The sequence below is a fragment of the Apium graveolens genome, chromosome 4 (assembly GCF_009905375.1).
Source record: "Apium graveolens cultivar Ventura chromosome 4, ASM990537v1, whole genome shotgun sequence".
Classification (NCBI taxonomy): Eukaryota; Viridiplantae; Streptophyta; class Magnoliopsida; order Apiales; family Apiaceae; genus Apium; species Apium graveolens.
In genome coordinates, this window is record NC_133650.1 from 235,301,020 (window position 1) to 235,373,108 (window position 72,089).

Consider the following 72,089-nt stretch of genomic DNA (forward strand, 5'->3'; position numbering starts at 1 on the left):
CCAGACAGTCTGTCTTGGAAGATTTGATCTTGATGATTCGCCTTGAAATTCATTGTGATGTTGTGTCCTACTAGATGATCCTTCAGCATCTCCCCCTGAGTTGTTGCCATGTTGACTTGAAGATTCTCCGTCAGTAGCAGTGGTATCTCCATTGTTTCCAGAGTTTCCATCACTATTACCTTGAGTATTATCAGGATTAACAGGTTCTTCAACAGCAACAACCTCAGGTTCTTGACCATGTTCTGACTCTGAATCTGACGTATCATCAAACTTCAGTTTCTCAGAAGGATCTTCAGTTTGGATACTAGGGAGTTTAGTGTCATCAAATGTAACATTGACACTTTCAGTTACTTTGTGTTGATCAATGATATACACTCTATATGATCTTCTTCCATATCCAACAAAAATACCCTCATATGCCTTTGCCTCGAACTTACCACGACGATCATCTCCATCCTTGAGCACGAAGCATCTGGCACCAAATACATGAAAGTATTTGATAGAAGGTTTCTGTTCATTCAAAATCTCATAAGGAGTTTTCATGAAGTCTTTGTTGATTAGAGTTCGATTCTGAGTATAACATACAGTATTGACAGCTTCAGCCCAAAAGTACATTGGAAGACCTGATTCATTTAACATCGTTCTTGCAGCTTCAATCAATGTACGATCTTCCTTTCTACCACTCCATTTTGCTGAGGGGTTCTAGGAGCTGAAAATTGTCTGGTAATCCCTTTGTCTGTACAGAATCCATTTAGAAGTGCATTCTTGAATTCTGTTCCATTATCTGACCTTATTGCTCTAACAGGGATGTTATAATCTAACTCAATCATCTTGATATGATCAATCACAACTTGTGGTGTTTCATCCTTAGAGTGAAGAAATAAAACCCACGTATACTTGGAATAGTCATCAACTATCACAAGACAGTAACACTTCTTTGACATAGAAAGGATATTAACTGGACCAAATAAATCCATGTGCAATAATTGCAGAACACCAGTTATGGAAGATGTGTCAGTGCCTTTGTGACTTGCTTTCTTTGACTTTCCTTTCTGGCAAGCCTCACATAGTCCTTCTGGAGAGAATTCCAGCTGAGGCAGACCTCTTACCAATTCTCTTTTGACAAGAGAATTCATTGTCTTGAAATTGAGATGGGAAAGTCTCTTGTGCCATAGCCAACTCTCATTTGACGATGCTTTTGCATAGAAACAATTGACTTCAAGATTGCTTCCAGAGTTCATGTCAGCTACGAACAGATTTCCTTTCCGTATTCCCATTAAGGAGGGTTTTTCACTTTTCTTGTGCAGAATCTGACACTTCAGCTTGTCGAATAAAACATTGTAGCCGTTGTCACAGAACTGACTAATGCTAAGCAGATTGTGTTCAAGTCCTTGCACAAGATATACATTTTCAATGATAATATTTCCAGCTTGCAAACAGCCATATCCCTCCGTTAAACCTTTGCTGTTATCTCCAAAGGTAACCACTGGGCCAGCTTTCTCAACCACATTTGATAGCAGGGCTCTATCTCCGGTCATATGTCTTGACGATCCACTGTCAAGAATCCACACTACCGGTTGTACCTGTTTAATGCCCTGCAATACAAATGGATTAGAACTTCTTCGGAACCCAAGCTTGGCTGGGTCCGGCATACTTGTAAAATTGGCCTTTATCAGGCAAAACAACATTCTTAATTTCACTATTCTCAACATTCTCAATGACTGAACATTTGACCTTTAAAACAGCCTTATCAGATTTATATTTAGGCTTAGGCACAAATGTCTCCTTTCTAGCTTTAGGAGGACTAGCAGTCTTAGACCTATCATGCTTTCTATTATTCACATGCTGACGAGGAGTAGTCTTATCATTAGAAGCATGCTTACCATTAAAATAAGCAAACAACAGATTAAAAGCACAAGACATACAATCAGGAACACCACATGCTTTATGAGAAGGATTAACAATAGGCAACTTATGCATGGTAGACATGGCATTTGTGCTATCCAACTCATGCGTGTCTGAGTTAGTCTCAGTTGCTTTCACAACCTTGACTGGAACTTTTGACACACTTGACTTGGAGACAGCTTTCCCATTAGCATTATCTTCAGCACGGATTTCTTCTTGAATAATAAAAGAGGTCTCATCAAATGGTTCAGCAATTGATTCCTTATAGAGGGGTTCATCAACACCCTTAAGCACATGTGGTACTTCCCTGCCTTTAGCACATACATGAGGAGGGGAGTTTATGCCTAATTTTCCAATAGCAGCATTGTAATCATAACCTATTCCATGTGTTTGATTAACAGCTTGCTTATTGTAAAACTCTTTGGACTTCGAACAAGAATTAAAGTAAGCTTTAACCTTAGCCTCAAGACCGGTGATCTTGTCTTTGAGAATAGTTTCGAGTTGTCTATAACAGTCAACTCTATTCTCTAGAAAAGATACTTGGTCTTTAAGTTTATCTTGATTAATGTGCACAAGTCTTAATTCATTGACCTCTTTCTCAAGGTCTTTGATTTGTTGATTTAACAATTCATTATCACGACGAGCACAATCTAAGTTACCTCTTAGATGATAAACCATTTCAGCATCAGAAAGTTTTACCTCTTTTCTTGACGATGAGGTGCTTGCATCACTAGCCATGAGAGCAAGATTCCCAACTTCTTCATCTTCACTGTCAGTATCATCCCAGCTTCTTCCCTTTGCCAGGTACGCCCTTTCAGATTTACTCTTCTGATTAGAATCGTAAGAGTTCTTCCTTGCTTGTTTTGGCTTCCTGCATTCTGTGGCAAAGTGTCCCAACTCATTACAGTTGAAGCATCGAATGGTGCTTCGATCAACCATCCCTGTTTTATACCCACCACTGCTGGTGTTAGAGGATGAAGATCCACCTTTCTGGAATCTGTTGTAGTTGGACTTGTACTTGAACTTGGGATTCCTTTTGAATCTGACATTTGAGAATCTCTTGACAATCAGGGCCATTGACTCATCCTCCAATTGCTCCAGTTCTTCCAAGGAATAATAATCATCTCCTGATTGATTTGTAGTAGGTGAATCAAATTCTGCTACTATCACATTATCTTCAACCTTGGAAGACTGTACCATTCTATCTGACTGTTGAGATTGTTGTTGATATAGTGGTTGTTGTTGTTGTTGTTCATCAGCTACCAGAGCAGTAGTCGTGCTGACCACTCTTCCTTTCCCGTAAACTTCCTTCTGCTGAATCTGCTCCAACTCATAAGTCTTTAACACACCATATAGCCTTTCCAAAGAAATCTCACTCAGATCTCTTGCTTCTCTTATGGCAGTGATTCTATGTTCGAGATGAGTTGGCAGTGTTAAAAGGAACTTTTTATTGACCTCCCTGATGGAATAGTATTTACCATTAATGTTCAGGTTGTTGATCAATGCATTGTACCTCTCAAACACTTCAGTGATTCCTTCTCCTGGATTAGATTTAAAGTATTCATACTCAGAGGTTAGGATTTCTAGTTTGTTCTCCCTAACTTCCTCTGTGCCTTCATTAATAATCTCAATAGTTTCCCAGATATGTTTAGAATCTTTACAATTCATCACATGTCTGTTCATTAGGGGATTAAGGGAATCTACTAAGATTAATTGAAGGCTAGCATCCAGGGAAGCTTCTTCTATTTCAGCAGGAGAGAAGTCCTCAGGATCCTTCACATAAGTTCTCGCTTTGGTGATCACCACATCATTCTCTATTACCTCTGGTTCAATAACCATAGGAATTTTTGGACCCTTCTTCAACACTTGCAAATATTTGGGATTAGCAACTTGTAAAAACAGTAGCATCTTCTTCTTCCACATCACATAATTTTCTTTATCGAAAAGTGGAATTTTAACGGTTCCAACTTTTTGTGTAGTCATTATGAATTTTTGAGTGAATAAAAATTCAAGAAGTGAAAGAAACACAAAAGTCTAGGATCTTGATTTGTACGTTAATCAGAAGGCTCTGATACCAATTGTTAGGTCCCAATTTGTTTGTAGAAGGGGGGGTTGAATGCAAACAATACCGTTTCGTCGAATAAAATGCGGAATAAAATTGTGAAACAAAATTCAAGTTAAATAAAACTTTTATTAAACTTGAAAGGTGTTACAACTACGGTATCGATTACAAGGGATTAATCTCAAATCAATTATTACAAATTTAGAATAAATTCGACATGAACTTTTTCTATTTTTGTAATTAAAAGATCAAATGCTAAAAGCGATTTGAGATTAAGTTCTAGGGATTTTAATCCGCTAGATTGATATACAAGAACAAGATAAGTAATTCTAGTGGTTTGGATTTAACATTAACAAACTAGAATATTTGATCTTGAATAAGCAGATGAATGATGAAATATTTTCTTTTGTTTTCTGCTGTGTTTTCTTGTTCTGTATGTGCTGCTCTGTTTTTGCTGAGTAGTGAGTTGATATTGTCTTCTGCTTTCTTTTAATCAATCACAGCCGAAGTTGTTGAACTGGTGTGACAATCTATTTGAGCTTGAAAGACTTTCGGTGAGACAATCTATTAGAGCTAGGAAGACAATTAAAATGAACTAGCAAGACTTTCGGTATGACTATTGATTGTCATACCGATTGTCATAGTAGTACAATTGAAATTGTTTTTCTGAATACATAATTGATTTTAATCTAATTGAAAATTCTATCAATACAATCAACTGAATTAGCAAGACATTCGGTATGACTATCAATTGTCATACCGATTGTCATACTAGTACAATCAGTTGTCTTTTTAGAATTATCACAGATTTTAATCAATTAACATTCTGAAAATCCTCATTATTAATTCTAAATTAATTAATCAATTTAATTCAATTAATCAATAAATTAATCCTTACAGATTTAATTTATTCTCTTAATTAAATTATATGACTTAATTAATTAATAGTGAATTAATACTATCCCTGAGCAGCATCCATTCTTCTGACAATCTTCTGAAAGTCTCTGAGACTTATGAATCAATTCCGTCACTTCAATGTTGACACTCGATGTACTGTCTGGTTCATGAGTGACTAACTTTCGTGACGTTTCTTCATGTCTTGACTTTGTTGTTCTGATTGAATCCTTGTAATAAATGATACCTTGACGAGATCTCTGTCACTTGATTAAATCCACGATCTTGATTTATATCACTGAGGCATGATCAAATTCTTGAACTTCTTCCAGTGAATCTTCAAGTCTGCAGATGAACAATGTTTCTTTATTCTTTGACAGATGTTACTTTGTGAGATCTCTCTGATGCTTGATCCACTATTTACTTATTACATTCTTATTTGAGTTGAGTTAAATACTCGAATAAACGAGTAGGCTATGACATATGCCTTTCAGGGAATACTACGTGAAATAAATAATATATCAAGGTGTTTCTATGATCAAGAGAAGGAATAGAATTGGTTATAGGATTATAAGCGATAAAAGAAATCGCTACGAAACAAGTCTTTATACGTGGAAACTATCGGAATGGAACGACGATTGTGTTTGCGATAAATAAACGAATGAGAAATTAAATCCCATGCAAGTTGGCCATGCATAACCAAGTCCTAACTAGTAGTTAGGAGTGTAACTAGATGATTAGAAGTTAACTAGAATAGTTAGTGGAATAGTGTTGAATAGTGATGGGAGACAAACAAGTACACAAGACATAATTCTCCCTTTTCTCACTTCTCCACACAATCAAACCAACCCATACATTTGCCAAATTATTGTCAAATCTGCTGCATACATCCCATATATTCATTATACACTCCCACACTTTAGCCACAAAAGAAAACAACCCCTTTTCCCTCACTTAAAGCTCTCCCATTTTTCATTCCAGCAGTTCGGGTTTTCGGAGCAAGGGAGAAAGAAAAATTCATAACTCAAAATATACTCGTTCAAATATCATGAAATTTTTACCATAGCTTCTCTATATCATGGGTAAGTTTCGTACCAAATTGCAGCCTCAAATTATTTTCTTTCAATTTTATAAAAATGTTTGAATGAGGTACTGAAAGGTAACTCCGAAATTCTAACTTGTTTCTTGGTTTTGTTTCTTAAGGATCTAGCCCTTCTAAGTGTTTTCTAAGCAAACCAAGCCTCAAGCATCCTAGAACTAACCTTCCTAGTGTCCAATAAGATATAAATTTCAACCCTTTAAGGTTTTATGGTTGGATTTAAGAGTTATGTTTGTTGTAGTGTTAAGATCCAAAGGATTGTGTTTGTTTGAGTTTGTATTGATTATGTTCTTGCTAAAGGCTTGAGATGTTGAGTTGTAATCCATGTATGTGGTACTAGATAGAGCATATAAGGTGTATGTGGGTGGATCTTGAGAATTACTTGTGTTTATGATGGTTATAGGTAGTGATTGTGTTAAGATCAAGTAGTAGAAATTGAGTTTGGGCATTCTTGCACTTGATCTATTTTCTGCAGGACATTAGGCCATGAAAATGGTTAAAATTTGAAAACCACTGGCCATGACTAGATATATCTTGTTTTTTCTAGTTTCTATACATGTGTAGATCATCATGAGGAGATTTACGGTTTAGGATTTATGGTCGTTTTAGTGTAAAACATTTCTGCGATTAGCCAACTGCACTTAAGACCACTTTAATGGTGAGTTTAAAGGACTTAAAATAATTTCGGGATTATGGAAAAATTATGAAAAATGGATATGACAGTAGAGAAGACTGTCCAAAAAGAATTTTGAGAAAATATTAATTTTTCGATTTTATAAAAATGTTTTGGTAAAGCGAGCGCAAGCGAGAAACGCATAAAAACCTAATTTTGACGCGCGTTTTCTCACGTTCGAGCTTAAAACTCGAAATGGACTTTCTAAAGAGAACGATCGATTTCAAAACTCGACCATGTTATAAAGTGAGAATATAAGTGTTGAGAATGTGATGATCGGAGATTCGTTATACTTGAGTAGTTGCGAAAGTTGCTTAATAAAAGCGAGACGTTAATCGCATACTAACTTAGACCGTTGGTTCTTGTTTATAGATCGCCAACCAAACACCAGAGACCATACCACTTCGATTACTCGAGGCAAGTTTTTGAAACCCTATCTTATACTATCCATGCTATATATATACTGTTGTGATATTGATGCCATGATTTACAGTTCAAATATATATGCTTGTCTATGATATCAATGCATACGAATTATGCGATTGTTTACGAAAATAAATTTCGTTTTACACGAGTATGAGAAATCGAAACGTATTTCAAATATAATATATGATAATGGGAGTCAGAGATATTTTAATAACGATTTAATTCCGGAGAGAGCCGGACGCGAAAGATTTCTATTTCGATAAACAAAGTACGTTCGCGTAATATATATATCAAGCGAACGATTGAGATTTTGACTTAAACTTCGAGAAATATTGGTTTATTCATTTAAGGGATACCCTTACTTGATTGATTATTTTATAAAGCGATACTTAAGGGATTATTAAATATCCAGAAAGTATTTAAAAATATACTGAATAGTTTATAAATCATTTCACATTATTTAATAAAAATTTAATTATTCAAAGAGCAATTATAGGATACCAAATCATGTTTTGATTATTTGATTAAGGTGTCTCCATTCGTTGAACCATATTCAGAGATATTATATATATAAGGTTTTTATCAATTCATCGAACCTTATACAGAGATGTTTTATTTATAAGATTTTATCAATTCATTGAATCCCTCTTAAATTATTATGAGACCTTAGATATTTAATATCTTCGGACTTCTAAAAACTTATTTAAAAATAGACATAGTTCCCAAAGGTACTTTCTAAATTATTCGAAACTCTTGAAAGAGATTAATCATTTGAAACGTATCAAAACCTTAGGGAACTTAGTCTAGAAGCATAAGAGTTTTGCTTCCTCGTTCAATAAAGAACAAGTGAGTAATATATGTGTCACCCTACTATAGATAGGGATTTGAAAATGATTTTAAATTCAAAACTCCGACAACTCCCAAAGATCAACTGAGTTAAAAGTGATGAATAAATCATCTTATTTAAAGGTCAACTTTTAACGACCTATTCCTTCGAAAAAGGATTTTGAGCAAAAGATATAATTGTCTTGGGACTGGAATATGGCCTGCCCGGCACGGAGTGGTATCGGGCCGTGACCAGGCGCGGAGTGGCGCATTATGCAAGCACGGAGTGGCGCATTGTACGATTATATGGTGTATGTGACCATTGACTTTCGGACTTGCACGACAATGGGAAACCACCGTGTAGTGTCTTGATGAGCCCAAAGGCGACTAGGTTTGTATTCCTTCTACTAGTAGAGAAAATTTCGTATTCGGCTGATCACCGATACGTGGTTTATTCCAGTATAGTCCCTTTCTTCCATTTTGGAAAAACTGTTGTGAAATATACAACAGAGAGCCGATAAGGCTGAGTTTTAAACAAGAATATTGATGAATATATATCAAATCCATTTGAGAAATCTACCGATAAGGCTGAGTTTAAATAAGGATGTTGATGATTATATATCAAATCCATTTGATAAATCTGCCAATAAGGCTGAGTTTTAAATTGGGATGTTGATGAATATATATCACACCCATTTGAGAATCTTGGTTCGAGTAACATCTTGAGATTTTGAAATAAAATGAGTATGAGTATAAAATGATTTTGAGAAAGAGATGAATACAAGTATCCAGCGGATATACTATTGTAGTTGATTTTGAGAATATTATAAATTTGACAAGCATATAAACTTTCAGAACGCTTTGGAGATACAAAGTATAATTATTGGTTTTATTTATCCTTACATACATAATTATGGGGATATATACCTTGCTGAGCTATAATGTTCACCCTTGCTTTTATATATCATATCACAACAGACTACCAGCATGGATCAGACCAGGACTGCTGTCCGTAGGCGGGTAAGGAACGCTCGTGAGTTCTGTAGGCTTTTTGTGCGCCAGCCCCGTCAGGTAGATAAGTGGAGATGATTTATTTGATACTGTTTCCAAGCATATAACCTGTGTGTGTGTGTGTGTGAGTTTGAATAAAAGGTCGAGTAACATTGTGAAAAGAGAATTATTTAATTAATAAGTGATCGTAATGACCCGAATTCATGACCTTGGATTTGGGGGTGTTACAGATCCGCTCTAACTTTTAAAAATCATTTTGAAGACTCGAAAACATTTTAAAGAATATTTAGAGTAACGCTGATTTAGTAAAATAAATCAGTCCCGATATGTTGGAGAAAATATCTGAATATTATTACTTAAACAATATTCCCATAAAGGATAATCTTTATAAAAATAATTGAAGTAGAAGTTTTAAAACTCATACTTGAAATGAATAATAAATAACCAAATATATACTTATACGAAAGTACGATCTTTATTTGAATAATCGAAAATAAGTTTGATTATCGAAACATTATTCTTTAATAAAAAAAATATTATTTAATAAAATAAGCGGAGTCATAAGTCCTCGAATGAATATTCAAAATAATATTCATTAAATAAAATAAGCGGAGTCATAAGTCCTCGAATGAATATTCAAAATAATATTCATTAAATAAAATAAAGTTATCGAATAAACCTTATTCGATTAATAGTTTTGAAAACTATATTTGTATATATATATATAAATAAATATATATATATATATATATTATACTCGGGAACATCGACTCCCAGTTTAGAAAATGTTCACCTTTGGGTCCCCTATACTAAGGGTATACGCAAATACTGCTTATCTCTAGCATAGGTATTATGCAACTTATAAGCATTTGAATCAACAATTAGATATCAAGATTACAAAACAGGAATGCATATATACCATGTCATCATGCTTCAATATATCACAAAATTTGCTAATAACAATCATGCACTTATCACAAGATAATGCATATACATATATTTACATCACAACAACAGTATAACGGGTAAAAAACTTGCCTGAGTGTTCCCGGATAGACTTAAGCTTAGAGTGGGTCCGATAACCTATAAACAACAACATAAGTCGGAATTAAACCACGGTCACTTAAGAAACTAGACTTTAACCAATTGAATCCTAACGTTCGATTATGGTCACTTCTACGCTTAACAAATCAGATAAGTCGTTCGACTACCCTTGACTCCACCATTTTTAATAAATTAACCATTAAGAATTTTAAGGTGATTCTTTCGCGAGTACTCTATCAACTGCTTAATCCACTTTACATAAATGTTTCATACTCCAATTAGTCATTTAAGGGCCTTAACCAAGGTTCCAAAGTAAGGCGAGGGGTAATGGTTCGTTCGCGAAATGCCATTACTTAAAACGGTCGTTTCTCCTAAACCGTATATCGGATTCAAGCGAACCACATATCAAAACGAAGCTCGTAACATGAAATATCTAAACATGGCAATGGTCAGAATCTTACTATGATTTCACAGGTCCTGAAGTTAAGAACAAAAACTGTCTAAGGTAAATAGGGCATTACGACGGATATGTTTACGCGATTACCAAAGTTTAAACTACTCCAATCAACCACCAACCAACTCATAACCATCAATACAACAAAACTTCACCTAAACCATACCACATCAGTCCATAACCTCCAAGTTTTTCAACTCAAGAAACCACAATCAAGACCTATGAACTATAATCAAGCTTCAATTACCAAAACTCTTCCAAATCAAACCAAACTACTAATAATCACAATCTATGCTTCTCATTTCACAAAACCAACCATTAAACTTACTAAAAAATAAAGTAAAGGCTAGGGTTTGAAGTTTATACCTTCCTTGGGAGGTGTTAAGTTGCTAGGAAGCCTTAGGGAGCCTCCTACAAGCTTGATCTTTCCAAAGAAATCAAGAACACAAAGTTAGGCTTTGAAGTTTCTAAAAGTCCGATTAAAAGAACTGTAAAAATGAGGGTCTTACCATGCTTATTTGGACGAGACTTGTGAACATGAGTTGTAGGCCATCTCAATACCTTTTCAATGAGCTATAGAACATAACTTTTGAGTGAGAAATGAAGGAGATACAGCAGTTTTAATGTGCTGGTTCTGTTTTGGCCGAGAGCAATGAAAATGGGGGAGGAAATGCTTTTGCTTTCTTGTGTTGGTGGAATAATGTGGTGGATAATGATGGGTCGCTTGATATTTTTCTAGGTTAATAATAAACAAAGGAGTTAGTGGAAGATGATCTCACCATTTGCCATGTGTTGGTGATTTGTGGTGAGATGAGATCATCCCTAGTTAACTAGCTAATTAACTAGCCATTCCTTCCTAACTATCACTTGGTTTCTTGTTTGATCAACCATCCACTTGCCTTGCCACTTGCAAAGCTATTTACAAGAGTCGTTATTCATTTCTTTGTCCGGTTATCACTCAATCTCGTTGATCGTTTGGTTAAATACCTTAATGGTTTTATTGATAAAATCTTCTTGGTATTTTTAATACCTAAATTAATTCTCCTTTATAATCCTTGAATTTAAAATCCTTCATCTTAATATTAATTCCTTAAATCCCTTAATGTCCGGTGGAAATCTCGGGGAAAAATAAAAGTGCTCGTTTTCGAAATCCGACGGTTTTTACATACACTTATTTTCTTTATGGAATACTAATACGATCTTAGAATTTCCATAACAGTACTCCTATATATCGTGGTCTGATAATTTTTCTTAATCAGCATTGTCAGCAAAAGTTACTATTCATCCGGGTTTCAATAATTTTCAAAAATTGGGGTTATTACAAAGAAGGTACATTGAGTGAACCCACAACTCTGCCTCCTCAGACGAAAAGTAGTATCCATACTAAGGCTACTGTAATCCCCCTTATACTTTCTCAAAAGGATACAATGGCTGAAAAGGGAATTAAACATTCATAGGTTCATCTTCTCAACAAGATGAATATATTGAAATTCGCCCGTTGGCTAGGGGATCATGTAATGAGTCACACATTCTTTCACCGCTTCAAGAGCTTCAAGCTTTAAATGCGTCTATTAGAAGAGAGGTTTTCGGTGAGGAAGAATTGACGGTAGCAAAAGGTTCAACCATTTTATGGTTATAATTTTTTGATTAGATCCTTTAGGAGAAAGTGTTGTAGTCGCTGCCATACATAGCATAACACTTACCTTCCCAGGACTAATAAACCTGGATACACCTACAGATAAGGGATCCGACATAAGTGCGGATCGGTAACCCATTGACAGTGAACTAGGTTCAACTGGTGAGCATAAGGGGAAAGTTTCATCACAAACACTTGAGAACACTGAAGAACATACACCAAACATGACGACTTCAGTGATTCTTCTAGAGATTCCAACTTTGGCCAAGTCATCTTTGATTGATATGCAACTTGTCGTGTACAAGTATTGAGAATTTCGAACTCCCATTACACCATTGTTGACCTTCTTAAGGACGGCTACAGTGATTTCTGCAGGTACATCTGGCTCTCAAAGCTCTGAGAGGAGTGAATCTGTCAGGTTGAGTAAAACACTAACCCCTGAACTGAGTGACAGAATGCTGAGAGAAACACCGCGAGAGCCTTTTAAGATACCTACCACCGAAATACACGCATAGACATGTCTATGTATGTAACTAAAGAATATATGGAAGAACTGTGACAAACTCGGGTCAAATCCAGAGCTATGTGACAACCTGGGTCAAACCAAAGCCTTTTTTAAAAACGGGGTCAAGTCTCGATTCCGAGTTCGAAATAAGTCGAAGCCTACTGGCCCAAATATAGCCAACTTGGGTTAACAACAAGCCCATCACAGGCCCTCAAAAGATCATGATTTATTGGTGCACATCATAGTAGTACTTTATCTTATAAACTAAATAGAAATCCCATATCTCCTCCATGTGGGACTGAGGTGTTACAAGAATAATTGGCATTTAAAAATGTATATCTCAAGGAACAACTGGAACTCAAAGATCAGTACTTCAAATCTGAGCTGACAGACAGGGATCTAAAGATAGCACGTCTTTTCAAACAACTTGAAGTTCAACAAGCATCCTATGCTAGTTTACGGGAATTCATGAAGCAAACATTCTCTCACTCAGGAATGGGAAAGACAATTGTCAATACTGGGCCAAAGATCTCAGTTAGCAAGCGAGCGCCAATTTCTACTTCCTCTAGAAAGGTCATTGACAGTACTAAGAAAAAGTGCCCAGTCAGCAAACAAATACCAATTCTGGCAACTTCTAACATGGAAACTCAATTAACCTTAGCTCTTAAGTATAACACAACTGAGGGGGTGAAAAGAGAAGAGTAAGAAAAAGTAGTTGTTGTTGTTGACTTAATGCAAGATATATTTTAAGCAGTAGAAGTAAAACTGAGTTTGATGTTGAAGAGGAAGATGAGAAAGAAAAATGGGTGGATAAGGATGTGTTTTTTAAATCTAAATTAGCTGAAAAGGATACCACTTCACAGGGGGAGAAACAAATTTCCAAGAAAGATCTTATTAGTCATGTGTTGGAAACCCAAAGGAATTTTCTATCAGATATATACAATCCAGCAACTATATTTGATAATGTAGAGGAGGAATAACCGGAAGAAGGTGGATTAGATGAAAAAATAGTTCTTGCTGGCTATGAACCTGTGTTTGAGTCAAGAGCTGAAGAAGAAAATATGAGGATTATTGAAGAAGATGAGTTCGAAGATGAAGATGCCTTTTCGAATGATTGTCTGTTCTTCGGAGTAACAGAAATCATTAATTCCTCATATAAAGAAATTCAAGATAAAATAGCCAGGGCGAAAGCAAGAAGTCAACGAGCTATTAAGAGAAAAAAAAAGCGAGGAGGACAACAGAGTTAACATTTGACATTAACAGAAGAGGATGTCATTGGAAAGATATTAAAAGAGTCATGGACAAGCCAGAAACCTATCTAAAATATGACACAGGCAACATACAACTTCTGAACATAGTAGAAGAATTCACAAAACATCACATGAATATTCATGAATTTTATCACGAGTTTAATCGGGTAATCACTAGTGTATCAGTGACTCCTATAAAAAACGGGTGGAGAATTTATGTGAATCATGTAGATGATATCGTGAAAATATCCACTAGTATTTTGAAGATGCTGAACATGGTTGAGCTATTTGTCATGTCCAACAAAATCCCTTGGATGAAATCTAACTCCAACGAATACTTTAGAGACAAACTAAGCAAGATGATCATGGAGTTGCCTCCACAAGCATTTATTCATCCATATGTGATTTAGATATTTGTAGAAGATAAAATCAAAATATAACACTATCTGAGGAAAGCTTGAACAAAACTTCATATATTTAACTCACATTTCTGGAAAGTCAACTAAGAAGCAAAAAAGCAAAACTTACAGCTCTATGAGTGAAAAGATCAGATGCAGATCTTGAAGCTGTTAAATTACTATATGCTTATCGGTTGAATTATAAAATGATCAAAGAGTCTGCAAAAGGCATGAGGAAACTTGTCAGAGAATATCATGAGATGATGTTCATAAATGGAGTGGCTGAGATTGACACATTGAAGAACACTGAACCTCTAATCTACAAAAATGATCAAGATGACCTAGTATTCAAGATAAATGATAAAAGAATCAAAATCTCATACTTCAGATTGAGTTATATAGAGTCAATTAGACAAGACTTGTGTGATGTTAAAGCCTCAACATGTAAAGATGACAACTATGCTTTGACTCCGATCATAAAAATTCTTGATAAAGTACTGTAGGAAGAAACTATCAACAATACTAGAAGACTACAAGACTTTCCCAAGAGAATCATTGTCTATGTTCTAGCTAAAAGATCAACGTTGTTGTTTAGTCATCTTCACAAGGTCAAAAACATCACTTATCTTCATATGATGATCAAAGCCCTGAATGATCAACCTCCAAAGAATGCATTTGTGACTGAAACTCTTGACTATGTTCGAAGAAGGATCAATGAACTCCTTGATATCTAGAAAGAGAAGAAGAAGAATGGAACTCATCAACAAACAACACAAGTTTCTGAGCCAAAGATTAAAGTTGCAAAAAGAAAGTATATTTAAACTGAATCGACTTAAGAAGAAGAAGGAAGTCAAGGCAGGGAGCCAGAGAAGTCAAGAACTAAGAAGACACAGTTTAGCTGTTCAGTCTAGAGGAACACTTCTCATTTTTGTTCTTGTAATTACGAAATCTGGAATTGTATTTGTGATCCAGAATGCACATAATATTATATTCTGATTTCAGTATCTACTTTTTCTTTATTATCAATTGAGTTATCTTTTTGGGATTTGCTTGTCGAGCTCTAACAATCAAATGGAGGGAGATTGTAAAGTATAATGTAACGTAATATGTAATCGAGGGTGTATAACTCAACATGAAAATGAATCAGGTAAATAATATTAACTATGAAGCACAGAATTCCAGAAGAAGAAGATTGGATAAATATAAATAATTAAAATATGGAATTAAAACTATAAGTCTGTAATAGGGTCACAGAAAGAAGTTCATATCAATTTTCAAGCCTCCGTGAACGATAAAATGTCAAAGGACTTACAGTGGCAAGGAAATGTATTGGTTTTACTATTAAGATCAATAGTTTCAGTGGAAGAAGTAATGAATAACTAACATGCAATATCAACTCAGTACTATAAAGTAAGTGAGAGAACCCAATTCAATGCTAGTCGTTTGTGAATCAGACTAGTGCACTAATCGTCAACACAACAGAAAATGATTAACTTGGTCATTTAGAAGAAATCAAGCTGATACAAAAAAGAGTGAATCAAAGACGGGAAAATTTTGAGATGTATTGAAGAAGATAAGAAAAATTTCTAAGTCTTGAAACTTTCCTTTTAGGTGTCGGAACAAGAAATATTCTAAGGCAAGAGTTTTACACTTTAGGCGCTAGAACAAGAAGGCAAGAATTTTTCACTCTAGGCGCCAGAAGAAGAATTGTTTCTAAGACAAGAATTGTTCACTCTAAGCGCCAGAAGAAGATGTGTTTTAAAGGCATAAACCATACACTCTAGGCGCCAATATAACTATAAGGAATAATTATAAGTCATGGTTTATTCCACACTAGACGCAACTAGAATTGTATTAGACCACTCTTGGCGCCATAATATGAACTTGGTTATTTTGTTGTTTATGGTAGCAAATTGATTAGTGTGGTTGTAGTAAAGTCACGTAATACAATTTGAAAAGCCTACACTACAAGCAGCAAAATGGATTGATGTTGCTCATTCATCTTCTCCAGCAACCAACTGAAACAATTACAAGAGCTCATTTAAGAGAATTTATTTTGAAAAGCTTGTATCTATGTTGTTATGCTGCTGAATTTATTGTAGTTAATCTTAATCGATTAGAGTGTACAACCTCAAGGTTTACATAATAAAATAATATATTACTCGAATTATTTTGTGCATATTTTGATTCTGTACTATTAATGAAGAACTTGAAATGAATCAAAAAAAATTGTATGTATCTTATTCAACCCCCTACGATACTTTGGGACTGACAATAGCTCATACCCCTTCCCCAGACCTACCTAGCCTATGGTATCAAATTTAATTTATAGTGGGTTTCAACTAATTAATATCAAAGCTATCAAATATGATTTCTAGTGAATTTCAGATATGAATTTCAGCTAATAATTATTATGAACCAAACGGGAGATATGTGTTTTGTTCCTTTCAAACTCATACCTGATACCTAAATTTGCTGAATCGAATGACCCTAAATAGGTGCTCACTTTTGAAAAATAAAATGTCATTACAGCAATGAGTAAAATTCTATGGAGAACACTTTTTTGTTGGAAATCTTGGAAACCAGTTATGTTCTGCAAGTAAAATCTTGCATAAAAAAAGTAGAAAACGTATTATTTTGAGAATTATGTTCCGCAAAGATCATTATTTTATTCAAAATCTTGAATATCTTATATATACCGCATGTATAATATTACAAATTATTTTATTTTAGGAAACATTGCAAAACATTTGTTCAGTTTGCGAAACATACACCTTCTACTTATTAAACTTAAAGGAACTGCAACAATTCTAATGAAATAGTGATATTCGTAGAACATATTTCACAAAATAATATACTCTCTCCGTCCCAAAATACAAGTTCTTTTGATTTTTTACGCGTATTTTAAGGTGAATGGAAACGATAACTCTACAAATTATTTTTCAAATTTTCTTTTTCAGAATAAACATATACATATTAAATTTTAATTTAAGAAAAAAAAATTTAAAAAGTTTGCAGATTTATGACTTTTATATACCTTAAAATACGCATAAAAAGTCAAAAAAACTTGTATTTTGGGACGGAGTTAGCATTTTATAATGTTTTGATTAGAGGTCTCCGAAATTTCCGATAAAATAGTGGTTTTCATACCATTTTACTCTTATACCAATATATTTATCAAGTTAATAATGTTGTTATATTTTTATTCACTCGTTGAAAAGGAAAGATGAAATCACGCCTCTTTTCTTCCGGGTCAAAATTAAGTTTACAGATCTAATTACGCGGTGGCTGACATTAATGGGGTAGATATTAGATTCAATTCACGTACGAGTACTATTGTAGTAGTATTTGTTTTCCAAGGAATATTGTGAATATATGTTACTCGTTAGTTGTTATCGGGCGAGTCGTATTAAGGGGGAAAAATAAATGAAAATTAGAAGATATACAGTTGATAGGTTGGTAGATGAATTTATTTGGTGAGTTGAATGTTCCCATACGTCCCTCATGCCCTCATTATTAATTACCTATAACTCGCCAAATCATCATCTTCCTTTCTCTCATGACTTTATTTTCCTTCATATTTTTTGAATTATTAATTATAAAAGTATTAATCCAGAATTACTTAAGGTATGAGATTCTTCTTCATTCTATGATGCTGTAAATATTTTTAATATAGTGAAAGATTGAGAATTTACTTTATAATTGACTATAAAAAAATAAGTTTTTTTGTCAATCAATTTTGAAATTGATCATCGATTTTTATATATTTTCAAAAGACAAATACTCTCTCCGTCACAAATTTATTGTCTATTACAAAATTTGTTATGTCCAAAAAAATTGTTAAATTTGATAAAGATAAATAAAAAGTAAGTAAATATTAATAAAAGGTTAAAATTGTTAGTTCATAATTTTATATTATAGAAATTATTATTATATATGATTTAATTTAATAAAATATGAATTTAGATTGATGGAAAAATAACAGGAAAAAAGTATGTTATTTTGAATTGTTAAATGAGACGGTTGCTTTTAAACACAGAAGTACATACAGAGTACAGACTCTAGGCAAGGAAAAAAGGCAAACACGGGAATCCTTGAATTTCCTACGAGGGTAAAAAATAAAGAAGAGGGTGGCCTATATAAACACATCGTAGAGGTGAGCTAGTTATCTCTACAAAAAGCAAAACAACATCTCTGTGTCCTCTCTCTCTCTCTCTTGTCCATTTTTTCATACTCGTCTTACATATTTCAATTAAGAGCTATATATATTTTACATAAGAGGAAAGGGGAACATGGGCATATTTTCATTGATGACAGGAATGGCAGGACCAAGCGGGTTCGGATCTGCTTCAACTGCTGAACAAGTCACTGACGGCATTGATGCTTCTAATCTCACTGCCATCGTTACTGGTAACTATCATCTTTTTTAACGTTAATATTTTCGGTAGTTCGCCATATTTTATTTTCTCAGTATTCAAAACGCTACAACTGCCACCACCGAATACGTACATACGTTATTCATACAAATTAATGTAGATAGAAAACATATTATTGCAAACCTTTTTGTGTGATGATTTACATATCTTACATTTACGTAGCGTCTGATGTCTGCTCATAAGGCATACATATTTGATTGAATTCCGGTGCAAAATAGAAACAAGTTACTCATATCAATTAATTTGTGCATATATATACCAGCAAGGAAACTTACTAAATTGCACTGTCGTCTGATTTGGTAGGAATATATAGTTTCTTTAAATACCTATAAGACTTGATTTGCTCTTACTATAGATTTGTGGTCCAAAATGATGTGTACAGTGATCTGATTAATATATACTTAAGATGGAGTCATAATTCATAACTAAAGCAATATTAAATATGTATTACGGGACCGAAAAAATTAATAAGCAAGATTAATTGCATCCATTATTATTTATTTTTGGTTCTGTAAATTGGCTGTTTTATAGTCTATAATTGTGTACTTGTGTTTAGGTGGCATTTTTTGTTACACAAATTTTTTTTTGGTATTATAATAAGGTGCTCGTTTGGGAAATCTTAAAATAAAATAAGTAACTTACGACTTAAAATGAATAAGTGATAAGTAGAAGATTACTTTTAAATTAAATAAGTGATTGGATAATTTTACTTATAAGTCAGAATGTTTTTTTTAAATGAACTAAAATAAATAACTATTAAATATAATTATCTTAATTCTTGAATTTTAAGTTAGATTAACATTAAAAATATATATTTTAAAGCCGAGATTAATAAATCAGCGAAAAATTAAAATAAGTTGAGAAAAAGTACGTCGTTACTAGCATTCAATTTATCAGATTATAAGTTATAAATTCAACTTATAAGTTATGTCGACAAACAATCAATCGTAGATAAACTCTTACTGATATATAAGCAATAGCCAATAAGTGGCTTATAAGTTGGCTGCCATGCTCTCTTTTCTTAGTTTATATACATTGGTTTCTTTTGTTATCTCTAATTTTTTCTTTTTTTTTTTTCTCTTTTGTATTTAATAGTCCCTCTAGCTGGAAACCTAATAATATAAACTTATGTTTTGTTTCCTGATAACTACACCAAATTAATAAAAAAAAATGTCACTTCAGATTAATACTATAACTTATAACTCATGAAATTTAATTAGTAAGTGTCATGATATGATGATAATTATGTTCATGCAGGAGGGGCAAGTGGAATTGGGTTAGAGACAGCAAGAGTGTTAGCACTGAGAAAAGCTCATGTGATAATAGCAGCAAGGAACGTAGAGGCTGCAAATGAAGCAAAGCAGCTGATTCTTAAAGACCAACCAAATGCTCGAATTGATGTTCTTAAACTTGACCTCTGCTCTATTAAATCTGTTAAGGCTTTTGCTGATAGCTTCAAGGCTCTTAACCTTCCTCTCAACATTCTCATGTACGTTTATTTTTTCTTTTTCCTAACACTTATAATGTTGCAGACCGACAAGTCCAAAGAGGCTCGAAATTTTCAATATTTATTTTCTATTTTATGAATTTCAGAAACAATGCTGGCATTATGTTTTGCCCATACCAACTTTCTGCAGATGGGATAGAGATACAATTCGCAACAAACCATCTGGGTATGTACAATATTTTTTGATACTAGCAATTTTTTATTTCTCTTCTTTTGAATGTGCTAATATAGAATTAAGGACTTTTATTATATTATTTTAATGAGAAATGGTTATACTGGGTTACAGGGCATTTCTTGTTGACAAATCTATTACTTGACAAGATGAAGGAGACAGCAAAATCTACAGGTACTCAAGGTAGAATTGTGAATTTATCCTCAATAGCTCACCAGCATACTTATTCAGACGGAATACTATTCGAAAACCTCAATGATGAAAAGAGGTATGAATACAGCTGCACTTATTTAGTATATTGTTAAAAGTTCTATACTTGTTTCATGTCATATGCATGTGCATTATATTTGTTTGCGTACACTTCTTATTAAGCTCTTGCTTTCACCAGCTATTCGGACAAGAAGGCTTATGGACAATCCAAATTAGCAAATGTATTGCACGCTAATGAGCTGTCCCGGCGCCTACAGGTGATTTATATTCAATCTCTTACGTTTAACTGAACTTTTTTCAAATAAACTATTCTTTGATATTAATTATTATTTACTGTTATCTGGCTGTTACTTGATTCGATCTCCATCATGGTTTAAAAATAGTGTAGATATTTTATCACGTACTCCCAAGTTATATATAGTTATAATTTTTATATATACACCATTGCATTGCAGGCAGAGGGAGCAAATATTACAGTGAACTCGGTACATCCAGGACTGATTATGACAAACCTCTTTAAATACTCGGCCGTTCTGTTTAGTAAGTATTAAAGTTGTCCAGTGTTTCATGCATATATCCGTTTATCTATGTCGTCTAATTAGATTTTGTCAATTATTATCATATCAGAACTTCTGAAGCTGGTTACTCCTCTCATTTGGAAGAATGTCCCACAGGTATTACTCCCACAGTTATTGTTTTTCTTCTTTCATTATCAAGAATTGCGAGTGGCCCAAGTCCTAAGCAGCCCCCCTAATGAGTAGTGTACATTAAATTATCAGGGAGCAGCCACAACCTGTTATGTAGCCCTCCACCCTAAATTGAAAGGTGTAAGTGGAAAGTATTATCAGGACTGCAATGAATGGCAGCCCAGCAAATTCGCAACCGACGAGAGGTTAGCCAAGAAACTCTGGGACTTTAGCAACAAGCTGGCTAACTCTGCTTGATCGATCATCTGTCCTTACATACATATATAATATATGCATAGCTACTATTTGAAGTTGTGTAAGTTATGAAGAAACAGGATGCTGCTGTTTTTGCTTAATTAGAGTGTGTATTTTCTTACTGTACAAGACAAAACTTGCGTATTGTATTTGTACATGAAAATTGTACCAAGTCCCGGAACATTATACTACTAGTATGTTTGGTCTCTTCCCCTGATAATCATTGTTAGCATGCATGTGGTATAGACTATAGTATATTATATATACCATTTGGCCACCTCTAGGTATAGTATATTATATATACCATTTATATTATGTACGTGTTGGAGCGGGTATCAGATTAGGCTTCAGTTGTAGTAGATGTTAATTTTGGAGTTGATTGGAATTGGAGTATAATTGGAGACCTATACATGAACAGAGTCCCCCACATGTCAAAGTAATGAGTAGGGCCTTTTGTCATGTGAAGAGTGAATCAATTTCGTATTCAGTACGTGCTGTCTCCCTTTGGTCCCCAATTCCTTTCTGGACACTAGAAAACCCTAAATGTTGCCAACTAGTTTGAGTTCAAGAAAAAAACCATCTTCACAGAGATTTAATGTGCATTAGTTTTCAAAATTACAACTTCTTAATGACCCCTTCTTCCAATCCCACAAATCCCCTTGTACAACCAGGCTTAAGAATAGATGTTCATGTTCATCTAATTAGACCGTACTTTTGGCCGATTATTGAAATTGAGTATGTCTTTTTATGTACATTTCATGTATATTCAAATGTTTGTTTTCATCCGTATTAACCAGTTTAGAGAATCTGCAACCGCCTCTTAGTTTGCACTTTATAAATAATATAAATTATTAATTTTTAGTGATTTAGGATGTGCTATCTCCCATAACATTCTTTAAATTGATTCCTTAATTAATTATTTATTATTAAAAACATTGTTAATTTGTAAGAGTACAAAAATGTGTGAAGAGAGAAAGTAAGTAAAGTTATGATTTTATAATATAATCTATTTATACTGTAATAATCGGAATATGGTATAATTTTGTATTCTTTTTTTTGGTTGGTATGCCTTTTTTGGTTGGTTTAGTTATGCTCATTTATGATCGTCAGTTCTTTTAAATTAAGGTGATCAGGACCGTCAGATTCAAATACTAAAAAAGTATACACTACTCAAGCTCTCAAGTTCGAACCCCGCCAATATCAGATATTTATATTATTATTTATACACTACTAAAACTGCCAAGTTCCAACCTCACCAACATCAAATATTTATATTATTATTTATACATTACCCAAGATTCAGTTTCGAATCCTGCCAACAATAAATATTTTTATTATTATTTATAAATATACTAATAACGTAATGATTCAAAAGAAATTTATAATAAATTTAAATAATATAAAAATATAATGAAGACCCATGCATCGCACAGGTTGTAAAGTTAGTTATGATTAAAGAGAAAATATGCTCTTAAAATTTGTAAAACTAATCTTAGTTGGGTAATACACACTTCTGATGCAATAAATTGCACCAAAACGTAATTAGGTGAAGGCCATGAAGTTTTAGTCATATTGTGGGGGCAGAAATCTCATGAAGAGCAAATAGTTTGATGGCAGTAGGAAAAACATGACAAGAAGAGGATTATAGTGATGGACATTAATTTGAGGGCCAATACTTTGCAAAACAGGAAAGATGAATAGATCAGTGATGGACTGATGGAGGATGATTTTTTGGGAGACACTTGCATGTGTTGAACAATACATATTTAAGTAATTTTTAGCCAGTACTGATCTGGGGTAGTAGACAGTAGAGTAATGAATGCCACCGATCAGCTGGTTCCAATAGTAATGGATTATTAACCATCAGCATTTAAGAAACATGAGTACAGTGTTCAGGGTGTCAGTACTATATCTTCGACATAAGGTTATAACATATACCTCCCGTCCAATTCTTATAGTTTACGAGACAGTGTTTGACACGTATTTTAAGATAAATAAAAAGTATAGTTTTATGACATTTTTTAACAAAATTCTTTTTTCTGAATAAAAATAGAATTTTTAAACTTTTATTTATGAAAAGAAAATTTAATAAAAAAGTCATACACTACTAGAAATAGTAGATACGACATCGGTGCTTAGACATCGGCATGTAATGCACCCGATATTAAAATCTTGTTTAACATCGGTTTAAAAAAAAGCGATGTTGAATACGAATACTGACATCGGTTTCACATAGTAGGCGTTGTCTATGTTCAGAAATTAAAAAGGCCAAATGTATGCTTTTAACTTTGACATCGGCAGATTTTGTTAACAGTTGTCTATGGTCATTTTAAAAAAAATAAAAATTTACTTGTCTTTTTTCCCCAGGGTTACGGTACACTTTCCCCCTTTTAAAGAGTAAACATCGGTTAGAGAAACTGGCTAATGTTAAATAAAAAGATTTAACATCGGTTTCATGAAGAACACCAATGTCTTATCCATCATTTCACATCGGGGGGCTAATTTAACCGATGTCTGATCAAACATTTCACATCGGGAAACTAATCTAATCGATGTCTGATCTAGCATTTCACATCGTTTTGTTCGAAAGAATTTTAATAAATGGCTTTTAGAGCTTGTGGGTTTCATATTTAATGGATAAATACCTCATAATATACTCATATTCACCTAGAAATACTGTAATATAAGCTGAAATTTGTTGCAAAGATATCACATTTAATCTTAAAACCGATGTATAACACTGTAATAGACATCGGTTGTTAACCGATGTCAAAGGCTGAAGACATTTAACATCACACGCAAAGACATCGGTTAAGATTTTTTTTAACATCGGTTCTGAACCGATGTCTGATGCCATAAGTCTAGTAGTATAGAACTATACTTTCTATTTATCTTAAAATACGTATCGAACACTCGCTTGAAAACGATAACAATTGGGAGGGACGGAGGGAGTATTAACTATATTTCATGCGCGAGGATCTAATGAGAGAAATCGAAATTATTCATTACAAGAAAACAGGACAAAACCGACCGTCAGAAGTGGACGGTTTTAAGACAAAACGGTCGGTTTAAACAATAAAATCGACGACCAATAGTGGTCGGTTTAAGTTTGGTTAGTTTTAACATCTGGTCGGGTTAAACCATTATAACCGACTAGATATACGGTCGGTCATCTTCCTTTTCCCATGCCTAATAGGTGGGTCCAATTGAGACCGTGTCGCCACGTGGGCACATATGGTGCCATGTCATCGGATTAAAACCGACCACCCGCGGTCGGTTATAACTGTAAATCTGCCTATTGACTAAACATTAAAACCGACCGTGGTCAAAAGGTGCATAATGGTCGGTTTAAAATCAGAAGTCAATTGAAAATCACATAACCGACCACCCTGTGAAGGAGATGGTCGGTTTTATGAAGAATATGGTCGGTTATACGTAATGACGGTCGGTTTTCTGGGAATTCTTATGGTAAAAAATGGTCAGTTATGGCTACTGTTGATCAGTTTTAAGGATAGATTTTGAAAAAAAATTGCAGGTTATCTACAATGCCATTCCATACCAATCCAATCCAATTCAATTACAATACCAATCCAATTCAATCACAACCATTCCAACTCAATTCACACCACTTGTTATACCCAAACAATCTAACAATGAATTACAGAAGGGGGTGGGGGTTGAATGTAATTCTGGTTTTTTTTCGAATTTAAGAACTGTTCTATCTTGAATATATAACTGTGTTTGCTTTGGCTAAAGTGCGGAAATAGGAATATTGAAGAAATCAAACATAAAGTAATTAAATACAAGTATTTAAAAACTTTCTGGTGGATTGAACTTTTCTACTAGAGATATATATATAAAATCGAGAACTCTGTGATACAAAGATTGTACACAGCTGCTTACAAGTAGAACTACAAACTACAAAGAAATTTTTTACATATTTTTCTTTATCTATTTCTCTAGTTGAATGTTTTCTAGCTTGATTGAATCACTTGTATTCTACTCTCTACTCTTGGTTTATATATTACCAAGTTACATGATGAAAAGACAAACTAATAAGACAAAATGTTTCTTAGTTTAATCACACGCTTCTTCATTTCTCTATCCAACATCTTTGAAAATCTTCAAGTTAGCATGGAAATGGAAATGCTTCTTTGTTCTCTAAAACATGTAGATAGGATGCCAGATTCCATTTACATCTAATCAACCCATGTGACTGTCAAGTCACTATCAACTGTAGTTTGATTTTAAACGTCCGTTGAAACTTCATTGGATCATCCATTGAAAATGTGTTGAATCATCCTTCGAAGCTTCATTAGATCATCCGTTGAATGTGACTTGGGTCATCCGTCGAAACCTTGTAGACTCATGCATTGAAAGCCTTCCATAGTAGTTAACACTATTTCACTTATTCAAATTATAAGGAATCTAATATTTACAATTAGCCAGCCTATTTTGCATATCAAACTAGTAATCAACATGAATTTGAATATCCTACAAAATCTAGATCATTAAGGTATAGTAGAATGCAGAAATGTGTTACAAGACTTATTAATACATAAACTACGCTCTCAACGGATGTTATAGTGATCATCCATCGAGAGCTACAAATTCACTAAATTAAATCTATTAAGTTGTTTTATTTAACTTATCATCAAGTACACAACATATTCCTAACAATCTCCCCCAATTTATGTCTATTGAAATTGTAGGCATAAATTAAGAGAAACTTGATGATAACAAAACACCTTATGAATACAGACTAATTTATAGTAGATAAAATTAACAAGTGTTGCAATTTATTGAAAATCATACAGAGGAAGGCTTATAGAGAACCTCACAAGCCATTTTCAAGGTGCTCCTCTAGACTGAGCAAATTTAATTTATTTCCTTGACTGCCTGAACTTCTTTCCTAATTTCTCATTGTTCTCTTCAATCTGATTTTAAAGTTATATGTAGAATTCAGATTCATTTTCATTAGTCTGATCCAGCATCTCTTGCATCTCCATGAGAGTTTCATTACTCGAAATCTTTAGTTGATCATCTAATATGAAGAATCTTCTGATATTCTTCTCATCCTTGAACTCCATTATCCAGTATGGCCTCAAATGCACTCTATCTCCATTGTAGGGAATAGTTAAGACTCTTGGGAGTGCATTTGGGTTTCTCCTCCTATTCATTATGTCCTCAATTTTATCAAGTACCATCTTTTTGGCTACAATGTTAAACCCAAAGTTCTTCTTTATTGAGGATAATTTTTTTACTAGAACAGAATAGCCTTCTTTGAGAATTCTGTGAAGAGGTCGAGTTAGCTCTTTTCCACCCTTATACCTGAAGACCAGTCTCTCTGGAAGATGCTTGTAAGCATCAATAGGACTTACTTCTTCTAGCTCATCCAGATAGAGATTTGGGTCTGAAAATTCCTTGATGTCACAGATGAAGAGTTGATCTCCTTTGTTGACAGTTGGTTTGGGTTTGGCTAAGTCTTTGGATTGAAGTTTGACAGGCTTGGCCTTTTTGATTGCTCTTGAATTTGTTCTCCTTGGTTTGGATTGGGATGTTTAGATCAGGGAGTGGTAGGCTTTCCTAATATGTAGGTTTATCCTTAGGAATTATGGGTTCACCATGGAAGTTTGTGTCAGAATAAACCTTGAATTCAACCTGCTCTATTATGGGCATGGCTGGTTGACTTGAAGTGGTAGATTGGGTTGACATGTATTCTTCCTTATCTTCATCAAAATCCAGCTTCCTATTTGGTCTAAATTTTAGTCTTGGTTTATTTATCTACTTTGGTTCTTCTTGATTTTCTTCATTAACAGACTCAGCTATCACAGCAGGCATTTCAGATTCTGTGATTGCAGGCTTCTTAGCTTGGTTCTTGGAATGTAAAGCAGCTTGCTTTTGCTGTTGTTTGAGCCTCACCTTTTTTTCTTTCTTAGCTTCAGCAAACTATGGATGTCCACCCATCACACAAATCAATTTTCCATTTCTGTAGATTTTAGCAATTCTTTTCTTCAAGACTGAGTCTCTGAGATCTTTGAAATAAGTAATAGATCTTCCAAGCAGCTTCTTTTCATCAGGCTTGGGAGTTTCATAGACTAGGTCCAATGGATTTTTGCTTGAATTTTTTGGATAATTTCTCTTTGGCTGAAAAATCACATCGGCTTGTCGAGGTTTTCTTGCTGAGGGTTAACCCTTCCCATATTCCTAGGCTCATTTCATTGATTGAAATTGGTCTCAATTGAGAGAAATGTGAGAAATGTTTTACAGATTTGTCTTGTTTCTCAATTGGACCAAAATTTTTCTCAATGTTCTCGTCAAGCTTCTTCCATTTTTCTTTCAGCTCTAGCTCAGCTGATGCTATCTTGATCAAGTCAATGCTGTCAAGAACCGGTGGCTTAGAGAAAGTAATTGTTGGAACAATCACTTTACTGACTTGAATGTTGTGCTCTTTCTCCCCCTCACTAACTGGAATGATTGCAGTTGTCTCCTCTTCACTAACTGAGACAAGTGCATCTTTCTCCCCCTTTTTGTTAGCATTAGGTTGAGTAGGGTTGGAAGTTTTTGCAGCCACCAATTTTCAAAGAAGGAGTGTCTGGTGAACTTGGTTGATTTGGATTTTGTGATGGAAGTTTCTAAGGCCTTCAGCTTAGTGTCCAAAGAATCAACCTTGCTACTTAAATCAGAATCTTTCCTGAGTTGCCTGTTGATATCTCTCATTGTGGTGTTAGGAAGAATAGACTCCAATCTTTTAGTGATGTCTTTTTTGACTTATCCAATTTTAGTCTTGATCTCAGACACATCTTGACTTTGCTTTAGAGATTGAATTTTATGCAAGTGAGGAGACTCAAGGTGTGCTTGGAGAAGACTCTTAGTGTTGGCATCTGTAGTGGCTTGAAGAGTTATCTAAGTCTGATGGATTATGTGGAATAGAGTTGATTTGAAGTGATGCTCACTGCAGTCTTAGCTAAACATCCATGTTGTAGTGTTTGTGATTGAGCTATGACCTGCATCTCCCCTATATCCATGCACTCCTCTTCATCATTAGAAGCATCCCCAAATGTGCCACTAGAATCTAACTCAAAATCATCACCAATTGCAGGTGAAAGAGAGTTGATTGCATCCTTGGCCCTAGGCATTAAAGCTGTTATGTGCACTAAGTTTAGTAGTCTCTCAACAGCCTCATTGTCCTGTTCAGCCAAAGTTTGATAAGCTGGAATAGGGTGAGTAAATGCCTCAGCTTCATAAGAAACAGAGTCTAAGACAACTTGATATTCTTGCTGAAATAACTGCTTTTTTCAGCCTCATTGACATCCCTTAACTCACTAATAATGGGCTCTTCCCATTCTTCTGTACTTGCTTTTCTCTCATTTTCTCTCTGTTTTTGCATCAAGGGCTCCCCTTGGCTTCCCACCCTCACCTTCACCTTTTAATATGGGACTCCTCTCACTCTCTTTTTCCAAGATGGAAGAAATATCTTGCATTAGTTCACTCTTTTTCTCTCCTTTTTCCTGAGAGCAAATCAGCCTCTCACTCTGTTCACTCCCTTCCCTCAATCCTAAGAGGGATTGTACAACTACCAAATCATCTGCACTAGTAACAATAGTAGAAATTTCAAGTGGTGCAGTGATATCCAACGGATGAGTAACATCCGTCGAGATAGTAGTTATAATATCCCATATATTTTCAAATATTATTATTATTATTCGGAATTGTTTATGTGATTTTATGTGAATTTTGGTGAATTATCTGAAAAGTGGAATTAATATCTGAATGTTTATATGTGACATTATTTGAATATTTGAATTTTTATATGTCCAGAATAAAATATAGATAATTGTGGTATTTTTCTGGTAATTTTGGGAGTGTTATATGATTTTATAATGATTTATGAATTATTAATTATTTTCAGAATAATTATAAAATTATTTTATAGAGCCGGGAATCTTCCAACTTCAACCGTTTTGCGTTTTTACAACCCGAAACTCTTCCGAAAACTCCTTCCTAACCTAATCTGGTAAATCCGGACATTTTCCGTATTTTAACTTTTTCGATCCGGATTACGGTTTGACCCGTGCACGGCCCGGCGTAATATTTTCAATACGCTAATCATTTCGGTACTCAACAAAACCCGTATTCTAAAAAGACGGGATATTTTTACGTTATTTTTGTATATGGTGTTTTATAAAAAGCCCAGTTTTGATAATTATCCAATTCTGGTATTGAATTGTATCGTTTTTACAGTTACTTAGCGGCTAAGCAACTAATTTAACGATCCAAAACGATCCAGAACGATCCAATATTTCATAAATATAAATAGCCTATTTATTATTTCGTTTATTCCGTTTATTCATTTGCAACCAGTTAAAATACCGTAAATACAGAGAAAAACCCGAGAAACCGATACGTTCACGAGAATCAAACACACGAACGAAGGCGTTATCGAACTCCGATTCGGGCGTGCAGCATATCAAAACGAAGCTCTCGAAATCTTCTTTCTGAATCAATCATCAGTTTCTGACCAGAAATCACAGTAATTTTCTTATTTAATTATTTATATTTAAATTATTTGATAATTAAATTATGAAAATTTGTTCTTGATGTTGTTGATGTGATTTGATGCTTCCATGTTGTAGAGTATGTTTTTCTGGTCAATTTGGTATATAATATGTCATATTTTGAGTTCTGCATCATGTAGAAAAGTGGCTTTGATTCTCGGATATGAAAATTAGGGTTTTGAAGCTTTGAATGTTCTTAATTGGATTTAGGCGTGTTTGCTGTGGGGGTTATTTGTTTAAATTGATTGCATGGTTAAGTAGATCGTTGCGCAACGAATCGAATGGTACCACTGGTTTTAACAGACGATGTCGGGAAGGTGGTGACCGGAAAACGGGTCGAAACGGCGACGGAATTTTCAGGCAATGATTCCGGCTGTTTCGTTGATATATTGAAAATTCTGGCTGTGTAAATGAGTTCCTGGCAACGTAGTGAACAATCCCTGTCGATTTGGTGTATTTCTGGGTCGGTTTTGGCTCGCCGGAAAAGCTCGGGATCGCCGTTAATGGCGATCGCCGACGACCGGTGACGGGGACGAGGACAAAGTGCAAGTAGGTCCCTTGAGTTTTTCAATATTTTCATTCCAGTCCCTGTACTTTCAGAATTGTATAAAAACAGGATTTCTGTTTTGTTTATTTTCAAAAATTATATTTTCTTTTTATAAAATTTTCAGAAACTGATTTTAATTATTTTAAAATTCAAAAATTTATTATTATTTTTTAAAATTATTTTTAATTACAAAATAAATCTTAATTATTTAATTAATTAATTTTAGTTGATAATTAATTATTTAATTGGTCAATTAATTTAAATATTAATTGATTAATTAATTTAATTAGTTATTAATTAATTTTAATTGATTATTTAATTAGATTTAATTATTTATTTTTGATTTAAAAATTCCGAAAAATAAATTCGAGCTTTAAAATATTATTTTAAATTATTTTCCAAGCTCGATAATTTTTATAAAATTATTTTCGAGTGTTCGAGCCTTATTATTTAATTATTAAATGATTCGGAGACCCGTTTTATTCCGAAAAATGTTCAAAAATTCATAATAAATCAACCGTTTGTCCGTTTAATACGAAACGAACGCGTACAGACTCAGAAAAATATTGCGCTTCCAATAAAAATACTTTTAAGACCTAATTTCTTTTGTATTGCAATATCATTAGATTTGTGCATTAGTTTGAGTCGGTATTTGATCGATAAATATTAATATTGAATTGATTTTAATTCTGAACGCCTTAGAACGTATCTTTTAATGATCTGTCTTATGTGTTACATGAAATATGTGATTATGTGTTATATGAATGCCATGACTAGGTGTTGCATGATATGCATGCTATCTGTTTACAGTTTTAAAATGCCATGCTAGTTATAAACGATCGGGTAGATGTCCAGACGTATAGTTACGTCGATTGAGTTTTATTCTATCAATTAAGATAGTTCTTTTGTTTATAGAATTGAGTAGCAAGGAGTGCAGTCAAGTGTTAGACGGAGATAGTATCCATCAGTTATAAGCTGAGTTATAGTAAGAGGTTATCGAGCATACCAGGCAAGTACCCCTAACTTCACTTATTGTTCAAGTAACGGTTATTTTGAATCATATTATGCAAGTATCTCTATCTTCATTTATCATTCCATTGGTATTGACTCTGAAATTTATTCTTTCAATTTCCATACTATTCTAAGTTCAGAATAGTTAAACGTTTTATATTTCGCTATAAATTACTCTATACAGTAGAACATTGAATTGAGATTAGCGAATAACTAATTGTTCTAGTTATTTCGCCATCGATTGTTGAGATAACTCTGGACCATGAGAAATGGGGAGTTATATGGTTAAGGATGTCCTTTGATTCGGCTCCTTTGATCAAAATGTTTTATGGGTTGGATGAATGCGTAAGTGACCGGGACGGACGGTCCAGCGGAGGTCTATTTCTATGTGTTGTATGAAATATTATGACACCATTTTTGCCACAGGCAGGTATATTGCCTTTTTATTTGAGTACTCGTATTTTGGGGACATGTTTCTATGAATCATGACCTTGTGCTATCACACGGGCTGATCAGCATGTGATAGTACGTCCGTCGGAGTTAGATTCCAATCTAAAAATTATCATTTATTGTTGATAGCTTGTGAAGCTTTATTATTGATCAAATATTACTGCTTTCATCCCTTTTGTTCAGTTATTATCAAAATATGGTTTATCATTTCAAGTACATTTTATATTGCTTGCTGAGCATTTCTTTCGCTCATACTTGTTTATCAATCTAATCTTTCAGCTAAGCCAGAGCAGGCTTGAGATCCAAGTTTGGTCAGAAGTCGAGTGCTTGTAAATAGTGGTGTGTATTCCAGGTAGACTATTTTGGGACGCTTGGATAGTCTAGAGGTTTGTAATAAAATTTGAATAATCTGTAAGACCAATTAGACTATGGTTTGTGTTGGGTCCCAATGTGTTTGTAGAAGGGGGGGTTGAATACAAACAGTACCGAATAATCGAATTAAATGCGGAATAAAAAATGTGAAACAAAATTCAAGTTAAATAAAAATATTATTAAACTTGAAAGGTGTTACAACAACTGTATCGATTACAAGGAATTAATCTCAAATTAATTATCACAAATCTAGAATAAATTCGACATGAACTTTTTCTATTTTTGTAATAAAAAAGATTCAAATGCTAAACGCAATTTGAGATTAAGTTCTAGGGATTTTAATCCGCTAGATTGATACACAAGAGCAAGATAAAGATTTCTAGTGGATTGGATTTAACTTTACAATCTAGAAATTTAATCTTGAAGTATGCAGATGAAAAGATGAAATATTTCTTCTTGATTTTCTTTTCTGCCTTGTTTCTTGACTTCTGTGTTCTTAATTATAAGTTGCTGCTTCTCTGCTTCTTTTTAAATCAACAAACGAATAGAATTGACTTGGCATGACAATCCTATAGCTGGCAAGACTTTCGGTGAGACAATTGAATGAACTAGCAAGACAATCTGAATGAACTAGCATGACAATCAGAATGAACTAGCATGACAATCAGAATGAACTAGCATGACAATCAGAATGAACTAGCAAGACAATCATCCTCCTAGAGTAACTTTCGGTGTGACAATTGAATATGGCCTAGCATGACAATCGGTATGACAATCCTGATTGTCATGCTAGTTCATTTTCAATTGTCTTGCTGATTTAATGCTTGAATTTAATCCAATTAAACTTCTGAAAATTCCTAGAATTAATTCAGAATTAATTAATCAATTAATTCAATTAATAAATAAATTATTCTTCGCAGATATAATTTATTTTCTTAATTAAATTAGATGACTTAATTAATTAATAGAGAATTAATTCTAGTCTTGAGCAGCAACCATTCTTCTGCAAATCTTCTGAAAATCACTGAAAATTATGAATCAATTCCACCACTTCAACGTTGACACTCGATGTACTGTTTGGTTCATGAGTGACTAACTTCCGTGATGTTTCTTCATGTCTTGACTTTGATACTCTTGATTTTCTTCAGACTAAATCCTTGTAATTAATGATACTCTGACGAGATCTCTGTCACTTGATTAAATCCACGATCTTGATTTATATCACTGAGGCATGATCAACTTCTTGAACTTCTTCCAGTGAATTAACTCCTCAAGTCTGTAGATGAACCTTGTCTCTGAATCCTTTGACAGATATTACTTTGCGAGATCTCTCTGATGGTAGTTCCACTATTTACTTATTACATTCTTATTTGAGTTGAGTTGAATCCTCGAATATACAAATAGGCTATGACATATGACTTACAATCTCCCCCTATTTGTTTGTTAGACAATAACACACAAATACCTAGAGGATAACTCAACTAACAAATAAGAAAAAGATATAAACATACATGCAAAGTAAATAGCAGAAAAGTTCTGGATGAGATTTAACATTTTCCAGATTCCAAGTAGATGTTCCTCTAGACTGAACATATCTTCAAGTAGTTCCATCTTCATTTGTACAACCACATTTCCTGTTTGAGAAGCCCATATCTCTTGCTTCTCCCCCTATGAGAATCAACTGATTAAAGAAGATCACCTTGTGTTTACCACCTCTCCCGTACAATAGGATCCGTAGATAAAAACCAATGGTACTCCCCTAACAGCTTCTTCCCTTATCAGAAAATCACCTTGTGTTTACCACCTCTCCCGTACAATAGGATCCGTAGTTACAAACAACAATGGTGTGGTGTAGTGTACATTTTTAGGATCTTTTTCTTCCTCCCTGCTATTTCTCCCCCTTAGTTGAGGAATCCTCCAAATTAGATGACTTAATTAATTAATAGAGAATTAATTCTAGTCTTGAGCAGCAACCATTCTTCTGTAAATCTTCTGAAAATCACTGAAAATTATGAATCAATTCCACCACTTCAACGTTGACACTCGATGTACTGTCTGGTTCATGAGTGACTAACTTCCGTGATGTTTCTTCATGTCTTGACTTTGATACTCTTGATTTTCTTCAGACTAAATCCTTGTAATTAATGATACTCTGACGAGATCTCTGTCACTTGATTAAATCCACGATCTTGATTTATATCACTGAGGCATGATCAACTTCTTGAACTTCTTCCAGTGAATTAACTCCTCAAGTCTGTAGATGAACCTTGTCTCTGAATCCTTTGACAGATATTACTTTGCGAGATCTCTCTGATGGTAGTTCCACTATTTACTTATTACATTCTTATTTGAGTTGAGTTGAATCCTCGAATATACAAATAGGCTATGACATATGACTTACAGTTTGTAATGACAGTTGGTTTGTATTAGTGCCTGTTCCATACTATAACCTGTGATCGATCCAGTGCAGGTAAAGGGGTCGTATTTATTATATTATTCCGCTGTGATTATTTTATTACAGTTTAGTGGCAAGTGACCCCAAATCTAGACCCCGGGTTTGGAGGGCGTCACAGGTTGGTATCAGAGCTACAAGTTATGGTCACTGAAACAGGCTTAGGATTGCCATAAATGAGTCATAGGAAGATTACATAAGATAGGCGCGTGTAGTTTAGCTTTTATAGGATTAAATTTAGGTTATTGGGTTAGGTTATAATTAAGTTATTTAAGTTCCCTGTTTTGCGTTTAGCTTTAGGCCTTGTGTCATTGCCCTGCTATTTTGTTGGTTTAATTAAGATTTTAAGCAAGGATTTAAAAAGTTTGGATAATTCGGAGTAATTTTCTTTGTGTTATTATTCTTGAGATAATAAGCAGGATTATGTGATAATCATGTCGCTTGTGTTAATATGGTAGCAAGTTCATGATATTTTGGGAAGAGATACTGTTTGCAAATTTTGATATGCTAAGGAATTGCTACATATTTGACACAATGCTTGACATATTATTATATATGTTGCTTGTTTCTTACCAGAGTAATGGCACCAAAGAGAAGGAATAATTCAGGAGAGGATAGTACCGAGAGCCATACAGATCCAGCGATTATCCAGATGTTGGGACTAATGCAGCAGCAGATGTTACATCTTACGCAGCAGCAACAACAGCAGCATCAGCAACAGCAGCAGCAAGCAGCAGCACCACCTGCAGTGACTTTTAAGCAGTTTCAAGCAGTGAAGCCACCTGAGTTCAAAGGAAGTGCTAATCATGTGGAAGCCAATGCATGGCTCGAGGAAATGGAAAAGGCTTTTGAATTAGTCGGAGCAGGAGCTGAGTAGAAGACCAAGTTTGCAAGTTACTTTCTGAAGGGTGAGGCGAACTATTGGTGGGAATCCACACGAGCATTGGAAGGATGTGAGTTTATAACCTGGGAGCGATTCACAAAGCTGTTTCTGGAAAAATATTTCCCGAGGTATATGAAGAACCAAATGGAGATCAAATTTTTGAATCTGACCCAGGATGATCTTACTGTGGCTGAGTACGAGGCTAAGTTTACTGAATTGGCAAGGTTTGTGCCAGACCAGGTTGATACAGATGAAAAGAAAGCAAGAAGGTTTGAGCAGGGATTGAAATTTTGGATTCAGAACAGAGTGGCCATGTTTGAGTTGACTTCATATGTGGCAGTGGTTCAGAAAGCACTGGTGATCGAAAGTAAGAGTGACATGTCTCAGAAAGGAAAAGATGGGAAGAAAAGAAAGATAGAAACCTCAGAAGGAGGTCAACAGCTAAGTAATTTCCAGAGCCATTTTAACAGAAGGCCAGAATTTCAGGGTAATAGGAATGTGGGATTCAGAAGACCACAATCAGGAAATGGAGGATAAGGCAACCATTTTCAGAATTCAAATCAGCAGAGGCCCAATCGTCCACCAATACCAGATTGCCAGTTTTGTGGTAGGAAGCACTTTGGGAATTGTAATGCTAATGTGACGTGTTTCTGATAAGTGGCATTTTATACCACTTAGAACGTCTTAAAATGGCTTAAATTGGTGTCTTGAAATCAAGTATTTTGTGTATTTGATGCGTTTTTCTAGTGTTTATGCATTTCAGGGTATTAGTTGCATTTCGGAGGAGGAATCATCAAGAATAAGCCTTGGCATGTGTTCACCATTGCGAGAGGAAAAGAACGGGCAGATTACGGCGAAGAAACGGAGCAAACCTGGAAATTTTCCAGTAGGGTCCTGCGCGCCCGCGCAGCAATGCTGAGCGGCCGCGCAGCAGCCTTGCGCGCCCGCGCAGAAATGCTGAGCGGCCGCGCAGGGTCGGGGAAAATAATATATTGTTTTAGACTTCTACTTCTGTTTGGCTTCCAACTTCTATGTAATCTGAGTTTTATGGGACTATTATATAAGTAGATTTGAGACATTTTTCACAGAGTATTAAGAGGGGATTATGTTTTAGATTGTGTTTTGCAAGAAGCGAAGGAGATAAGGAAGAAGACCGATTTAGCACACAGCAACGAAGAGGAAGCATATATTCTTGTGATTCTTGTTTCGTTGTAACGTTGGATGCTAGTTTTCTTGCTTTGACTTATTTACTCTTGTGACGTACTCTGTTTTAATATAATTAGTTTAGTTGTTATTTTCTTGTGTTCGTTTATCATGATTTCATATGAACCCCTGATGGCGATAAGTTCTATTATGGGCTAATCGTGATCGTGGGGTTGCAACGGATTTATTATGGAATTCTTTAGTTAATTGTTTAATACTTTAGTGTGTGATGATTGCATGATATCTAGTATTGGTTGTGCGTATTCATCTTATGTGCGTCGCGAACATATAAGATAGGGTGTTAATCTCTTGTGAAGCGACAGTGGATCTTGAGATTTAGAACTTGCCATGCTAGCATAGGTTCATGTACGTTGTGCATGATTAGTGGGTAACTCTAACAGTTTTATTTGCCCTATGTAATCAAAAGGAATAACTTGTGCTTAAATCGTTGTGTTGTCAATTTCTGTAGACATATAGGAACTCAACATAATTGATGACTATTCAATTTCTATCTTAATTGTGGATGTTTGATAGAATGGTATTAGTACAATGAAAGTTGGCTTTTATCAGTTTTGTGTTATTCGATTAATATCATCACTGTCACATGCTAAAGGTAATAACTATGGCTATAGAAGGAAGTAATAATGAAGTTGTGATCTCATGAGTGTTTTATTATTGATAAATTGCAGTGTTAGTTAAGTGGTTAATTAAGTAGTTAATTATAGTTAATATTTAATCAACAATTTTAAGTGTTATTATCTTAACATTGAGAAGTAATCATACATTGGTGAGTGAGTTAAATTAGACAATAACTTAGTCTGAGTCTCTGAGGGAACGAACTAGAAAGTATTATATATTACTTACGAACGCGTATACTTGCGTGAATATTAGCACGTGTTTTCGCCCTAACAAGTTTTTGGCGCCGCTGCCGGGGACTCGGCGTAGTTGTTTAGTTTATGTACTTACCATCATTGGTCATTAGGACTCAGTGATTAGGACGTAGTAGTTAATTACTCTTTTCGGTTGTGTTTCAGGTACTTTAGTGCGTTTATGCAAACTCGTTCTCGTGCTCGCAAGAGGACCTTAGATACAGCTGAGGAGAAAGACGAAGTTCTTGATACACCGGAGAAGTTAGATTTTGAGGATTCGGAGTCAGGAACTGAGCAGAAAGAACCAGTAAACATGGGAGATCATATTGTTCAAGCTGATCCAGCTCTTATGGATTTTTCTAGGCCTAAAATTGATGACATTCAGTCAAGCATCCTTCATTCGGCTATTCAAGCTAACACCTTTGAAATCAAGCCGGGCACTATTCAGATGGTGCAGAATTCTGTTTCTTTTGGAGGAGCGGCAACTGAAGACCCCAACATGCACATAAGGAATTTTGTCGAGATCTGCAGCACTTTTAAGTATAATGGCGTGACTGATGAGGCTATCAAGTTGAGGCTTTTCCCATTCTCACTGAGGGATAAGGCTAAAGACTGGTTACATTCTGAACCAGCTGGGTCAATCACTACGTGGCAAGATCTTGCGCAAAAGTTTCTGGTGAAGTTTTATCCAATGGCAAAGACTGCTGCTATGAGGAGTGCTCTTACTCAGTTTGCGCAGCAACCTACATAATCTATGTGCGAGGCTTGGGAACGCTACAAGGAAATGTTGAGAAAATGTCCACATCATGGAATGCCGGATTGGATGGTAATCACTGGTTTTTATAATGGTTTGGGGGCTCAATCTCGGCCCATGCTCGATGCAGCAGCTGGAGGCGCCTTATGGGCTAAAAGCTATACTGAGGCGTACAATCTTATTGAGACGATGGCTGCAAATGAGCATCAAAACCCAACTCAGAGGATGACATCAGGCAAGGTAGCATGTATTCTGGAAGTTGATGCAGCCATCGCTATTGCAGCCCAGCTCCAAGCGCTATCAATGAAGGTTGATTCTTTGGCTACGTATGGAGTTAATCAAATAGCTATGGTTTGTGAGCTTTGTGCAGGTTCTCATGCTACGGATCAGTGTTCTCTTGTCAATGAATCTGTTCAGTATGTGAATAATTATCAGCGACAACAGCAGCCTGTGCCAGCGACCTATCATCCTAACAACAGAAATCATCCAAATTTCAGCTGGGGAAATAATCAGAATGCTATTCAGCCACCATATCAGCAAGGAGTGAGTAAACAATTTAACCCACCTGGATTCCAGCAACCACAGCAGTATGCTACAAGACAATCATATCCTCAACAGGGAAGTGCAGCTGCACCTACTAGTGCTGATTTTGAGGAACTTAAGCTGTTGTGCAAGAGTCAGGCGGTTTCTATCAAGACCTTGGAAAATCAAATCGGTCAATTAGCCAATGCAGTGCTCAATCGTCAACCTGGCACTCTTCCCAGTGACACGGAAGTACCAGGCAGGAAGGAAGCTAAAGAGCAAGTCAAGGCTATTACCTTAAGGTCTGGAAAAGTAGCTGATGCTGAAAAGGCAAAAGAAGTCGAAGCTGAAGTTCGAGATGAAGAATCTAAGCAAAGGGAGAAAGCAGCGGAACCAAGGAAGACTACTGTTGAACACACTCTGCCTGAGGCTAATACAGGGGAGAAACAGCTCTATCCTCCACCACCTTTTCCTAAGAGATTGCAGCAACAAAAGCTGGATAGACAGTTCGGGAAGTTTCTGGAGGTGTTCAAGAAACTTCACATCAATATACCTTTCGCTGAGGCTCTGGAACAAATGCCTAGTTATGCGAAGTTTATGAAGACTATTCTTTCAAGGAAGGTGAAACTGGATGACCTTGAAACCGTTGCTCTCACGGAAGAATGCAGCGCGGTTCTGCAACAAAAGTTACCACCAAAACTGAAAGATCCAGGAAGCTTCACCATTCCTTGCACCATTGGCAATCTAACTTTTGACAAGTGCCTTTGTGATTTGGGAGCAAGCATTAATCTGATGCCGTTGTCGATCTTTAAAAAGCTGGACCTACCTGATCCAAAACCCACATACATGTCGCTACAATTGGCGGATCATTCCATTACTTACCCAAGGGGCATAGTTGAGGATGTGCTTGTCAAGGTGGATAAGCTCTTCTTTCCTGCTGATTTTGTTATTCTGGATTTTGAGGAAGATAAAAAGATTCCCATAATCTTGGGGAGGCCTTTCTTGGCAACTGGCCGTACCTTGATAGATGTGCAAAAAGGAGAACTTACTATGCGGGTTCAAGATCAGGATGTGACCTTCAACGTATTCAAGGCAATGAAATTCCCTACAGAAGATGAGGAGTGCTTAAAAGTGGATGTGATTGATTCTGCGGTTACTTCGGAACTCGATCACATGCTAATGTCTGATGCATTGGAAAAGGCCTTAGTGGGGGAATTTGACAGTGATGATGAAGATAGCAACGAGCAATTACAATATCTGAACGCTTCTCCCTGGAAGCGAAAGCTAGATATATCATTTGAATCTCTTGGTACTTCTGACCTCAAGAACGCTGAAGGGAAGCTCAAACCATCAATAGAGGAAGCGCCTACCTTAGAGCTCAAACCATTACCTGAACACTTGAGGTATGCCTTTTTAGGTGATTCATCTACGTTACCTGTTATTATTTCAGCTGACCTTTCAGGTAGTGAGGAAGACAAGCTCTTAAGGATTTTGAGAGAATTCAAATCGGCTATAGGATGGACCATAGCAGACATCAAGGGGATAAGTCCCTCATATTGTATGCATAAAATTCTGTTAGAGGAAGGTAGTAAGCCAACTGTGGAACAGCAGCGAAGACTGAACCCAATTATGAAGGAGGTGGTGAAGAAAGAAATTCTGAAATGGCTAGATGCAGGCATCATTTATCCTATTTCTGACAGCTCGTGGGTGAGCCCTGTACAATGTGTTCCTAAGAAGGGAGGTATCACTGTGGTCGCAAATGAAAAGAATGAGTTCATCCCTACTCGAACAGTTACAGGATGGAGAGTATGCATGGATTATAGAAAATTGAACAAAGCCACAAGAAAGGATCACTTCCCTCTCCCATTCATTGATCAAATGCTTGACAGATTGGCGGGACATGAGTATTTTTATCTTCTGGATGGGTATTCCGGGTATAATCAGATTTGTATTGCACTAGAGGATTAGGAAAAGACTACCTTCACTTGTCCATTTGGCACATTTGCTTTTCGTAGAGTTTCGTTTGGGTTATGTGGCGCCCCGGCCACCTTTCAGAGATGTATGATGGCTATATTCTCTGACATGATTGGAAATAACGTCGAAGTGTTCATGGATGACTTCTCCGTCTTTGGACACTCATATGATGAATGCTTGAATAATCTGCGCGCCATACTCAAAAGATGCGTGGAAACTAATTTGGTGCTTAATTGGGAGAAATGTCATTTTATGGTGCGTGAAGGCATTATCCTTGGGCATAAGGTCTCTAGTAAAGGTCTGGAGGTGGACAAGGCCAAGGTGGAAGTCATTGAAAATCTTCCCCCACCTAATTCAGTGAAAGGAATCCGTAGTTTTCTCGGTCATGCGGGTTTTTATCGGCGATTCATCAAGGACTTTTCAAAGATATCTAAGCCGTTGTGCAATTTACTTGAGAAAGATGTGCCTTTCAAATTTGATGATGAATGTTTGGCAGCATTCGAGACTCTCAAGGAGAGTTTGATCACGGCACCAGTTATTACAGCACCAGATTGGACAGAACCGTTTGAGATGATGTGTGATGCGAGTGACTATGCGGTAGGTGCAGTTCTGGGACAACGCAAGAAAAATCTCTTCCATGTGGTCTACTATGCGAGTAAGACTTTAAATGGGGCCCAATTGAACTACACCACTACTGAGAAGGAGCTTTTGGCTATAGTCTTTGGCTTTGAGAAATTTCGATCTTATCTGCTTGGTACGAAAGTGACAGTATTCACTGATCATGCAGCTATTTGCTATCTGGTTTCTAAGAAGGATTCGAAGCCGAGACTCATTCGTTGGGTGCTTTTACTTCAGGAATTTGAGTTAGAGATCAAAGATAGAAAAGGTACCGAGAATCAAGTAGCTGACCATCTCTCTAGGTTGGAGAATCCCGATTCTACTTCACAAGATAGGACGTTAATCAATGAATCTTTTCCGGATGAGCAGTTATTTGCAATTCAGGAGGAAGAACCATGGTTTGCAGATATTGTAAACTATCTTGTCAGCAATATAATGCCTCCCAAATTGACATCCGCGCAAAAGAAGAAGTTTCTGCATGAGGTGAAGTGGTATATGTGGGATGAACCATATTTGTTTAGACAGGGAGCTGACCAGATCATCAGGAGATGTATCCCGTTCTGTGAGACGGAGGGGATATTACGAGACTGCCATTCCACGGTTTATGGTGGACACTATGGAGGTGAGAAAACGGCAGCTCGTATTCTGCAAGCAGGTTTTTTCTGGCCCACCTTGTTCAAGGATGCTCATCAGTTTGTTTTAAGGTGTGATCGTTGCCAAAGAGTGGGAAATTTGTCAAGGAAGGATGAGATGCCATTAAATGTGATGCTTGAAGTCGAGGTCTTTGATGTATGGGGAATCGATTTCATGGGGCCTTTTATCTCGTCTTGCAATAATCAGTACATTTTGCTGGCAGTCGATTATGTCTCAAAATGGGTCGAAGTTAAAGCTTTACCAACAAATGATGCAAAGGCAGTGCTAAATTTTCTTCATAAGCAAATTTTCACAAGGTTTGGAACACCTCGGGTAATCATAAGTGATGAAGGATCGCATTTTTGCAACCGTAAGTTCACTTCTATGATGCAGCGTTATAATGTGAATCATCGAGTAGCTACTGCCTATCATCCACAAACAAATGGTCAAGCGGAAGTGTCTAACAGAGAGATAAAGCGCATTCTAGAGAAGGTTGTTTGTCCATCAAGGAAGGATTGGTCTTTAAAGCTCGATGAAGCTGTTTGGGCTTACAGAACAGCATACAAAGCTCCACTTGGGATGTCACCATTTCAATTGGTGTACGGTAAGGGATGTCATCTACCGGCGGAGCTTGAGCATAAGGCCTACTGGGCATTGAAGAAATTGAACCTGGATTTAGATGCAGCTGGTAAGAAAAGAATGCTTCAGCTTAATGAACTTGATGAATTTCGACTTCAAGCGTACGAGAATAACAAAATGTATAAGGAAAAGGTGAAAAGGTGGCACGATAGGAAGCTACATCCTAAGTTGTTTGTGCCAGGGCAACAAGTTCTGTTATTCAACTCTCGGCTCCGACTTTTTCCTGGGAAGTTGAAATCAAGGTGGTCTGGACCTTTTATTGTCAAAACTGTGTTTCCACATGGAGCGGTGGAAATTTTTGAGAATGATTCGGACCAAGCATTCAAGGTTAACGGTCAGCGGTTGAAGCACTACTATGGGGACATGGCAAACCGAGAGGTGGTTAGTGCCATTTTGTTGACTACGAGAGAAAGGAACGGAACGTCAAGCTAATGACGAAAAAGAAGCGCTGCGTGGGAGGCAACCCATGAATGATTGTTACAGGAACCCTTAGAAGTTAATAACCTATCCAAAAACACAAAAAAAATCAGAAAACAGGGGCTGAAATTTTTTTTTTCCAGAGACCCTCTGCGCGCCCGCGCAGCTATGCTGAGCGGTCGCGCAGCTTGCTGCGCGCCCGCGCAGAAATGCTGAGCGGCCGCGCAGGGTTCGAGTTCCAGAATTTTTTTTTTACAGTTCAGAAAAAAAACAAAAACACAAAAACCCATTACAGCCCATAAACCCACGAATTCTTTTCCCATTACCCCATGATTTTATCCCTCAACCCCACTCCTAATCTAATTTAACCTACTCCACACCCTATATATACATACACCTATCCTACATATCTCCCACAACTTCCTACACTTAAACCCTCTCATAAACATCAAAAAAATCAGTTCTTACACACTTTTATTCACAAAATCAATGGCACCCAAGAGAGCACGCACTATTGACAGCAGCAGCACAGTTCCTACTGCTGATTCATCAAGGGGTACTGCTGCGAGGCCTCGGTTAACTGACAGAGCCGTGGAGGAGGAGTACACTAGGCTGTTGGGGAAGCCGATTCTGAAGGAGAGGGGGTTTTTACCATCAGGGAGGGATGGTGAGTTGTTGCCCATGATTGCAGAGAAGGGGTGGATAGCTTTTTGTGAGTCACCCGAAGCAGTACCGATGAGTGTTGTTCACGAGTTCTACGCGAACGCGAAGGCTGAAAAGCATGGGTTTCCTGTAGTTCGGGGGCTGACGGTTGATTATCATCCTGCGGCGATTCGCCGAGTGATTGGACAGCGAGAGAGGAAGCCCGAGGAGGAGAACTGGAATGAAAAGACTGCTGAGGATTTTGACTTGGATTTGATTTGTGCGACTCTCTGTCGACCGGGCACAGTTTGGAACCGCAGTCCAGCCAATAATGAGTATCGTCACTTTCCGGCGATCGCCATGAACAGGTATGCCCGTGCATGGAACGCATTTATATATGCTAATATTTTGCCTTCTTCACATGCACACGAGGTCACAGTTGAGAGAGCACAGTTGTTGTGGGGAATTCTGAATGAGGAATACTATGTGGACCTTGGTGAGTTTATCTACCAAGGAATTCTGAAGTTTTTGAGGGGAGAAAAGCATATGAACATCCCTTATGCATCCACGGTTACAAAGCTATGCCGTGCAGTAGGAGTGAACTGGCCGGCTCACAAGCAGTTGCAGTTGCCAGCAGCTCCTATAGATTCTGGCACTCTGAATGGGACGCAGGAGTGGACCGGTGGTGAGCCTGAGGAGCATGGGCTGGGTTATCGTCTTCCAGGAGGGCGTCCAGCACGAGGTGCTACTATGGCCAGGCCAGGGCGTGGTGAGGCTAGTTCTTCGAGAGCTCAGGAGGGTGCTGGGATGGGTGATGCCCAGTATAGGAGGCTTTCACGGCGGATGGATGCCATGTATGAGACGCAGAGCAGGTTTGCTCAGGAGCTCACCCTTGCGTTAGGGACTGCTTTTCGAGGCCTTGGAGCTGATATCCAGTGGCCAGTTTTTGGTGAGGACTCTGCATACCCGCCGCCTGATACTCCACCCACTGAGGGTGATGATGATGACTCCGAGTAGGTATACCCTGTGTTCCTTTCTACTACCTTCACTGGGGACAGTGAAGATTTTAAGTTTGGGGGTGGTAGTTAAGGAATATTTTGTGTGTGTCATATAGTTGCATATTCATGATAGTTAGTTCATATAGTTGCATAATTTTTGCCATATAGTTTTTTTATATAGCTTTATTTGTTGTCATATCATATAGCTCATGCATATACCATGATCCCTTTTGCAATGATTTATTGACTGAATTGTGATATTGAGGCGAGTGTAGTGATAGCATTAAAGTGATATTAAGTTGTGTAGGTTGATATGCATGCTAGAAGCACTTGTATTGTCACTAAGTCTTAGAGAATGCTGAAGGACTAGATTGTTGTTATGATATGATTATTTTCGAGGATAATCTATTTATTATGCTTAGAATTTGATAATAGGTTCTTAGTGGTAAAGGCATGAAAAAGAAAAAAAATGGAGTAAAAATGGAATTTGTTGCTAGTTGTGGCTAGGCGTCAAATGGCTAATAGCCGGCTCGCATGTTATGCGAGTAGTCTAGGGTTGAGCAAGATGGAGCGAAACGCACTTGCTCAGAGTAAAAAAAAAAAGAAAAAAAAAAGAAAATTTTTGCGTAATTGATCAAGAGTGGGCTCTTTGGTATTCGAGTTATTAAGTTCTTAGGGGACTTTGTGCCTAGTGACCTAAGGCTTTTAGAGTCTGGGATCCGCTAACCTAACGCTCGTTACATGGATACCATTGTATAAGTCTTTTGTGGACCTCACTCACTGCACGGTCAAATAAGCATTTGCGTTGTAAATAAAAAGCACGATTCCGTAGTAAGCTCTAAAGTTCTTGTAGTGTTGTATATCACTTTGTGCCTAGAATTTTTATTCTTTGTATAATCGTAGGATTGCCTTGAGGAAAGTCTAGTCATAGTAATTGGTCTAGTTCCGAAGCATATCTGTTAGGCATTTGCACACACCACGTTTCTGGCGGTATGTCCGTTTGCATGAGTTTCTTGATCTTTAGTGTCTAACTGCATTCGTTGAGACGTGACAATTTGGTTGGTTAATTGTAGTAAGGGGGATCGTTGCATTTTCATATAGATTGCATTCATGCATATTTTTATTTGTTTTTGAGTCTGTGACGCTTGAGGACAAGCATCGATTTAAGTTTGGGGGTGTGATAAGTGGCATTTTATACCACTTAGAACGTCTTAAAATGGCTTAAATTGGTGTCTTGAAATCAAGTATTTTGTGTATTTGATGCGTTTTTCTAGTGTTTATGCATTTCAGGGTATTAGTTGCATTTCGGAGGAGGAATCATCAAGAATAAGCCTTGGCATGTGTTCACCATTGCGAGAGGAAAAGAACGGGCAGATTACGGCGAAGAAACGGAGCAAACCTGGAAATTTTCCAGTAGGGTCCTGCGCGCCCGCGCAGCAATGCTGAGCGGCCGCGCAGCAGCCTTGCGCGCCCGCGCAGAAATGCTGAGCGGCCGCGCAGGGTCGGGGAAAATAATATATTGTTTTAGACTTCTACTTCTGTTTGGCTTCCAACTTCTATGTAATCTGAGTTTTATGGGACTATTATATAAGTAGATTTGAGACGTTTTTCACAGAGTATTAAGAGGGGATTATGTTTTAGATTGTGTTTTGCAAGAAGCGAAGGAGATAAGGAAGAAGACCGATTTAGCATACAGCAACGAAGAGGAAGCATATATTCTTGTGATTCTTGTTTCGTTGTAACGTTGGATGCTAGTTTTCTTGCTTTGACTTATTTACTCTTGTGACGTACTCTGTTTTAATATAATTAGTTTAGTTGTTATTTTCTTGTGTTCGTTTATCATGATTTCATATGAACCCCTGATGGCGATAAGTTCTATTATGGGCTAATCGTGATCGTGGGGTTGCAACGGATTTATTATGGAATTCTTTAGTTAATTGTTTAATACTTTAGTGTGTGATGATTGCATGATATCTAGTATTGGTTGTGCGTATTCGTCTTATGTGCGTCGCGAACATATAAGATAGGGTGTTAATCTCTTGTGAAGCGACAGTGGATCTTGAGATTTAGAACTTGCCATGCTAGCATAGGTTCATGTACGTTGTGCATGATTAGTGGGTAACTCTAACAGTTTTATTTGCCCTATGTAATCAAAAGGAATAACTTGTGCTTAAATCGTTGTGTTGTCAATTTCTGTAGACATATAGGAACTCAACATAATTGATGACTATTCAATTTCTATCTTAATTGTGGATGTTTGGTAGAATGGTATTAGTACAATGAAAGTTGGCTTTTATCAGTTTTGTGTTATTCGATTAATATCATCACTGTCACATGCTAAAGGTAATAACTATGGCTATAGAAGGAAGTAATAATGAAGTTGTGATCTCATGAGTGTTTTATTATTGATAAATTGCAGTGTTAGTTAAGTGGTTAATTAAGTAGTTAATTATAGTTAATATTTAATCAACAATTTTAAGTGTTATTATCTTAACATTGAGAAGTAATCATACATTGGTGAGTGAGTTAAATTAGACAATAACTTAGTCTGCGTCTCTGAGGGAACGAACTAGAAAGTATTCTATATTACTTGCGAACGCGTATACTTGCGTGAATATTAGCGCGTATTTTCGCCCTAACAGTTTTAAGTGCGGCAGGAAGGGACACTTTGCTAATGTGTGTCAGAATCAGACTCAAGGTTAAAATATGGGAACTGGATGTTATAAGTGTGGAAAGCCAGGACATATCGCCAGGAATTGCCCAGCACAAGGTACTATGAGCAACACCCCAAGGCTTACAGGTGCTCCATCTCAGAATGTGCCAAGGATTGAAGGACCACTAGCAAAGGACCAGCCAAAGGCCAGAACATTCAACATGACTATGAAAGATGCTGTTCAGAGTTCAGACGTGGTTGCAGGTACGCTTCCAGTCAACTCCGTAGATGCTAAAGTTTTATTTGATTCTGGAGTTACGAGGTCATTTATTTCTCAAGATTTTGTCGATAAACTGTATTGTGAAGTTAAATTGTTAGAACAAGCATTAATAATAGAGTTAGCTAATAAGGACCAAGTTTTTGTCGACCGAGTATGCCCGAGGTGTGATGTTGAGATAGGAGGACATCATTTCTATGCCAACTTGATACCTTTTAAGTTGGGAGAATTTGATGTTATTTTAGGAATGGATTGGTTGTCATAAAATAACGCCCAGATTGATTGTAAGAATAGGAAAGTAAGACTTCAGACATTGGGTAGTAAGAAGAAGGTGATATTTCGAGGAAATAGGCAAGAGAAGAAGTTCTTAACGATCGCTCAAGTAAAGAGGTTATTACATCAGAATTGCGAAGCATATTTGGCTCATGTGGTAGACACCAACAAAGAAGTTCCAGCACTAGAAGCGATTCCAGTTGTCAACGAATTTTTAGATGTCTTTCCAGAAGATCTACCAGGATTACCTCCTGACAGAGAAATTGAATTTGCAATTGATCTAGCACCCAGAACAGAACCAGTCTCTAAAGCTCCGTACAGGATGGCACCAGTGGAAATGAAAGAATTGGCAACTCAGCTGCAAGATCTTTTGGAGAAAGGAGTTATAAGACCTAGTGTATCCCCATGGGGCGCACCAGTACTGTTTGTCAAGAAAAAGGACGGGAGTATGCGACTGTGTATTGACTATCAAGAATTAAATAAGCTGACCATTAAGAACAAATACCCATTGCCGAGGATCGATGATTTATTTGACCAATTGCGAGGCGCTGTATGGTTTTCTAAAATAGATTTAAGATCCGGATATCATCAACTGAAGATCAAGCCTGAAGACATATGGAAGACCGCATTTAGAAGCAGATATGGGCATTATCAGTTTCTAGTGATGGCATTTGGATTAACCAACGCACCAGCAGCTTTCATGGATCTGATGAATCGAGTATTTAAGAAGTATTTGGATAAATTCGTGATCGTGTTCATAGACGATATTCTGATCTATTCCAAAACAGAAGAGGAGCATGCAGAGCATTTGAAGATAGTTTTGGAGATACTACGACAGGAGAAATTATACGCAAAGTTTTCTAAGTATGAATTTTGGTTAAAAGAAGTACGATTTCTTGGGCACGTGATTAGTAATAAAGGAGTGGAAGTGGATCCAGCAAAGATTGAAGCCATAATCAACTGGGAGAGGCCAAAAACACCAACGGAAGTAAGAAGTTTCATGGGATTGGCAGGTTACTACAGAAGATTTGTGCAATATTTTGCAAAGATAGCTACGCCATTGACAAAGCTTACCAGGAAGAACCAGAAATTTGAATGGGATGAGAAATGCGAAGAGAGTTTCCAGGAATTAAAGAATAGATTAGTATCTTCTCCAGTGTTAGTCTTGCCAGATGATCAAGGAAATTTTGTGATTTATAGTGACGCGTCGTACAAAGGATTGGGATGTGTTTTGATGCAGCATGACAAGGTGATAGCCTACGCTTCAAGACAGTGGAAACCACATGAAGAGAAGTATCCAACTCATGATCTTGAATTGGCAGCTATAGTGTTTGCATTGAAGATTTGGAGGCATTATCTTTATGGGGAAAAGTGCGAGATCTACACGGACCACAAGAGTTTGAAATATATTTTTACCCAGAAGGAATTAAACATGAGACAACGAAGATGGTTAGAACTAATCAAGGATTACGACTGTACTATTAACTATCATCCAGGTAAAGCAAATGTGGTGGCCGACGCTCTGAGCAGAAAAGAAAGGTTAAATTTGATAACTTCATCAGAGGAGTTGATCAAGGAATTTGAGAAGCTAGAAATAGAGGTTAGTATCCCAAGTTTGTCTACAGAGGTATTGTGCGCAATGTCTTTTCAACCAGAATTATTGGAGAAGATAAGAAGATGTCAGGAGGAAGTAATGAGCCATGAACGAGACAGTTTGACAGGAGAAGAGATAGGGAGTCAAAAGGATGATAAAGGGATATTAAGATTATCTTCCATAATATGGATACCCAACGTAGCCGAGCTGAAAGATGAAATTCTTCGAGACGCTCACAACTCCAAATATTCTATTCATCCCGGAAGTACGAAGATGTACCGAGATTTAAGAGAAAACTATTGGTGGCCAAGCATGAAGAAGGAAATTGCAGAATGGGTAAGTAAATGTTATACTTGCCAGCGAGTTAAAGCGGAACATCAAAGGCCTAGTGGACTGATACAACCGTTGGACATTCCAGAATGGAAGTGGGAACATATCGCGATGGATTTCGTAGTTGGATTACCGAGAACTAGGGCAAATCATGATGCTATTTGGGTTATTATCGACAGATTGACGAAGTCAGCGCATTTTCTTCCTATCAACGAAAGATTCTCAATGGATAAATTGGTTTGATTATATCTTAAGGAAATTGTGACACGACATGGAATTCCAGTATCCATAGTTTCAGATAGAGATCCTCGATTTAATTCAAGATTTTGGAGAAGTTTTCAAGATTGTCTCGGAACGAAGCTGAATATGAGTACCGCGTATCATCCGCAGACGGATGGTCAAAGTGAAAGGACGATTCAGACTATTGAGGATATGCTAAGGGTATGTGCGCTAGATTTTGAAGGAAGTTGGGACGAACATTTGCTATTGGTTGAATTCTCCTACAACAACAGTTATCATGCCAGTATTGGAATGCCGCCTTATGAAGCTTTGTACGGGAGAAGATGCATATCTCCAATATGTTGGGAGGAAGTTGGTGAGAGAAAGATTTTGGGTCCAGAATTGATCCAGCAGACGAAGGTTAAGATATAACTCATTCGGAAAAGATTAACAGCAGCTCAAGACCGTCAACGTAAATATGTTGATCCTACCAGAAAAGATATGGAATTTGAAATTGGAGAAGCAGTGTTATTGAAGGTTTCACCTTGGAAGGGTTTATCAAGATTTGGAAAGAAAGGAAAGCTGAGTCCGCGTTATGTTGGCCCTTTTGAGATTTTGAGGCGTGTGGGAAAAGTTGCGTACGAGTTACCGTTACCACCTCACATGCAGCATATTCGCAATGTATTCCATGTGTCAATGTTGAAGCGTTATTTGCCTGATTCGAACCATGTGATAGAATACGAGCCAATCGAGATCCAGCCAGATTTATCTTTTGTAGAGCAACCAGTGCAGATTTTAGATAAGAAAGAAAGAGTACTTAGGAATAAGTCTGTATCTTTAGTGCGAGTCTTGTGGAGGAATCCCAAGGTTGAGGAGTCGACCTGGGAATTGGAAAGCGAAATGCGATCCAAGTATCCTCATTTATTTTCCTAGGCTGATTCTGAGGACAGAATCCTGTTAAGGGGGTAGATTGTAATATCCCATATATTTTCAAATATTATTATTATTATTCGAAATTGTTTATGTGATTTTATGTGAATTTTGGTTAATTATCTGAAAAGTGGAATTGATATCTGAATGTTTATATGTGACATTATTTGAATATTTGAATTTTTATATGTCCAGAATAAAATATAGATAATTGTGGTATTTTCCTGGTAATTTTTGGAGTGTTATATGATTTTATAATGATTTATGAATTATTAATTATTTTCAGAATAATTATAAAATTATTTTATAGAGTCGGGAATCTTCCAACTTTAACCGTTTTGCGTTTTTACAACCCGAAATTCTTCCGAAAACTCCTTCCTAACCTAATCTGGTAATTCCGGACATTTTCAGTATTTTGACTTTTTCGATCCGGATTACGGTTTGACCCGTGCACGGCCCGGCGCAATATTTTCAATACGCTAATCATTTCGGTACTCAACAAAACCCGTATTCTTAAAAGACGGGATATTTTTACGTTATTTTCGTATATGGTGTTTTATAAAAAGTCCAGTTTTGATAATTATCCAATTCTGGTATTGAATTGTATCTTTTTACAGTTACTTAGCGGCTAAGCAACGAATTTAACGATCCAAAATGATCCAGAACGATCCAATATTTCATAAATATAAATAGCCTATTTATTATTTCGTTTATTTCGTTTATTCATTTGCAACCAGTTAAAATACCGTAAATACAGAGAAAAACCCGAGAAACTGATACGTTCACGAGAATCAAACACACGAACGAAGGCGTTATCGAACTCCGATTCGGGCGTGCAGCATATCAAAACGAAGCTCTCGAAATCTTCTTTCTGAATCAATCATCAGTTTCTGCCCAGAAATCACAGTAATTTTCTTATTTAATTATTTATATTCGAATTATTTGATAATTAAATTATGAAAATTTGTTGTTGATGTGATTTGATGCTTCCATGTTGTAGAGTATGTTTTTCTGGTCAATTTGGTATATAATATGTCAGATTTTGAGTTCTGTATCATGTAGAAAAGTGGCTTTGATTCTCGGATATGAAAATTAGGGTTTTGAAGCTTTGAATGTTCTTAATTGGATTTAGGCGTTTTTGTTGTGGGGGTTATTTGTTTAAATTGATTGCATGGTTAAGTAGATCGTTGCGCAAAGAATCGAATGGTACCACTGGTTTTAACAGACGATGTCGGGAAGGTGGTGATCGGAAAACGGGTCGAAACGGCGGCGGAATTTTCAGGCAATGATTCCGGCTGTTTCGTTGATATATTGAAAATTCTGGCTGTGTAAATGAGTTCCTGGCAACGTAGTGAACAATCCCTGTCGATTTGGTGTATTTCTGGGTCGGTTTTGGCTCGCCGGAAAAGCTCGGGATCGCCGTTAATGGCGATCGCCGGCGACCGGTGACGGGGACGAGGACAAAGTGCAAGTGGTCCCCTGAGTTTTTCAATATTTTCATTCCAGTCCCTGTACTTTCAAAATTGTATAAAAACAGGATTTCTGTTTTGTTTATTTTCAAAAATTATATTTTCTTTTTATAAAATTTTCAGAAACTGATTTTAATTATTTTAAAATTCAAAAATTTATTATTTTTTTAAAATTATTTTTAATTACAAAATAAATCTTAATTATTTAATTAATTAATTTTAGTTGATAATTAATTATTTAATTGGTCAATTAATTTAAATATTAATTGATTAATTAATTTAATTAGTTATTAATTAATTTTAATTGATTATTTAATTAGATTTAATTATTTATTTTTGATTTAAAAATTCCGAAAAATAAATTCGAGCTTTAAAATATTATTTTAAATTATTTTCCAAGCTCGATAATTTTTATATAATTATTTTCGAGTGTTCGAGCCTTATTATTTAATTATTAAATGATTCGGAGACCCGTTTTATTCCGAAAAATGTTCAAAAATTCATAATAAATCAACCGTTTGTCCGTTTAATACGAAACGAACGCGTACAGACTCAGAAAAATATTGCGCTTCCAATAAAAATATTTTTAAGACCTAATTTCTTTTGTATTGCAATTTCATTAGATTTGTGCATTAGTTTGAGTCGGTATTTGATCGATAAATGTTAATATTGAATTGATTTTAATTCTGAACGCCTTAGAACGTATCTTTTAATGATCTGACTTATGTGTTACATGAAATATGTGATTATGTGTTATATGAATGCCATGACTAGGTGTTGCATGATATGCATGCTATCTGTTTACAGTTTTAAAATGCCATGCTAGTTATAAACGATCGGGTAGATGTCCAGACGTATAGTTACGTCGATTGAGTTTTATTCTGTCAATTAAGATAGTTCTTTTGTTTATAGAATCGAGTAGCAAGGAGTGCAGTCAAGTGTTAGACGGAGATAGTAGCCATCAGTTATAAGCTGAGTTATAGTAAGAGGTTATCGAGCATACCAGGCAAGTACCCCTAACTTCACTTATTGTTCAAGTAACGGTTATTTTGAATCATATTATGCAAGTATCTCTATCTTCATTTATCATTCCATTGGTATTGACTCTGAACTTTTTTCTTTCAATTTCCATACTATTCTAAGTTCAGAATAGTTAAACGTTTTATATTTCGCTATAAATTACTCTATACAGTAGAACATTGAATTGAGATTTGCGAATAACTAATTGTTCTAGTTATTTCGCCATCGATTGTTGAGATAACTCTGGACCATGAGCAATGGGGAGTTATATGGTTAAGGATGTCCTTTGATTCGGCTCCTTTGATCAAAATGTTTTATGGGTTGGATGAATGCGTAAGTGACCGGGACGGACGGTCCAACGGAGGTCTATTTCTATGTGTTGTATGAAATATTATGACACCATTTTTGCCACAGGCAGGTATATTGCCTTTTTATTTGAGTACTCGTATTTTGGGGACATGTTTCAATGAATCATGACCTTGTGCTATCACACGGGCTGATCAGCATGTGATAGTACGTCCGTCGGAGTTAGATTCCAATATAAAAATTATCATTTATTGTTGATAGCTTGTGAAGCTTTATTATTGATCAAATATTACTGCTTTCATCCCTTTTGTTCAGTTATTATCAAAATGTGGTTTATCATTTCAAGTACATTTTATATTGCTTGCTGAGCATTTCTTTCGCTCATACTTGTTTATCAATCTAATCTTTCAGCTAAGCCAGAGCAGGCTTGAGATCCAAGTTTGGTCAGAAGTCGAGTGCTTGTAAATAGTGTTGTGTAATCCAGGTAGACTATTTTGGGACGCTTGGATAGTCTAGAGGTTTGTAATAAAATTTGAATAATCTGTAAGACCAATTAGACTATGGTTTGTAATAACAGTTGGTTTGTATTAGTGCCTGTTCCATACTATAACCTGTGATCGATCCAGTGCAGGTAAAGGGGTCGTATTTATTATATTATTCCGCTGTGATTATTTTATTACAGTTTAGTGGCAAGTGACCCCAAATCTAGACCCCGGGTTTGGAGGGCGTCACAGTAGTTGAGAGATTCAACGGATGATTGTTGTCAAGCATATCCGTCGAGATACAATCACTAGTCGATGAATGAAGAATATCCGTCGAGGGAGTAAAAATCACAGGGTTTGGAGTTGAAACCACTGTAGAATCTGTGGTGATTGATTTGAGATTTTGCACAGATTTTTCAGTAGAATTAGAAAGAAATGGCAAGTGACCTATCAAATCATCCAAAATATGATGATCACTTGCTTGAGATTTTGGATTCTCCAAAAAAGTTAAAGATGGTGAATCAGGAATTGATGTGTAAATCATGTCCACATCCAGAGAGTCAGTGGGTGAGTGTTGTAGGTAAGGTGCTTCTATTGTAAGAGACTTTGGTTGTGACTCCACATTTATTGGAGCCACATCAATTTGACTTTGAGAAGGTACCATAACTGAGTCTTTGACTACAGTTTGCACAATGTGTGCACCTTGTGTATCCCCATATATTTTAGATTTCCTCTTTCTTGTGTAGGTTTGAGATATGTCTGTGTCCCTAACCCTTTTGGCATGTGCTCTTGGCTGAGAGATTTGTTCAATAGTTACATCCTTTTAGGAGGATGCAACTAGTAATGAGCTAGATTCCTTATTAATCACTACAATTTGTTGGGAAACTGTAGTGTGGCTAGGTTGGATTACACACACCTCTCCCTCCGTATCCTTAGCGTTTCTTTTATGTTCACCCTGTCCCTCACCAAGCTTACTTCCCTTCACACTCCCCTATTTGGTTTTAGTAGTTTTTGAAACTAGTGCCTTTTGAGAAGAACTAGAGTGGGGTCTTTAAGACTTGGATTTAAAAATCTTGGTTGTAGTGGCTTTGGTAGGCATTTTTCAGGGCAAACTCACTGATACCATAGCCACAGTTGTCTTCAAAGAAACTTGTGATAAAGAAGTAGCAGAGACAAAAGTATTTACCTCACTTACCTGAGGCCCCTCCATGATTGGAAAGTAGACCAGAGGAACCTCACGTAGGTTGTTTTCCCTGTTCAAGTCAGCAATAACTCTCCTTTCTTGAACCCAACAATCAAGCTTGTTGATTGGATTCTCAATGATAAGATTCTTAGAAACAAAGTTAGCTAGCAACATTAAGAATCTAGCATAATATATATTTTTAGATCTTTTCTTAATGTCTCCTAGCTTATAACCTATCTTATACAAGACAGACTCACTAAAATTATGATACTTATCACTAAGCAGCATATACAGCATGTTAACAAGTGAGTAAGTCACAACATCAAAATTGCTAATTTTTCCAGAAAAGACTTTCATAAAAGAGTCACAAAGAAAGCTCCATTCCTTTATAAGGCCTTTTCTCCTAACCTCACCTAGCTTGGCAGAGTCTAGAGAATAACCCATAGAAATAAGCATAGAGCTTACATCTGTGTATGTATGTGGAACTAGTGTATTATTCTCAGGCAATTGAAAACATGCACGAATTATATCATTGTTTATGCAGTAATTTTTACCTTTAAAAGTGAAGGTAATAGTTTTGCCCTTTGAGTTGTAAACGACAGTAGTCCATATCTCCTCAACCACTTCACAGTAGATGACCGGAGACTCCAACATAGCATATTTCAGTTTGCAACTTCGAATGAAATCCATCATTTTGTAGTAATCTTCAGAAGCAGTAATATCCTTCTTCACCAGTGCGACAAAGTTATTATTTTCATAAACAAACCCAGTTTGGGACATGATCTTGACTACTGGTGCCATTGCTGATAGTAAAAGTAATTGCAGAGAAGAAGATTTTTGCTTTGGAGACAAAATATTTAGAGAAATTAATTGAGAAAGATAAAAGTAAAAATGCAAAATGAAATAGGCTTTTATACTATCTCAGAAATAAATAATTAAAATGTAAAAAGTAAAAATAAAGTACCCAATGAAATTAGCCCAAAATAGCCATTTAAAATAAAATAAACTGTCGAAATTCTAATGATTATCCATCGAAATATACTTACAGGCTGTAAGTAAATTCGACGGATAATTCCTAGAATTAACGGCTAAGATTGAGAGCAATTCGACAGATAAGGATTAAACAATTATCCATCGAGACAAAAGTACCCAGAATAGTATTTAATATTTCAACGGATGATAAAATTCAACGAATATTCATTTTCATCGGATAATGAAAATCTGTCGAGATGTAAATTTTGACTTGGCCAAAATTTCATCTTTGACAAGAAACATCAAATTTTATTCAGGCTGCATTTTAAATTGCTTAAACATCAAAACAAATTAAGAGTAATTAAGCATACCTAAATCACTTACCAACCTAGTAAAGGTGGATTCATCAAGTGGCTTGGTGAATATGTCTGCAAGTTACTTCTCACTTGGAACAAAATGAAGTTCCACAGTACCATTCATGACATGCTCTCTAATGAAGTGGTACTTGATGTCAATGTGCTTGGTCCTTGAATGTTGTACTGAATTTTCAGTAATTGCAATGGCACTTGTGTTATCACAAAAAAATAGAAATCCTATTCACCTGTAGACCATAGTCCAATAATTGATTTTTCATCCATAAAATCTGTGCACAACAACTACCAGCAGTAATGTATTCAGCCTCAGCTGTAGAAGTAGAGACTGAATTTTGCTTCTTACTAAACCAGGATACTAGCTTATTTCCTAGAAATTGACAGGTTCTTGTAGTACTTTTTCTATCAATTTTACTAGCAGCATAATATGCATCTAAATAACCAGTTAGATCAAAATCAGAATCTCTAGGATACCAAATGCCAAGTTTTGGTGTTCCTTTGAGATATCTAAAAATTCTCTTAATAGCTACTAAATGAGATTCTCTAGGATCAGCCTGAAATCTAGCATAAAGACAAGTAGCAAATATTATATCTGGCCTACTGGCTGTTAAATATGAAAGTGAGCCAACCATGCCTCTATAGCTTGACATATCCACAGACTTTTCAGTAGTGTTTAATTCAAGTTTAGTGGCAGTGGCCATGTGAGTTTTTGCAGATGTGCAATCCATTAAGTCAAATTTCTTTAAAAGATCATAAATATATTTGGTTTGACTAATGAATATTCCATCACTAACTTGCTTAACTTGTAAACCAAGAAATTAAGTTAGTTCTCCCATCATGCTCATTTCATATTTACTTTGTATCAATTTGGCAAACTTTTTGCAAAGTTTCTCATCCGTAGAGCCAAATATAATATCATCTACATAAATTTGAACAAGTATACTAGAGCTATTAACATTTCTAAAGAATAAAGTTTTATCAACCGTACCTCTTGTGAAATGATTTTCTAAGAGAAACTTTGACAAAGTGTCATACCAGGCTCTGGGTGCTTACTTCAGTGCATATAGTGCTTTCAAAAGATAATAGACATATTCTAAAAAGTTGGGGTCTTAAAAACCAGGAGGATAAGTGACATAGACCTCCTCTTCCAAATCTTCATTCAGAAATGCACTTTTAACATCCATTTGATAGACCTTGAAATTGGCATGGGCTGCATAGGCTAGAAAAATTCTGATGGCTTCAAGTCTTGTAACTGGAGCAAAAGTCTCATCAAAATCTATACCTTCTTGTTGACAGTAGCCCTTAGAAATCAATCTAGATTTGTTCCTGACTACTATGCCATTTTCATCCATCTTGTTTCTGAATACCCACTTGGTGTCAATAAGATTCTTTCCTTTAGGCTTGGGTATTAGCTTCCAAACTTGATTCCTTTCAAATTGGTTTAGCTCCTCTTATATAGCTAAAACCCAATCAGGATCCAACAAAGCTTTTTCTACCTTTTTAGGCTCTTCTTTAGACAGAAAGCTGCTGTATAGACATTCTTCTTGAGTTGTTTTCCTTTGTTGCACTTTTGAAGATGCATCACCAGTTATTAATTCAAATGGGTGATCTCTAGTTCATTTTCTCTGTTGAGGTAGATTAGCTCTAGATAAAGAGGCCTCATGGTTGTCTTGATGTGTGACTGAGTTTTGATTAGAAGTAACTCCCCTTTAGTTTTTGGATCTTTGACTTGAAGTTGGGGTTCTTTCTGATTGTGATCTGTATTGGCTTTCAACCCTTATTGATGGCTCAACAGATGTTGATCTTCAGGTTGTCTCTCAACGGATGATGCACTTGGTCTTTTGACGGATGTTGAATTATGTGCTTCATTTGTTGTAGATTTTTCTGCATATACTTAGATATTGTTTCTTGATCACTTTCATCATCACTATCATCACAAATCATCTCAAAATTGTCAAATTTGAGCCTTTCATGGATATCTCCATCTTGCAATCCTTCAATTTTCTTATCATCAATCACAAATGTATAGATTCCGTAACAATGTTGGTTCTTAGATTATAGACTCTGTATGCTTTTCCAACTGCATACCCAACAAAAATGCCTTTATCTGCTTTGGCATCAAATTTTCCATGTTGATCAGTTTGATTCCTTAAGATATAGCATTTACAGCCAAAGACATGAAGAAAGTTTAATGTTGGCTTCCTATTCTTGAACAATTGGTAGGGTGTCATGCATTTTGCTTGATTAACCAAAGAGATATTCTGAGTGTAGCATACGGTATTTACAACTTCTGCCCAAAAGTATGATTATAACTTTGATTCCTCTAGCATTATTCTTGTAGCTTCAATAAGAGATCCGTTCTTCCTTTCCACCACTCTATTTTGTTGTAGGGTTCTTGCTGCTGAAAACTCATGCATGATCCCATTTTCTTCACTAAACAATCTCATCACAGAATTCTTGAACTCAGTTCCATTTTCACTCCTGATTCTTCTAACTTTGAAATAAGGATGATTGTTGACTTGCCTTCTGTGATTGATGATGATTTCACTAGCTTCATCTTTGGATTTGAGAAAATATGTCTAAGAGAACTTTGAGAAATCATCCATAATTACTAGGTAGTATCTTTTCCCTGAGATGGACAACACATTGACTGGTCCAAATAAATCCATATACAGTAGTTATAAAGGTTCTTCATTTATTGAATCAAGCTTCTTTTTGAATGATGCCTTGATCTGCTTTCCTTTATGACAGGAATCACACAATCCATCCTTTGAAAATTCCACTTGAGGAATACCTCTTACCAAATCTTTCCTGACTAGTTAATTCATAGTCTTGAAGTTAAGATGGGACAACTTCTTATGCCACAACCAACTTTCATCTTGACTTTCCTTGCTGAAGAGACAAGTGACAGATTCTGCATTTGATGAGTTGAAGTCAGCTAGATACACATTTCCTTTTCTCACTCTAGTGAGAACCACTTTGTTATTTTTCTTGTTGGTCACAACACAGGCTTCAGAATTAAATGTTACTGAATTGCCCTTATTGTAATATCCGGGATATATCGTGTAATTATTTTTGCTATTATATAATTATTATGTGTGTTCAGTATCTATTCTGTGAGCTAATTGTTAAGTGTTATCTGTACTTGAATATTCAAAAATAATATTAATTGAGTATTTTAATTTTTATATGTCCAAAATAAAATATAGATAATTGTCATATCTTCCTAATTATTTTTATGTTGGTTTATGGATTTATAAGAATCATATGAAATTTCTAAAATCTTTTTCAGGGTAATTAAAATCTATTTTATAAAAACGGGAACCAACCGACGTCACCCGTTATTACGTTTTTGAAACCCGAAACTCTTTCGAGAACTCCTTCCTAACCTAATTGTAATATTCCGAGCATATTCCATGTTTCGACTTTTTCGATCCGGCGTACGGTTTGTCCTGCGCGGGTCCCGGCGCAACATTTTCGATACAATATTCGTTTCCGTAAATCAATAAAACCCGTATTTTCGATAAACGGGAGCTTTTTATTAAACTATCCCAATTATCACTTCGTAATACGTGTAACCAGGCGTTGAGACCAAGACCGCAGTACAAATTGTACTGATTTGGATAATTATCCCGAAAACCGATACCGTTTGGATCAGTTTTTACAAATAAACGTACCGTTTTATATCCGGAATGATCCAACGGGATACTAATTTTTCATAAATATAAATAGCCTTTTACCGTATTTTATTTCATATCAAAATCATTTGCAGACAGATAATTATATAATTTTCAGAGAAAAGCCCTAATTACATAAACTGTTCTAAGAATCAAACAGCAAAACGAAGGCGTTACCGATCTCTGTTTTCAAAGCTTGAGTAACCAAAACGAAGGATTTGAAGTGTTCTATCAGATTCTGAGTTTTGTTTCACTGCAGGAATCAAGGTTATTTTTCTAAAAATTTATTTATTTTCGAATTTATTTTATTAAAAATATGAATTTTTGTTCGGATGATTGTTTGTATGATTTGATGATTGCATGTTGTAGAGCTTGTTTTCCTAATGATTTTCATATGTCATACGTCTGATTTGGAGTTCAATAACATGTTCAAATTTGAGTTTGATTTTCGAATTTTAAAATTAGGGTTTATAACCCGTATGAATGTTCTTAATTGAAATTTGGGGGTTTCTTATTCTGTGATAGATTGATGTTGTGTTATAGTGGGTTGTGTTCTCTGTGAAATTTGCAATCTAGTCATATAAGTTTCATGAACCAACGAGGTCTGTAGAGAAGGGAGTTGTGTTTTGAAGTTTTCCGATGTTCGCCGGAAATTGGGAAATTTCACGGCCAAATTCCGGCCAACTCAGGGATTGTTAGGATGAATTGATTGCATGGTTGTATTCCTGGTGTTGTGTAGATGTGATCTGGAGGTGTTGGTGGGGTGAGGACGCCGGGAACGTGTTCTCCGGCCACCTCTGTGTTTTCCGGCGACGAGGTGTAAAAATTACAGTTTGGTCCCTGGACTTTTGAAAACGATGTAGTTAGGTCCCTGAAGTTTCCAGACTTTGCAAATTTAGGATTCCTGTTTATAAAATGTTTAAAAATCATATTTCCTATTTATTTTTATTATAAAAATTCATTTTTAAATTCTGAAAATTCTAAAAATTATTATTTTAATTCTGAAAATTCTTTTTAATTCACAAATAAATCTAAATTAATTAGTTAATTAATTTCAGTTAATTTATAATTGATTAATTGGTCAATTAATTTGAAAATTAATTGATTAATTGATTTAATTAATTATTAATTGATTTTAATTAATTATTTATTTAGATTTAATTATTTAAAAATGATTTAAAAATTCTGAAAAATAGTTTCGAGCTTTAAAATATTATTCTAAATTATTTCCAAGGCTCGAGAATTATTCTAAAATTATTTCGGAGCCAGAATGGGCCAACCGAACCCTGTTTATTAACCCGAAATTGATCCAACGACCCGTTTTAATTTCGAAAAATATTTTAAAAATCATTTTAAATACCGGAAAGCCTATTTATGACCCGAGACTTCTTTATAAATAATATATCATTGATTACGTGATGTATTATGTGCTATATGTGACTTGTTAATTGACTATCGGTCTATATATTCGGTGTTTACTTGATTATTGCATAACTTTCAATCCGTTAATCGGATTTGGGTAAAACGAAGGGTAGATAGAAGTATGTGTTGAATAGAATTCCATGAGTAAATTATTGATAGATGCTTATGATATGTGAGCAGAAGAGGCAAGACGTAAGAAAGGGAAACAAATAGTTGAAGAGTAAGACAGTTGTGATTGGAAATGAGTGCAGTGTAGTAAGCTAATATCAGGCAAGTGTTTTGAACTTTCTCGAGATATTATAGTACTTGATAATCCTGTGATATTGCAAGTGCTTTGAAGCACAGAAACCTAAATCCTGATTTCAGTTATTATTCTTGAGCCATGAATCATATTCTTTCTAATCCATTGATTATTGTATACCCAAACAAGAATTACAAATCTACGATACTACTCCACAAATACATATAAACTAAATACCAAACACTGAAATGAACTATTATATACTCAACCCATGGTATCTTATACTTGGAAAGACCAAATCCTTGAAACCTTGAAATGTTGATTCTTTTGTTATCCAATTCTTTCATTACCCAGCATCCAAGCTTTTAAATTGCCTTATTGATCCTTACAAGGATTGAAACCCTTTCATTGTTAAACATTTATTGTTGTTAATGATTTCAGTTATTGTTTATTATTGCATATTCTGTTATTATGTTAGAATTGGATTGTTTTTATAAAATTGTGGACCAGATTCGTGGTCAGACCATATAATGGTCAAGTTAGGCCAATGTGTGCCTTGGATCCAGTAGTTAGAGCAATGCTGTGTGCCTTGCTCGGGGTTAGTGCGTGACTGATCAGCAGCCTAACCTTGGTTTTTAAATTAAAAGTATAATATCCAATTCTAAATCATAATCCATTGTTTACTTGATATCATAACCATATTCATCTGATGATCATTATTCTCAGTTTTGTCATTGTGACTTGCTGAGCTAGTAGCTTATTTGTGCGATGTTGTTTATATTCTTTCCAGTTAAAAAGGAACCAATTGGTAAAGAGGATCCCCAGTCCAGCGCGAGAGCTAGGGGTTCAGGTTGAGAAAGTGGAGCTAGTAGGCTTCTTTTGGAATAATTTAAGTTTGTAAAAGTTTGTAATAATGTTTAATACTCAGTTTGAGTTTGAAATAGTTGGGATTTGAACGGTTTGTAATATATTAGTGTGTTTGACTTGTGTGCATACTTTAACCTGTTGCGGTCCGTGGTGGTTGGTAAGTAGGGTCACTGCATATATTATTGTTATAAACATGTTATAATTAAGGTGTGTGTGTGGACCCCAAACTTCTGACCCGGGTTTGGAGGGCGCCACAGGTTTGGTATCAGAGCTACAGGTTATAAGTCACTGACACAAGCCTAGGTTGACGGGAATGGGTAGAGGGATAGGATTAGAAGTAAGGTATAGGATGATAGAACATCGAGAGGTTGAGTGTTATGGTATAACCGGTATTAGTATAGTTTACGTCGTGGTACGAGATTCTTATATTACGATATGATTTCAGATAGTAGAGATGGCCGACTCTTTTATTCCCGTATTAGCTGATCACTCAGAGCCTTCAGTTGGAGCACCAGCATCGGATCCACATCCTGTGATTCCACCAGCATTGGCTATTCTACCTCCACCGGTGTTGCAGCCCGTACCATTGTAGGCTATTCCACCTCCAGGCATGAGGCCACCTATCAGAGGACCCCCACCTGCTGATTCAGGCTTTACTAGTCATTCAGTCACAGGAGTACCTTTCTAGTTCTCTTCCTATCCTGTCCCATATCATCAGTTTGAGGCTTGCCTTATGGAGCAGCGATTCCTACAGGGTCAAATCCAGGTGTTATTGCATATCATGCGTACCAGAGAGATCGGGAGTGGTGAGAGGTGACTTAGGGAGAGGCTCCAGGCGTTTCGTAGAACAGCTGCTATGAGGATTGCTGAGGCTACACATGAGGACATTACCCCTGATTTCCTAGTGGAGGGGGCTTAGTGGGGAACTTGAGGAGATAGGAGGTCCATATTTGCCATGAGTTAGAGATTCTGAGATGGAGATGCTGAGCAGTATTGTTATGGTTATGTAGTATGGACAGTAGTGTGTAGTGTGTATCAGTAGACTTTTGAGTTGTATTTATAGACTAGCGATGCTGACTAGTGAGTAGGTTGTTGTACCCTTTTTGATTTTACTTTCGAAGCGTCTTTACGCTTGTACTACCTAAAACTTTTGATCTATATATCAGTACCTTTTCTTTTTCAACACCGTCTTATTTACTTTATCGCACCTGTTTTACTTTACCTTATTTATTGCACCAGTATACCCTGTGATACCATGTACCCTGTTTTCCATAACTGTTTATATTCTGTAAAGAATGCAATTTACTTAGTTATAACTGTTTTCAAAAAGAGATATTTCTATTTTACAAAACTTTTCTTTTATATAAAGATTTGATTCAAAAGCTAAATAAATTGATTGATTCTTTACAGAAAATGCCTCCCAGAAGAAATACCCGCACCAACACCCAGAATGAAGAAACCAACAACAATAACAATATCAACCAAGATGAGACAAACCAGAATGTGAACCCAGGACCCATGGACCCAGCAATAGCCCAGATTCTATAAATCTTGGCCCAACAAATAGTTCACCTGGCACAACAACAACACAGACAGACCAATCCCCAGGTAACTTTCAAAATTTTTCAGGCAGTAAACCCACCAGAATTCAAGGGTTCCTTAGAGCCAATTGAAGCAAATGTGTGGTTAAAGGAAATAGAGAAGGCATTTGCCTTGGTAAAAGTGAAAGAGGAGCAGAAGGTTGAATTTGCAAGTTACTATCTGAAGAATGAGGCCACCTATTGGTGGGAGATGGTGAAGATATTAGAAAACACAGATTTTATTACTTGGGAAAGGTTTAAGGAATTGTTTTTAGAAAAGTATTTTCCTCAGTTTGTTCAGGATCAAATGGAGCTGAAGTTTTTAGAATTAAAGCAAGGGAACATGTCGGTAACAGATTATGAGGGGAAGTTTGAGGAATTGTCAAGGTATGTGCCGTCGTATGTTGATACTGATAGAAAGAAAGCTAAGAGATTCCAGCAAGGCTTGAAGCCATGGATCAGAGGGAAGGTAGCTATTTTTGAATTGGATACCTATGCCGGGGTTGTACAGAAAGCTATGATCGCAGAGACAGAGAGTGAGATGTTCCAGAAAGAAAAGGAAAGCAAGTAAAGGAAAGTTGAGGGAAGTGAAGGTCAGTCACAAACAGGGAAGTTTCCAAATTTTAAGAAAAGCAAGTTTCAGCCAGGGAGAAATTTTAATTTCAGGAGACAAAATGCAGGAGACGGAGGCCAGGGCAATCGTCCAGCTAATGTGAATCAGCCGAATCAGTTGAGATTAACTTTTCCAGATTGTCAAGTATGTGGAAAGAAGCATGAAGGAGTTTGTAACAAGTTGAATGTGGTATGTTTTAAATGCAAACAGAAAGGGCACTACTCGAGGGAGTGCCGAAATCAGCCAGCAAGAGAGCCAGCGAATAAGGATCAGCCTATCCGGAATCCAGCAGTGAAGGTTCCAGCCATTGGATTTACATGCTTTAAATATGGGAAGCCAGGACATATGGCCAGGGATTGCAAGACACCAGCCCCAGTCAGTAATGTATTAAGGATTATGGGATCTACCCCAACAGTGAATGAGACTCCGAGGGCTAGAGTTTTTGACATGTCGGTGAAGGATGCCATTTGGGTTATAGTAGATAGACTTACCAAGTCAGCTCATTTTCTGCCTATAAATGAAAGATTTTCGCTCGACAAGTTAGTTCATATGTACTTGAAAGAGATCGTAGTTCGTCATGGAGTTCCAGTGTCTATTGTATCTGATCGAGATCCAAGATTTAATTCAAGATTTTGGAAGAGTTTTCAAGAATGTTTGAGAACAAGATTGAATATGAGTACGGCCTATCACCCCCAAACGGATGGCCAAAGTGAAAGAACGATCCAGACAATCGAGGACATGCTACGTGTTTGTGCTATTGATTTCAAAGGAAGTTGGGACGAGCATTTACCCCTGGTAGAGTTTGCTTATAACAACAGTTATCACGCCAGCATTGGGATGCCACCTTATGAAGCCCTTTATGGACGCAAGTGTAGATCTCCAATATATTGGGACGAAGTAGGAGAACGCAAAATACTCGGACCTGAATTGGTGCAGCAGACAAAGGAAGTTGTTGAAATTATCCAGAAAAAATTAATAGCTGCACAAGATCGTCAAAGGAAATATGCAGACCAGTCAAGAAAATACATGGAATTTGAAGAAGGAAGCTTGGTATTATTGAAAGTATCACCGTGGAAAGGACTAACGAGGTTTGGGAAGAAAGGGAAGCTAAACCCAAGATATGTCGGACCTTTTGAAATCTTAAAGCGTATTGGCAAGGTAGCTTACGAGTTGGCGTTACCTCCGCACATGGAGCACATTCACAATGTTTTTCACATATCAATGCTTAAGAAATATAATCCAGACTCCAGGCATGTAATAGAATATGAGCCAATAGAACTTCAAGCAGATTTATTATATGTAGAGAGTCCGATAGAGATTCTAGAGGAAAGAGAGAAAGTATTGAGAAATAAAGTGGTAAAGTTAGTAAGAGTATTGTGGAGAAACCCAAAGGTTGAAGAGTCAACCTGGGAGTTAGAAAGTGATATGAGAGAAAAGTACCCTCATTTGTTTTCTTAGAGATTCTGAGGACAAAATCCTTTTAAGGGGGGAAGGATGTAATATCCGGGATATATCGTGTAATTATTTTTGCTATTATATAATTATTATGTGTGTTCAGTATCTATTCTGTGAGCAAATTGTTAAGTGTTATCTGTACTTGAATATTCAAAAATAATATTAATTGAGTATTTTAATTTTCATATGTCCAAAATAAAATATAGATAATTGTCATATCTTCCTAATTATTTTTATGTTGGTTTATGGATTTATAAGAATCATATGAAATTTCTAAAATCTTTTTCCGGGTAATTAAAATCTATTTTATAAAAACGGGAACCAACCGACGTCACCCGTTATTACGTTTTTGAAACCCGAAACTCTTTCGAGAACTCCTTCATAACCTAATTGTAATATTCCGAGCATATTCCATGTTTCGACTTTTTCGATCCGGCGTACGGTTTGTCCTACGCGGGTCCCGGCGTAACATTTTCGATACAATATTCGTTTCGGTAAATCAATAAAACCCGTATTTTCGATAAATGGGAGCTTTTTATTAAACTATCCCAATTATCACTTCGTAATACGTGTAACCAGGCGCTGAGACCAAGACCGCAGTACAAATTGTACTGATTTGGATAATTATCCCGAAAACCGATACCGTTTGGATCAGTTTTTATAAATAAACGTACCGTTTTATATCCGGAATGATCCAACGGGATACTAATTTTTCGTAAATATAAATAGCCTTTTACCGTATTTTATTTCGTATCAAAATCATTTGCAGACAGATAATTATATAATTTTCAGAGAAAAGCCCTAATTACATAAACTGTTCTAAGAATCAAACAGCAAAACGAAGGCGTTACCGATCTCTGTTTTCAAAGCTTGAGTAACCAAAACGAAGGATTTGAAGTGTTCTATCAGATTCTGAGTTTTGTTTCACTGCAGGAATCAAGGTTATTTTTCTAAAAATTTATTTATTTTCGAATTTATTTTATTAAAAATATGAATTTTTGTTCGGATGATTGTTTGTATGATTTGATGATTGCATGTTGTAGAGCTTGTTTTCCTGATGATTTTCATATGTCATACGTCTGATTTGGAGTTCAATAACATGTTCAAATTTGAGTTTGATTTTCAAATTTTAAAATTAGGGTTTATAACCCGTATGAATGTTCTTAATTAAAATTTGGGGGTTTCTTATTCTGTGATAGATTGATGTTGTGTTATAGTGGGTTGTGTTCTCTGTGAAATTTGCAATCTAGTCGTATAATTTTCATGAACCAACGAGGTCTGTAGAGAAGGGAGTTGTGTTTTGAAGTTTTCCGATGTTCGCCGGAAACTGGGAAATTTCACGGCCAAATTCCGGCCAACTCAGGGATTGTTAGGATGAATTGATTGCATGGTTGTATTCCTGGTGTTGTGTAGATGTGATCTGGAGGTGTTGGTGGGGTGAGGATGCCGGGAACGTGTTCTCCGGCCACCTCTGTGTTTTCCGGCGACGGAGTGTAAAAATTGCAGTTTGGTCCCTGGACTTTTGAAAACGATGCAGTTAGGTCCCTGAAGTTTCCAGACTTTGCAAATTTAGGATTCCTGTTTATAAAATGTTTAAAAATCATATTTCCTATTTATTTTTATTATAAAAATTCATTTTTAAATTCTGAAAATTCTAAAAGTTATTATTTTAATTCTGAAAATTATTTTTAATTCACAAATAAATCTAAATTAATTAGTTAATTAATTTCAGTTAATTTATAATTGATTAATTGGTCAATTAATTCAAAAATTAATTGATTAATTGATTTAATTAATTATTAATTGATTTTAATTAATTATTTAATTAGATTTAATTATTTAAAAATGATTTAAAAATTCTGAAAAATAGTTTCGAGCTTTAAAATATTATTCTAAATTATTTCCAAGGCTCGAGAATTATTCTAAAATTATTTCGGAGCCAGAATGGGCCAACCGAACCCTGTTTATTAACCCGAAATTGATCCAACGACCCGTTTTAATTTCGAAAAATGTTTTAAAAATCATTTTAAATACCAGAAAGCGTATTTATGACACGAGACTTCTTTATAAATAATATATCATTGATTACGTGATGTATTATGTGCTATATGTGACTTGTTAATTGACTATCGGTCTATATATTCGGTGTTTACTTGATTATTGCATAACTTTCAATCCGTTAATCGGATTTGGGTAAAACGAAGGGTAGATAGAAGTATGTGTTGAATAGAATTCCATGAGTAAATTATTGATAGATGCTTAAGATATGTGAGCAGAAGAGGCAAGACGTAAGAAAGGGAAACAGATAGTTGAGGAGTAAGATGGTTGTGATTGGAAACGAGTGTAGTGTAGTAAGCTAATATCAGGCAAGTGTTCTGAACTTTCTCGAGATATTATAGTACTTGATAATCCTGTGATATTGCAAGTGCTTTGAAGCACAGAAACCTAAATCCTGATTTCAGTTATTATTCTTGAGCCATGAATCATATTTTTTCTAATCCATTGATTATTGTATACCCAAACAAGAATTACAAATCTACGATACTACTCCACAAATACATACAAACTAAATACCAAACACTGAAATGTACTATTATATACTCAACCCATGGTATCTTATACTTGGAAAGACCAAATCCTTGAAACCTTGAAATGTTGATTCCTTTGTTATCCAATTCTTTCATTACCCAGCATCCAAGCTTTTAAATTGCCTTATTGATCCTTACAAGGATTGAAACCCTTTCATTATTAAACATTTATTATTGTTAATGATTTCGGTCATTGTTTATTATTGCATATTCTGTTATTATGTTAGAATTGGATTGTTTTTATAAAATTGTGGACCAGATTCGTGGTCAGACCATATAATGGTCAAGTTAGGCCAATGTGTGCCTTGGATCCAGTAGTTAGAGCAATGATGTGTGCCTTGCTCGGGGTTAGTGCGTGACTGATCAGCAGCCTAACCTTGGTTTTTAAATTAAAAGTATAATATCCAATTCTAAATCATAATCCATTGTTCACTTGATATCATAACCATATTCATCTGATGATCATTATTCTCAGTTTTGTCATTGTGACTTGCTGAGCTAGTAGCTCATTTGTGCGATGTTGTTTATATTCTTTCCAGTTAAAAAGGAACCAATTGGTAAAGAGGATCCCCAGTCCAGCGCGAGAGCTAGGGGTTCAAGTTGAGAAAGTGGAGCTAGTAGGCTTCTTTTGGAATAATTGAAGTTTGTAAAAGTTTGTAATAATGTTTAATACTTAGTTTGAGTTTGAAATAGTTGGGATTTGAACGGTTTGTAATATATTAGCGTGTTTGACTTGTGTGCATACTTTAACCTGTTGCGTTCCGTGGTGGTTGGTAAGTAGGGTCACTGCATATATTATTATTATCTTTATTATTGTTATAAACAGGTTATAATTAAGGTGTGTGTGTGGACCCCAAACTTCTGACCCGGGTTTGGAGGGCGCCACACTTATCACAAAGCTGGATGATACTCAACAGATTATGTTTGAGCCCATCCACTAGGGCAACTTCCTTAACGATGACATTGTCTTTAGAAATCAATCCATATCCCATAGTATAACCCTTGTTGTCATCTCCAAAAGTGATACTTGGGCTAGCTCTCTCCTTGAACTCAGTGAGCAGGGTAGAATCTCCAGTCATGTGCCTTGAGCACCCACTATCTAAATACCAAAGATTCTTTCTGTTTCCCTGCACACAATAAAATCAAATCAAGTTGATTTTGGTACCCAAGTTTCCTTTGGTCCTGCTTTGTTAGCCTTTTTCTTAGGTTTCTCAGGTTTGTCCTCATTTGAGTTAGGTATCTGAGATTCATCCTTAGTCATTTGAGTAGAACCTTTGAAACCAGTCATCATTACAGAATTATCATGCACAAGCTGGTTAACATGGAAAGGCATATTCTGTGCAAACATGTTATTCCAGTAAGGCATACTAAATGGCATTTATGGCATACTAAATACAGCATAGTAAGGATTTTGTACACATGGCATATTAGCAAATTGTGCATTCAAATTATGTGCAGGGATAACATTCACATGCATTTTAGGCATGTTAGGAAATGAAGAAGGTGCAAACATGAGTGCAGGGATAACAAGTTTGTAATTAACATACAAATGATTAACACTACCACACAGGTTTTTTTTGACTCTCTTGTTCTTTTTCACTTGACTTGTTTCTCCTGGAACAAAGTTCTTGGAAACTGATCCATATTTCTCATTTAACTTAGCTAGTTGGGATTTGCTAACTGGCTTTCTTTCACTCGAAGGATGTGGTTCCTTTTCTTTCGATGTATAATTCATTTGATCATTCGAAGGATAACCTTCAGTATCCGTCGAATCCACATTCGTTGAGAGTCCTTCTTCCAAGTTAGGATTCAATTTCTCCTTGCTCATTTTCTAGGCTTCATCACAAAAAGATTCTATACCTTGAACTTTAGTAATCTGAGCATGGACATTTCCATGCCTTAATTACTTCCTGTTCTCGTTCAAGTTATTTTCTTAAAATCTCCTCTTTCTTTAAAGATTCAGTCAGGTCATCTTTTACAATTTTGCACTCCATCTTCAGTTTCTCAAACTCAACAAATTGAGTTTCTAACATATTATTTTTTTCACTCGAAAACAAATTGTTCTCTTTAATTTTAATGTTTTCTTTGGTGAGTAATTTGAGGGTAACAAGCAGATGATATAAATCACTAGACATATCATTTATAGTGTGGAGCCCTCCAAACCCGGATCAGAAGTTTGGGGTTCACAACACACACAATATATAAACCTGTATATGAAATATTATAAGCAATAACCCTTCCTTACATAACCATGGATCGCAACAATAACCATGGATCGCAACAGGTTAAAGTATGAAAACAAGCCACAACCTTAACTTTTATTACAACGTACCAAATCCCTACTAGTTTAACTTACAATCTTGCATAACTCAACTACCATATAAAGCTCCTGCTAGCTCGATCCAACTCAACGTGGAATCCTAGCTCGTATACTTGACTGGAAAACCTCGCTATCAACCATTTCCTTCTTAACATTATAATACATAAAAAGATTTGCAAGAGTGAGCTAACTAGCTCAGTAAGTCATAGTAGCAATAACTGGGGTTAAACAATGATCAATTGAAATGATTCAGAGGA

General features: G+C 35.9%; 1 protein-coding gene and 1 non-coding gene across 2 annotated transcripts; one reads left to right on the top strand and one right to left on the bottom strand.

Moving 5' to 3' along the window:
* Nucleotides 1-18,340: 18,340 nt before the first annotated feature.
* Nucleotides 18,341-21,668, top strand: LOC141720697 (short-chain dehydrogenase TIC 32 B, chloroplastic-like). Its single transcript, XM_074523266.1, has 8 exons — nt 18,341-18,592; nt 19,876-20,107; nt 20,212-20,291; nt 20,412-20,565; nt 20,686-20,764; nt 20,963-21,047; nt 21,135-21,181; nt 21,287-21,668. The coding sequence occupies exons 1-8, from the start codon at nt 18,475-18,477 to the stop codon at nt 21,449-21,451; spliced, it is 960 nt and encodes a 319-aa protein (XP_074379367.1). The 5' UTR covers nt 18,341-18,474; the 3' UTR covers nt 21,452-21,668.
* Nucleotides 21,669-38,499: 16,831 nt separating this feature from the next.
* LOC141722721 (small nucleolar RNA R71) lies at nt 38,500-38,606 on the bottom strand. The gene has a single exon (XR_012575725.1). It is a non-coding gene; the product is annotated as a small nucleolar RNA R71 (small nucleolar RNA).
* Nucleotides 38,607-72,089: the final 33,483 nt, after the last annotated feature.

Excerpts from the sequence above, each read along its gene's own strand:
- LOC141720697 (XM_074523266.1), top strand. The coding sequence starts at position 18,475 with ATGGGCATATTTTCATTGATGACAGGAATGGCAGGACCAAGCGGGTTC. Across the intron at positions 20,292-20,411 it reads ATTCGCAACAAACCATCTGG|GGCATTTCTTGTTGACAAAT; the intron begins GTATGTACAATA and ends ACTGGGTTACAG. Across the intron at positions 21,048-21,134 it reads ATACTCGGCCGTTCTGTTTA|AACTTCTGAAGCTGGTTACT; the intron begins GTAAGTATTAAA and ends TTATCATATCAG.